Source organism: Larimichthys crocea, chromosome XV (assembly GCF_000972845.2).
Source record: "Larimichthys crocea isolate SSNF chromosome XV, L_crocea_2.0, whole genome shotgun sequence".
NCBI classification, from domain to species: domain Eukaryota; kingdom Metazoa; phylum Chordata; class Actinopteri; family Sciaenidae; genus Larimichthys; species Larimichthys crocea.
Window position 1 is genome coordinate 12,396,816 of NC_040025.1, and position 69,667 is coordinate 12,466,482.

The 69,667-nt window shown below is 44.1% G+C and overlaps 6 protein-coding genes across 13 annotated transcripts in view; 2 read left to right on the forward strand and 4 right to left on the reverse strand.

The window, feature by feature from the left end:
* Nucleotides 1-7,092, reverse strand: part of tspan31 (tetraspanin 31) — a 19,748-nt gene extending 12,656 nt beyond the window's left edge. The window contains exons 1-6 of one of the 3 annotated variants that reach the window (XR_003463882.1): nt 6,834-7,092; nt 4,243-4,410; nt 4,074-4,154; nt 3,845-3,985; nt 3,544-3,657; nt 2,007-2,148 (exon numbers count right to left, since the gene is read on the reverse strand). Coding sequence is in view for 1 of the 3 variants with exons in the window: in XM_010742613.3 (XP_010740915.1) it covers nt 2,074-2,148; nt 3,544-3,657; nt 3,845-3,985; nt 4,074-4,154; nt 4,243-4,410; nt 6,834-6,896 (642 nt within the window). In the remaining 2 variants the exon portion in view is untranslated. Of the gene's footprint in view, nt 1-275; nt 2,149-3,543; nt 3,658-3,844; nt 3,986-4,073; nt 4,155-4,242; nt 4,411-6,833 lie in introns of those variants that run through there. The other 2 variants (XR_003463881.1, XM_010742613.3) reach the window with 2 other exon arrangements.
* A 2,617-nt stretch (nt 7,093-9,709) lies between these two features.
* agap2 (ArfGAP with GTPase domain, ankyrin repeat and PH domain 2) lies at nt 9,710-33,793 on the forward strand. 5 transcript variants are annotated; one of them, XM_010742615.3, is made up of 19 exons: nt 9,710-10,126; nt 21,519-21,577; nt 22,744-22,831; nt 23,614-23,699; nt 23,792-23,927; nt 24,313-24,447; nt 24,540-24,658; nt 25,660-25,812; nt 25,929-26,003; nt 26,305-26,409; nt 27,296-27,476; nt 27,573-27,698; nt 27,808-27,942; nt 28,175-28,234; nt 28,509-28,660; nt 30,212-30,302; nt 30,463-30,685; nt 30,781-31,060; nt 32,396-33,793. In XM_010742615.3, the coding sequence occupies exons 1-19, from the start codon at nt 9,964-9,966 to the stop codon at nt 32,603-32,605; spliced, it is 2,577 nt and encodes an 858-aa protein (XP_010740917.1). In that variant the 5' UTR covers nt 9,710-9,963; the 3' UTR covers nt 32,606-33,793. The 5 variants fall into 5 exon arrangements, with proteins under 5 accessions (XP_010740917.1, XP_010740918.1, XP_019121972.2 ...); XM_019266416.2 differs by lacking the exon at nt 9,710-10,126 and adding an exon at nt 14,665-17,110; XM_010742616.3 differs by lacking the exon at nt 28,175-28,234.
* A 2,276-nt stretch (nt 33,794-36,069) lies between these two features.
* zbtb39 (zinc finger and BTB domain containing 39) lies at nt 36,070-41,399 on the forward strand. Its single transcript, XM_019266124.2, has 4 exons — nt 36,070-36,334; nt 37,452-38,717; nt 38,826-39,185; nt 40,008-41,399. The coding sequence occupies exons 2-4, from the start codon at nt 37,476-37,478 to the stop codon at nt 40,962-40,964; spliced, it is 2,559 nt and encodes an 852-aa protein (XP_019121669.2). The 5' UTR covers nt 36,070-36,334; nt 37,452-37,475; the 3' UTR covers nt 40,965-41,399.
* A 2,317-nt stretch (nt 41,400-43,716) lies between these two features.
* ackr5 (atypical chemokine receptor 5) lies at nt 43,717-46,397 on the reverse strand. Its single transcript, XM_010742618.3, has 2 exons — nt 45,809-46,397; nt 43,717-45,308 (listed from the first exon to the last, which is right to left on the reverse strand). Exon 2 carries the CDS (start codon nt 45,303-45,305, stop codon nt 44,214-44,216), a length of 1,092 nt encoding a protein of 363 aa, XP_010740920.1. The 5' UTR covers nt 45,306-45,308; nt 45,809-46,397; the 3' UTR covers nt 43,717-44,213.
* Nucleotides 46,398-49,549: 3,152 nt separating this feature from the next.
* pip4k2ca (phosphatidylinositol-5-phosphate 4-kinase, type II, gamma a) lies at nt 49,550-60,350 on the reverse strand. 2 transcript variants are annotated; one of them, XR_003463851.1, is made up of 11 exons: nt 59,745-60,350; nt 57,625-57,722; nt 57,408-57,504; nt 57,170-57,319; nt 52,989-53,135; nt 52,190-52,228; nt 51,988-52,101; nt 51,494-51,758; nt 50,476-50,579; nt 49,908-50,319; nt 49,550-49,871 (listed from the first exon to the last, which is right to left on the reverse strand). XR_003463851.1 is itself a non-coding variant. In XM_010742619.3 (10 exons), exons 1-10 carry the CDS (start codon nt 59,901-59,903, stop codon nt 50,239-50,241), a joined length of 1,254 nt encoding a protein of 417 aa, XP_010740921.3. In that variant the 5' UTR covers nt 59,904-60,350; the 3' UTR covers nt 49,550-50,238. The 2 variants fall into 2 exon arrangements, 1 of the variants encoding a protein (XP_010740921.3); XM_010742619.3 differs by having other exon boundaries at nt 49,550-50,319.
* Nucleotides 60,351-64,609: 4,259 nt separating this feature from the next.
* On the reverse strand, nt 64,610-69,047 carry igfbp6b (insulin-like growth factor binding protein 6b). The gene is made up of 4 exons (XM_010742620.3): nt 68,407-69,047; nt 67,499-67,533; nt 66,592-66,711; nt 64,610-66,236 (listed from the first exon to the last, which is right to left on the reverse strand). The coding sequence occupies exons 1-4, from the start codon at nt 68,741-68,743 to the stop codon at nt 66,123-66,125; spliced, it is 606 nt and encodes a 201-aa protein (XP_010740922.1). The 5' UTR covers nt 68,744-69,047; the 3' UTR covers nt 64,610-66,122.
* Between the last annotated feature and the right edge of the window lie 620 nt (nt 69,048-69,667).

A 69,667-nucleotide genomic window follows, 5' to 3' on the forward strand; every position in this document is an offset into this window, starting at 1 on the left:
CGGGTAATATGAGTCTGTTAGTACTGACAAAGGCTAAAAAATAACATACATTTCAAAGGCAAATTGATATATGAGATAATATTATATTACTTAGTATACAATATTAATTAAATTTTACGAGAGCGTCTGGCCCAGATAGTGTCTGCTGAGAAAAATTCTGGCCCTTGGACAAATGTAGTTGATGACCCCTGCCTTACATAGTCTACAGGAGAGCCATGAGGGTCCAAAGTAAGTGTGCCTTAAAAAACACTGAAACAATGACTCAAAGGAAGCGGTTTCCAATTCGAGGTTTTATTATTTGGAAAATTAAGTCTCAAAAATTCAAGATACATTTGAACAAGTGCACACAATTTCAAAGTGAGGTGTGATACATGGCATAATAATAACGCTTAAGATCTGTTTGAAAGTTTTTGTTTACACACCAGCGATAACTCCAAATCAGCAGCAGGAAATCCATAAATCAGCCAAAGTCGACAGGTTCAAGTAAGACGTAATTACAGTTTGTGTTAGTCCTTTTAAGTTAAAAGCAATTCAAAAAAAAAAAAAAGAAAACACACGTGTGGAAAAGAGAAAATCACTGCGCAGAAATGTCCGACCTCGAGCTCAGCGTCAAAACTACAACATAACTTAAGCCTAATGTGCGTCATCGAACTTGAACTTAAATAGATCCTGAAAATATTTCACACGTTTTTACTTATTTTTTTTTTTTGTTTGTACAAAGCATTTATAACACTGATGAATGAAAAGAGCAGATGGCAACAGAGAACTAAATAAATCCACAAAATCAGCTCAAAAATATCTTTTAAAAAGAAGAAGAGTTGCAACCAAAAGCACTTTTTCACAATTAACACTATAAAAACAAAACATTGGGTTTGCGATAAACACGTTTTGGCCAAATTTACCCAATTATTTCAAATCAAATTTATTTTTTTTCATTTTTTTTTTGTGTTTTTTCTTCCAGTTACACAGGAGGTAACGATAACGTACCTGAATCCACTTCTCTTCTACCAGAATCTACACTAAGCAACATCACTGTGCAACACAAAGGAAACATCGTAAATACAAGAAGTTGTGTGTGGATCATCGTGCCGCTCCCCCCCCTCACCCCGTCACCTCAAAATATGCAGGCAAACCTCACGACTAAAGGGGCGGGAGGAGGAGGCAAACCCACCGAGAACGACTTCTAACAGATTATGTACAACATCGAGGCTGCAGTCCGTTGGCATCCTAATATCTCTGACTGTTAAAAGTTAGTTGGCTCAGTTACAGTTCATAAATATTTGAACCCGAGTGACTAGCAACTACCTAAAAAAAATCTATTCTTGCTTCCTAACTCCTGCTAAATCCCGGCATTTGTGGCACCTGGGGAAAAACAAAAGCATTTACATACAATTCAAAAAACGCATTTACAACACATGTCCAGTACTTCTTTCCCCTCCCTCCCTCCGTCCCTCAGCTGACACCAAACTCATCACGCCGGACACGCTTGGGTACACATCACCGATAGCGCTGACCAGAGGAATATATTTTGCTGTGGCACTACGTTAGAGACGAGAGGAAAGATTTCAAGGTGCATACGAGTTATCTGTTGACACACTGCACAGTCATTTTGGTTGGCGTGGGGAATGAAATCAACAACAAAAAGAGGCTGTTTGTTTGTCTGTGCAGGCGCAGGACACATGCAGAGATGTCTCATCGCTTGTTACATAGTTGGAAACTAGCAGGAGATCTATCTGGTACTCAAATCAAGGCTGCATGGTCGTGATGCCAACTTATCCCTTCATACATAAGTATCCAGATCTTCCAGCTTGAGGAGATTGTGAAGGTTTCTGGACGTGGTGACGGGTTTGTTGTTGTTGTTGTTGTTGTTGCTGTAGTTTCAGTCTCAGGTGAAGGTGTGTGTTTGTCGTCGGGTGCTACGTGCGCTCGTCCATTCTGTGCGGTTGTGGCTCGGTATAATATGCCTGAGTGTCTGCTTCTAGATGTGCATGATTCTAATGCCTGTGTGTGTGTACCAGTGTGTCTGAAAAAAAAACTGCATCTAACGGCGCTGTGCTGTGTACGCGGGACAGACTATAGGAAAGCACTTGGGTTTGCACGTGGATCCTTCTGGTTCCTGTAGCGCACGGCGAGCCACACTCCCAGGATCTGTTAAAAAAACAGAGGTGAAGAGATGAAGGATGACACACACTAAAGGAAACGCCCGTGGACCACAGGACGGAGAGCTATCTTCTCTCATGTCGTATCATTTCACTCGCTCTGTCGCTAACAGGACGATTAGTTCACACGGTTTATTAAACCATCGACTCCCGTGTTAACAGGCTGTGCGCTGTTTCTCACGGTCAGGCAGTAATTATGTTGTAAAGTGCCCTGTGATCGAGAGCGTCTCTGTAAACCGCGCTGCCTTTATAAATAATCGAACTCGTCGTAGGACACCGACGGACAGAGAAGAAGACGTGTTAGCTGCGTGTTGGTTCATTAAACTACCTCGAGTACTGGAAAATGTCTCATCGTGTTCTCAGCAGACGTGCCGCGTTCAGTAATTTAAGACAATTCATTATGTGGAAGTCACACTTGAAAACATCCCGACTGAAAATGATTCATTCGCCGTCGGGTATTTGGTATTCTGACAGTTAGAGAGCGACGTGAAGTGGAGCTGTATGAGGTAATAATCCACAGTGAGCTGACAGGACGACCAACATAGAAGATAACCAACATGACAAATGAATTATCAATATCAGTCTGTTTTTTAAATATCACCCAGACAAGAAACTTGTTAGAGTTAAGTTATACCTCACAAACCACTGGAGTGGCTCGTCTACAGCTGCCTCGATACGCAGCAACTGACGGCAGTTCTGATCCGAATTAACATGTCGCGAAGTCACGTGATGACTTTACCAGCTCCCGCTCTTTAAGGTAAAATTTAAAGTTTTCTTGTCGGTGAAGTCTGGAGGCTTTGAGGAGAGCGTACACTGATGTGAACACTTCAGACTTGCTGACTGACAGCACGGTGAGGTGGTGAAAATATTGTAAATAAGCCGTACACTATAGACCGATTTTATTTTTTAGGAGTCACCGGTAACGGGATGATTAGTTCATCGACTCCTGTGTTTAAACAGACTGTGTCATTTTCCATGCTCAGGCAGTAACTGACTGTAAACTGTGTTTTTACGCCTTTGTGGGACATCTAAAAAATAATATGGTGTCACTGCCTCTGTTTACAGCCGACGGCCATCTACTCTAAGTAATACACTGACCATGGATCAGTACTTCATACAACCACGCTTCACATAACCTGAACTATCCCTCCAATGAGCTACAACAGCTTCTTCTGTCTTTGACTCTCCGTTCCCTCAGAGGTCAACACGGCCAAGACAGCTGCAGTTGAAGTTGAACTCGATGTAAGAAGTTGTTGCATGCGTGTACTTCACCTCTGAGAGAAAGTCCACAGACTCTGACACCTGTCAGTCCAGTTAGTGCGCCACGTTAAACTCACGCTGATTAAACGAGTGGATGTTAGCAGACGTAGGAGCGAACACTCACCTCTGTGAAGCTGAAGAAGAGTCCGACGCCTCCGAGGATCTTCAGAGCTTCTGAAGCATGATTAAGCATCAGGTCCCCGCAGCGCTGGCAGACCTTTTGGTGCGTTTTACAAGACTGGAGTGAAAGCAACATGAAAAAAATGAGCCAACGGTCTGCAAGCTAAACCAGGATTAAGCTTCCAAAACATTTTCTCAGTGCGTGCTGCTGTGTGAGTGGAAATGCAGCATTTCTCCGTGATGAGAAGTTTATTTACAGATCAGAAATATCTCGAAACGATCAAAGACCCGATTGGAAGACTTACGGCGGTGCAGTGTAGCAGGTCTTGTTCAAACTGTTGCCGGGTGTCGGTGGAGTTGATCAGCCCACAACAGTTGAGCTGATCCTCCAGGTCTATCTTGGTCTTATTTTGTAAAATTCCCCACGCCGAGGTCAGAAGCGTCTCCTGAAAAAGCAAAAAAAACAAAACAAAGGATGAATAAAGAGGCTAACGTCCGAGGAAAATCACAAAATTTATTAAGACGGGCGCTCACCTGCTGCCCGCGGTTCATCGCCAAGCAGGAACAAGAAACTCCGAACTGGAACAGGAAAACGATAAAAAGGATGACCATGTACTGAGAGCGAGAGTCAAAGAAACAACAAAAAAGTGTGGCGGTTGTGTCACGCGCCACCGTAACGGAGCGCATCGCGGAGAAAGGATACAAAGAAGAGCATGACTTGGTGGTGATGCATCGCGCCGATGAGGCCCACGATGGCGATGAGCAGCAGGAAGACGCCCACCGCGATCACCCCTCCGATGATGTGGATGCTCGACACCAAGCCGAACCCCTTCCCCCATGCTGCGACTCCGATCAGCAGCAGGCCGACGAGCTGGAGGAGGCAGAGAGAGGGGAGGGAAGGAAGTTAACGGGAATCAGCTGAGGCAGCGTGAAGCCGTCATGCGGTCTGATCAGCACAAACAGAGGTTGTCTTATAAACGCCGGTTACGTCTTCGGGATGATGTGTAACGCAGCCGGAGCACAGAAAAACAAACAGGCTGAGTTTAAAGTTTATGGATCTGTTCGTCCAACGTGTTCACACACGTTCCAAAGGTTTCTGACTGGGCGGGTCGCGTTTCTCTCGATCCTAACTGTCCCGTTTCACAACAGCAGACAAACTGTGAAACACTGTGAACACCCAGCAGAGAGACAAACACGACGAGGAGTCCTCCACGGACACTCTGGAACTTTTCCTGAACATAAAACTGAGCAACAGATCTCAGATGTGACACAAACTGACGAGTTCACACCTCTGTACAGAGAAAGCTGAGACACTCATTTTCTACAGTCTAATTTAATGATAAATAGTTTTTATATCCATTTTTTATCCACTTTTCTATTTGTATCTCTGCACAGGTTTGATTTAAACTCAAACGTATCCCTACAGGTTAACTGGATGTTTGTTTACTGTGTCTCGTGCTGCTACCGGATTGTTTAAGCTCTCTAAATATGACAAACACAGACAGACATTCACTCTTCACTTCAGTTATGAGATCAGCTCAGAATATTGTGAAACCAAACTGCAGTGCAGCACAACGACAACAACATTTATGATTTCATCAGGATATTTCACAAACCGAAAAGCCCCCAGTGAAACTATTAAGACGACTGATTAAATCAGACTGTTATTTTCTCAACAAATATGAAACTCCGGATGACATCTCTAAACTCAAACATGTTCAGTTTGTTATAATAAAGAAGGCGACACACGTGCGAGAGGCTGGTGGAACTGTTGGAGGTATTTCAGCAGCTGCTCGTGAACGCGTCAGTTCAACGAAGCAGACGAGAACAAAAGAAGCTCCTAAACAATGATGTGATGCAACAGCCCGCCAATAAACACAACAGTCATATATATATATATAATAATATTAGGTCTGTAAATATGACGCACAGACAGACAGTCACTCTCCTCTTCAGTTATAAGATCAGCTCAGAACATTGTGAAACTTAACTGCAGTGCAGCACGACGACAACGTTTATGATTCATCAAGATATCGCAATAACCAAAAGATTAAAGTCACAGACCACAAATATTTAAAGATGTATTTATATCTGTTATGTTATTATTTATATCATGGTCACTTTATATTACAATACTCTTTTTATATATCATGCCACTTTTATCCTTTGTCTGTTTTGAAGGGTGATTGTTTTTCATGTTTTTTGTAGGTTAGAGATATTTCTGTCTGTTTATTGTGTTTTTTCTAATTCTGTAGTGTATGCTACACTTTTCTCTGCTGCTGCAACAAGTAAATTTCCCCGTGGTGGGATGAATAAAGTCTGTCTAATCTAATCTAATCTAATATTACTTATCAGGATATCGCAATAACCAAAAGCCAAGATTAAAGTTACAGACCACAAATGTTTAAGATCTATTTATTGTGTTAATCTCCTCAGTGAAACAATAAATCTGATCTGACCAACATATAAAAAAAGAAGATATTCATCTTATTATGATAAAAAAAACAATAATTTAACAAACTGGGACTGTCAGAGGTGTTTCAGTCGTCAACAACAGACTTCACCGACAGTGTTTCAGGTGTTTTGTTGCTTTTTTGATCATGTTTGAAGGACTATTGTTATTTTCACCTCATTCACAGATGTAACAAAATACAGCTTTAACTAACCAGCACCATCAGGTGTGAGCTGCTCTCAGACAGCTTCACCTGTGTTACCTGTGTGTGTTTCACCTGTGTGTGTTTCACCTGTGTTACCTGTGTGTGTGTGTGTTTCACCTGTGTTACCTGTGTGTGTGTGTTTCACCTTTTACCGCAGGACAGCTGAGCTGGGTGTCATTACACAGTTAGCCGAGCTAAAGCTACCACAGCTCACATGACTGCTAACACACACACACACACACACACACACACACACACACACACACCTCGTGCTGACACCATGATCAGATGATACACAGCATAAACAACCCGACCGTGTCCGTAATTTCAAACCTTTTAGGTCAGCTGGCCTCAGCTGGCTAACCAGGCTAGGCTAGCGAGGTTAGCTTGCCTTTAAACAATAAAAAGCTACCTTCTACATATTTAGTCTAGTTAGCTAACGTACACTACACACATATTAATAAATGTGTAACAAACATAACCGAGTCCATACCAGTGATCGTCTGTGAGGTGACGGAGGCGTGTGAAGTAAAAAAAGGTGAAATCATTAAACCGAAGGCTAGGCTAGGCTAGGCTAGGCTAGGCTAGGCTAGGCTAGGCTAGGCTAGTTAGCATGATGGTCCATTTTGTGTCTCACCATGTAAACCACGTTCAGCGAGCAGAGCGCGTTCTTGGAGCAGGTGAAGCCGCCGCACACCATCTTCACGCAGAGAGCGGGGATCCGAGCTCAGGAAGGCCGACAGAAGGAGGCTTTGACACGGGGAAGGGAGGGAGAGTGTGCCGCTGTCTGCCTGGCTCTGTCTGCGGAGGCTAATGTCTAACACACACACACACACACACACACACACACACACACACACACACACACACACACACAGTGTGTGTTTTCGGTCAGCGGTGAGGGCGTGTCCGGTGACGTCAGCGCCGCATGTGACGTCAGGGGTGTCAACCAACGTCACTGTTTTACGGTAAAAAAAGACAAAACACAATTATCTGGAAATAAACAAAGAGAATAAAAAATTATTATTAATAATCAAGTTAATGATGATAATTACTGGTATAGATTGTAAATAATAATAAAAATATTAAAATAATAATAATAATGAAAAGTAAATATATAAAAATAAATAAATATAGTAAATAAAAATAAAATAAAATAAAAACAATATTAAACAGATTTCAAATGAGGTGCTTCCATAAATTATTATTAATCAAGTTAATGATGATAATTACTGGTATAGATTTATAATAATAATAATAATAAAATAATAAATAACATTTCAAATGAGGTGCTTCCACAAAATATGGTTTAATTGAGTTCCTGGCATAAGTCATAAGTCAATTTACTTACATAGCACATTTAAATACAACAAGACATTGCTCAAAGTGCTGCACAACATCAAAACAAAATAAAATACATTAGAAGGAAGAAAGAAACAAACAAATAAATAAATCAATAAAACAAGTTAAAGACAAACTAAGCAATTACATAGAGTAATGGATAGTCATAAATACTGTAGACAGTAACAAAGATGAAAATTTATCAACTCTTAAACACCAGCGTGAATAAATGTGTTTTTAATCCAGATTTGAAGGCTTGTAGCGAGGTTGCCAACCTGATCTGGAGGGGGAGGCTTTTCCATAGTTTTGGTTTTAGGCATTATTGGACTGAGTAAAAACAGTTTTGGTCTTTATAGCTAATTTCCCCATACTACTATGCGTCACCTGTTCAATAAACACCTGTGGGTGACGTCAATCGTCCATATTTATACTGTAAGTGGCTGTGACCCGTTAAAATGAAGCGGCGTCTACTGGTGACCTCACATCACAGGTTATGACCTAAATGCAGATGTTTGGTTATGAGCTATTCAACCAAAGAAGCTGTTTTTAGTTTAAATATTTTTTGAGGCTTGAAGAGGTGAAAGTATCTCATGCTTCAAAAATGTTGTGGCCTGAAAACAATATATATAAAATAGATATATAAAATGTTTATGCAGACTTTCGACTGTCGGAGTGGTCGCAGTTTAAAAACCAAGGTGATAAATCTTTATATTTGCACTTCTCACACTCTTCTGAACACACACACACACACACACACACACACACACACACACACACACACACACACAGGTTGAAGCTCTTCACTACATGCTGGTGTAATATTTCACACCTTTGGTGTAACTACTAACCACTAAACCACTTTGGTGAAAATTTCTTGCAGGCTGTACTAATGACAGTAATGCTGGACAGCATTTCAAACGTGTGATAGCTCGTATCCAGAGAATGTGTGCGAATATTTCCATCGTATTTGAATTAATGAATATGAGGTGTCTGCACATAGATTGCATAGTTACATACTAATACTAGTACTATTATATACAAATGGTTTATATTGAGATACTTGTCTGTGTCGCTAGCTGTTATTTTGGTCCATTCTGACTTTGAGGTTATTTGGATAGGAGTACCAAAGAACCGCCAGGATGGCGCCACTGTCAAGTGTGTTAATGTATGTATTACAAGTTATGTTAAAAGAGCCATGTGGGATCCTTGGAGAGGGGCTTCTCTTTTTCTCTGTCCCTCTCTTACACAAGAGTTATAGTTTACTTTGACTGCATGTCTTGGGGGAATAACCTCCACTGTATATAAGGGCTTGCCCCGCATAGTTCAGGAGAGTTTCATTATTCGTCTGGAGGCTCTCCAAGTAACGTTTTACCTGATTACGATACTGAACTTATTGTAATAAATTTGACAGTGTCGGCAGAGTTTTTCTTCAAACATCTTCAACTGCATCGCCACTGAATATACGACAAATGTTAAGGTTTTTGGAAAATAAAGAGTGACGGGTGTCTGAATTGTTAAGCAATGAACTAGCAACAATGAAGCCAACCTGGGAGCGCCAAAATAAAAACTGCGGTTCCTCAAAAAAACACTTGAGGCTGGTTCCAAAATGAGTTAATCTCCATATAGACAAAACTAGATGCTTTTGCTAAGATGAGGTCATTAAGGCAGATAATTTGGTTTGTTGGTTTTTCATGATTTATGGCATTAAGATGAAGCCGGTGCAGCCAGCTAATACAGTTTTGAGACATAATACAAACAAGGCAGGTCAAGGTGCAGAATACCTGCTCTTTGCTTGGGCGACAGTGAAGTTTAAAGGCAGTTTAAAGGCACATAAAGATTAAATAAGGGTGTTGCTTGTGAGAGGGAACAGTGGATTGATGACGGCATGGTGTGACACCCAGTGTGCGGTCAAAACATCATTTAACACCGTCACATTTCACCATGTGTACACGTCTGACAGTCTTCTAATCAAAAGCCAGGATGACACAAACACATGAATTGTAATGTAAATATTACATATTCTTATATTTACATGTTATTTCCTTGCTACTGACATGTAAAACATGCCATGTGAAGTAACCAGCAGCCGCATACGGCTTTTTCAACGGTGTGTGGCCACCACAGCAGTCGGAACTGCTGCATAGTGAAGTATATGGTTTAAAATAAGGAAGTGAGTTCAGTTCAAACCTGCAGAGGAAACTGAGACACACGTTGTCGTGAGCTGACTTCTGTGGTCTAGTGAGAGAGAGCGAGAAAGCAAGAGAGAGAGAGAGAGAGAGAGACACCCAGCCAGCCTGCCGCCGCTTCTTTTTCTTGTCTGTGTCTTAAGTTGGAGAACATCTCGTGGAACAAACAGGCCGGGAGTTCAAATGGGCTGAAGCGAGCGCTTCACAGCTTCAGGTTATACGACAGATCCATGTGTCAGGATGAACAGCAACAGCAAATCAGTAAACTCCACTGCAATAAAAGCAGAAATCAAGAGGTATGAGTCTCTCCAGAGTGCAATCAACAGACTCTCCAAGCAGTTTGAAAGAGTCGCGGATCAGCAGCTGCGCTCGGGCCTTAAAGTTTACCTCCACAGTATTCAAGGTAAGCTCACGCTTCGAGATGCTCTTTGTGATCGACCTTTATTTGAAAGCAGCATTTGTGTTATTGAGGTTCTTGCGGCATCGTGAGGAGCACGGATGCTCACTTTAATGCACTTCTTCACACGATAAACAGGAAAAAACTTCACATGCAAATTGCTCGATTGGTGCTGGGGTAGTTTGGGGTGAAGGGCAACATGATCGTGTATGTGATTGATATCTTCCTCTGTGCTTCCTGTGACTGTCGGCATGTCTTCCTGTGCGTTCCTCCGCAGACGATTTTCATTCTAGTTTCAGTCCCGCGATCAAATAAATAAATAAATGTGTGTAAATGTGCTGGCATTTATTTATCAGTCAGCCTCTGGACACGGTCAACCAATGGCAACATCCCTCAGCAGCCATCGCCATGGCAGCAGGATGAAACCTGCTGTGCGGCCTACTTCCTGTCTGCCAAACTGCAACTGCCCTCAAAGCCACTTCCTTTCAGACAAACAGGGCCTTTTTACATGTGAAGCAGCCGATCAGTTTTTTTTTTTTTTTGTTCTTTTACATCATTTCCTCATATCTCTACTTCCCACCCTTTCTCGTTAAAGTGACACAATGTGTCACCGTCAGTCTCACTTTTTTTTAAATGTGTGTGTTAGGGCAGCGTAGGTGACGTCCGCAGGAGGAAGAAGGATTCACATCGTTTAAGTAGCAACGACAACGACGTTACATGTGAACATCCTGCCAGTCAAAGATCTGAAAATGGACTTAAAGTATCAAAATGAAACGTGCTCCTCCTTCTGGAGGCTCTAAAGTTTGAGCCAGTGCTGTTACTTTTTGTTCTAATCGACACGTCTACACTTGTTTTCAGAGCGGAACATTGTACACAGCTGCATTTATCTGACAGTTGGAGTTCACAATATACAAGGTGGATATGAAAATACTCTAAATTGTGGCGCCCTGGTGGCTCAACTGGTACCGTGGATGAAAAGCGACCCGGTTCCGACTCCAGCCCGTGGTCCCTGTCTGTCTTCAGCTGTCCACTCTCACGAATTGAAAAACCTGATTGTGCTCGAACACAAACCAAATTAAACTTCTTCGTGTCTCTATTTCACAGCGTAAATTTCAGTCAGACTCAGATTTAGAGGCTGGTACATGAAATAAAGACATAAACACAAACAGGTAGAGTATCAGAGTTTAGGTTTCAGGCTGACTGTGCCATTTTGAGGCTCAGTGTGGAGGCTCTTGGCAGTCATGCCTCTTGGATCGCCGATTGCTGAATGACGCCTGGTTGCTTAAACAAGTCATCTGTAACAGCACCTACCTGTCAATCAAAGCGTCCACGCTCTTAATCCTGCATAACTTTAAGCCTTAATATAATGTGAACAGGTGAGTTGTATATAAATTCACCCTCAGTACAGTTGTCATGAACGGGGAAATTAGCTACAGAGACCAAAACTGTTTTTTGTACCAGGCTGTAAACATGTTTATTTCTGCTGTCTAACATGGGGACTTATGGAGACTGACTCACTTCTGGAGCCAGCCTCAAGTGGACGTTAGAGGAACTGCAGTTTGGAGTGTGAGTGCACACAGCTCAGATTGGGGTGTTATAACCTCACGAAACAACCATTTTATCTTTTCTTTTAATCCATTTATTCATTAGTGTGAGTGTTTGCCTGTAAATTGAAGGTCAGTCAGCTCCCGGATGGATTTTGGCGAGCTTTGAGGTGTTTTTAAGGATTTGGCAGATCTTGAAATGCTCTGAAAGGAATCCCCGATGTGTAGTTTTTCTTTTTTTTCTTTTTTTTGTATAATTACGCTGCTGGAACGTCTCGTTGTAGTGAGCATCAAACGTAGCGTATCCTCTGCGGGGCCTGGTAAATGTAAGAGTTCAGTTGGATTGGTGGACTGATGCTGCGTGCCAAGGAAAGGATGGAGGAGGGGGGGAAAAAAAGAAGGGTGAGGTGGCAAGACATTTAAATGTGAATCTGATGCGAGGTGTTCAGCTGCAGAGAGAGATGAGGGAGGAGAGAGGAGAGAGGACAGCTCGCAGTGAAGGAGAAATGAAAAATCACCCAGCATGACCACTGCCCTTGGCCAGCGTCCAGCTGACAGCGCCCGCCCGTGGGTGTCAACGTGTGTGTGTGTGTGTGTGTGTGTGTGTGTTTGCTTTGTCTGCATGCATACATGTGAGTCTGTTCAGAGCCAAAGAGGAGAGGAGGTTTTCTGAAAAGTGTCTGCCTGAAGACAACCTGATTTCCTGCGTTTTACGTGGGTGTCTATTTCCAAATAATTAGATTCACCGTGCAGCACTTCCAACCTGACGTGCACTTTAGCTCACACACTCGTGTCACGTCCTCACACTTCACACTTCACACTTCACACACACACAACGTCATTCCTTGAATGTTTGGATTTTTTAATATTTTTTTTAAAAAAGCACCTAAGCACTTCCTGTGAGGTTTCTTCTTCTTCTTCCTCTTCTTGTGCGTTGGTCGCCGCTCTCAGGTCGTGTGTTTTCCCCTTGAGCCAAAGGCGGCTGTCAGGGGGTCTTTTGTATTCAGAGGGAGTAGTTATTGCCCTCTCACTGACTGTGTGGATGGGAGGCGGGGGGAGAGCGGGCTGAGCAGGTGGACAGTCAGATCGTGTGTTATGAGATGATGGTGGGAGGCTCAGAGCAGTGCACTGTGGGGAAAGACATCCGGCTCTGTTTTTTTAATCAGAGAGTAATTAACGTGAAATTACACCCGGTAATAATTCAAGTGATGGATGCGTTATCGTGTTTGCTGCAGTGCTTTTTGTTGTTGCACAGAGCTTAATTGCAGCAGCTCCTCTTGTTACTTTAAGCTTTATTATTTTAACGATTAGTGATTAGCTGATGAAGAGAAATCAAATCAGTGAAGCAAAACATTTGATGCTTTCTGCTTCTTTAATGTGAGAATTTGATGAAATAATTTGAAAATCTTTGAGCTGGTTAAACTCTCAATGACATCACTTCAAGGAAACTGTGATGTGACGTCTTTAAATCGAGAAACTAATCAGCAGATGAACTGATAATGAAAATGTCACTTTGTCTGTTGCACGGAGCATACTTGCAGCAATTCCTGTTGTTACTTTTACCTTTATTATAATGATTAGTTCATTAAGTGATTAGTTGATGAGGAGAAAACAAATTAATGAATTGTTTATGTTCATTTTTAAGGATAAATTTTAAAATATTTGATGGTTTCAGCTTCTTTAATATGAAGATTTGCTGATTTTATACGTCGTATATTAATAATCTATAATATAATCTGAATATCTTTGGACTTTTAACTGCAGGTTGAACTTTCAGTGACATTGTTTCGCTTTGATGTGTTTAAATCTAGAAAATAATCAGCAAATTCACCCATAATGAAAGTGTTTTATTAGTAATTCTGTAATTCCTGGCACAAATCATGAAGAAAACATAGTAATTCTGTAATTCCTGGCACAAATCATGAAGAAAACATTTCCTCACGTACCTAAAAATGTCTATTTACACACACGGAGCATAACTGCAGCAGTTCCTCTTGTTACTTTTAGCTTCATTATAACGATTAGTCCATTAAGTGATGAGTTTATGAAGAGAAATCAAATCTTCAAGGCTTCTTTGATGTGAGAATTTGCTGCTTTTTATTCGCCTTGCATTAAAATAATCCGAATTTGTTTGAACTTTCAGTGACATAGTGAGTAAATAATCTTAGAGTGAGCAGATTAAATTATTAACTTATTATTTCCTGGCACAAATCATGTAGAAAACATTTCCTCATGTACTTAAAAATGTTTTATTCACACGGAAATGTGTGTAATAAGCATATGTGCTTCATTTTTTTTTATTTTTTTGCATCTTGTGGTCTAATTATTGATGTCCAATATGCTCTCATCCTCTCAGGCTATTGCTCGGTTCACGCTGTGAGCCCAGAGCTTACCCACTTCTCCTAATGAACACATGCCGTAGTAGGCAATAGACTACAGATCAATACACTCACAGGAAATCTCTTTGACTCACATGTACGCCACACACACACACACACAGGAACACCATTTTGATAATACAGAGATCCTGGGAGCGATTATCATACAGAATGTACCACATGAGGTGGAGGAGGAGGTGGAGGAGGAGGAGGAAGGACATGGAGGAGATGATTGTGCCACCAGAGCCAGGAAGATTGTAACACCTTAGCAACAAACAAGCCAAGCCTCCTACTGAGGAGGAGCCACACAGAGCCACACACACACAGCTGAAGACAGATGGATGATCCTGATGAAACTATGCTGGCAGCTGTATAAATGAGACCCTGCACGAGTGTCCTGCATCCTTCACAAACATCCATCCAACCCTTCCCTCCTTCCTTCCTTCCTTGCCTCCTTCTTCTCCTGCGGTCTCCCCCTCATTTAGCGGGTCCAGCTTGCGTGTGCACTGCTGCTTTTACCACCAGCCGTTATGCCTCCACCCCTCCCTTCCCTTCCCTTCCCTCCTCCTCCTCCTCTTCTCCGGCACGCAGGGAGAAAGATGGAGGGGAGGGGAGGTGGATGGGGATGGGAGGGATGAGCAATAAAGAGCAGGGACCCTGCACACAGTCTGAGAGGAGCAGTCAGGAGAAGGAGAGAGAGAGAGAGAGGGAGGGAATAAAGGAGCGAAATAAGAGAAGCAAGGATCCTTCTGCATTGTATGGATTGCCGATTGGAACAAGGAGGGGCATGTGGAGGGAGGGACGCTGGAGATTCCTATCAGTGTGTTTGCGAGAGGATGTGTGAGGGTGTGTGTGCGTGTGATTGGACTCGCTGAACCTGTGCGACGGTGAGCTGTTTGAGCAGTGACTCGCCTCAGCGCCTTCTCCTTCTCCTTCCTCTTCTCCTTCTTCTTCTTCTGTGTGTTGTCACGCTCAACGCCGCCTGATGCGCTCAGAGGACACGGAGACAGCGAGAGGCGAGAGGGGGGCGTGATGGCCGGACGCGCCCTGACTCGGTCATGCATCTCCAGATATCCTCCACCTTCACACGGGCTCCTTTTGGCTGAGCCACTCGTCGGTGTCCTTCCCGTGCGTCTCCGTGAGGCTGCGCTCTCTGAATGAATGGATGCTGCTGTCACAACACACATGTGTGTGTGTGTGTGGCTTGCAACGAGAGCCCATGATCTGGACCTAACAGCTCTGAGCGTGCTGTGTGCCATGCTGCTTTAGGGGTGACACTGATGAATTTTTAAAGACTTCACCTTTTCAGGTTACAGCTGCTGCTGCTGCTGCTGCTGCCGGTGATCACATCCTTGATGACGTATGATGCGGGGCAGTTGTTATTCTGAATTGAATCCAGATTTGAAGAGGATGGACTGAGCAACATATAGCAACATATGAGATGTGGGGGTGCTGCTGCATGAAGAAATAAGGTCAAGTAAATAATTACCATCAGGAATGAGGCATCAGACACCAGAATGAAGATGTATTTGCCTCTGTAGCTGCATGCATATGCAGTGGATGGATTTTAATTGGGTGTTTTCTAGGAACAAAAGAGCTGATTGGATTGCACTGAAGGTTGTCAGGAAGAGTGGATTTCTTTTCTGTATCCTGTGACTGACGTTAAAGATCCGAAAACACAAAGAAGCGAGGATCTTTAGGGGATGGATGAAAGCAACGGCCCCTCTGCTGGCGTATCTTCCGAGGAGAAACTTAATCTCCCTCCGCGTAAGTTTTTTGTCACAGTTGTGGTGCCGCCGGATTCCTTCACGTCCCAACACGCTGGCAAACTGTCAGGCGTTCATGTCGCTCTGTCTGGTTTCATTCATCTACTGTGTGTCCACTGAAGCCTGACCACATGAGCGGAGGCGGCGCCCTGCAGCAACGCACCACCTACCTCATCTCCCTCACCCTGGTCAAGGTAGAGGCTGTGGAGGGAGAGAATGGAGGGGAGGCCAACAAGAGCAACGTCCAGGGGAAGGAGGTGGAAGCGGTGGAGGTGGAGGTGGAGGCCGGGTCAGGAGGAAGGGCAGGTGGTTGTGAAGAGGCCGGGGCGAGAGCGGAGGGTGAAGGTGAAGCTCCTGCACAGGCTGAGAATGGAGCCGGGGTGGATTTAGGACAACCACAAAGGGCTGAGGATGCTGCTATTTTGAAAGAGGGTGAGCTCAAAGATGGAGAGAGGAAACCCCTCAGCCCTGCGAAGGATAAACCGCCCTCCACTGTCGATGTCCTGACTGAAAAGCAGCCGTGCAACCTCTCAATCCCCTTACCTGCTGACAGAGTGACAACCCAGAAGACAAAGTCTGCTGACATCGACTCAACACGGGTTGAGAAGACACTCTCCACCCCAGAGGCGAAGCAATGTCCCATGTCACCGATGTCACCATCACTGACCACAACGCCACCGACAGAGGTGATCGAGCCCAGCCGCACCCCGACCAGGACCAGCCTCCCTATCCGCCCGGTGGGACAGCGTCCGGTGAGTCTGCTCAAGTCTCACAGCAGTGCCACCACCCGAGGCCGAGACTCCAGGGAGGGAAGAGAGCGAAGCCCTACCTCCGCACAGAGCCTGGACCGCAAGGACTGCCGTATGCCAACGCGCTCCCCAGGCCCCTGCAGGGCCTCCTGGGCCGAGGCGAGCAGGCCCGACGGATGGAGGGACCTGAGGGATGAAACTCAACCTCTAGAGATTGGAGGTAGCATGGCTGCAGTGATGAGAGACATCCCCAGGAAGGACAGACTAAAGACGGGTTCGGCCTCCCTTCCTGCGCCTGCCACGCAGGCCTCCAAGCCGGCACGCAAAGGTAAAAGCCGCACGCTGGATAACAGCGACCTGAACAGCCTCTCTGAAGACCTCGGGCTGGCCAGGGAAGCCCAGCAAGCACAGCAGGGCCAACGAGGCTCCGCTAAAGACAGAAAGATGCTCAAGTTCATCAGCGGCATTTTCACAAAGAGCAGCTCGGGGGCGGCGGGGTCATCCTCCACAGCGCCTCCTGTTTATATACAGAGAGACTCCAGCGAGGAGGAAGGTAGGAGGTCACAAACGTAACATCACTGTCATCTTCGCCATCACCACGTCTAGACAGCATCATCGCAGACAAACAGTTAACAGCTGGAGGGTTAACCTTTAAATGAGTGTGGGTGGGGTTGAACCCAACAGGCTTTAAAACGCCGTCACGCCAACTACAAATCGAAGTTCTTTGATCCAACGACCGCCAATAGAAACATCTCGGGCAGTCTTAAAGGTCCAGTGTGTCAGATTTAGCAGTATGTATTGGCAGGGATGAAATATAATATTAATTTTTCATTAGTGTGTAATCACCTGAAAATAAGAATCGTCTGTAGCCCAGAACAGACAAACCAGACTCTGATTTGGTTTGGACTTTTTGCTTTTTAATGTGAGGACGAGGCGTGGGAGTGTATTCATCCGTTTGCAATCTGCAGCTTCACCTCTAGGTGCCTCTAAATCTTCCACACATCGGACCTTTAACCTTTTTATCTGTGCACAGGCGTTAAATCAAGCGTGGGTGGGGTTGGGTGGGGTTGATCTGAACCCCTACACAGAATACATTTACAGGCTTTGAGGCGCCGTCACGTCAAACTACAAATCGATGACAGATGAAGTTCTTTGATCTGACGGCTGACAATAGAAACATCTCAGACAGTCTTAATCTAATTCCCCCCCTTCAGAGAGCGCGGGGCAGATTTCACACCGCTGGAGGGGTAATCTCTCACACACACACACACACACACACACACACTTAAGCAGTGTACCCCAGCATGGGTTTAAATCTCATAATGAAGCCAAAGAGGAGAGGAGCATGATGGCATGATCGCAGATGCATGCTCTGCTCCAGTTGGCTTCATTCCCGTGAAGAGGCGAAGGAAAGACACGAGCGTTATTTGTTCACCCACGTCAAAAAAAAAAAGGGAAGTGTGGATCCACCACGGCCAATCAGGAACATTTATAATCCCGTCTTTTGATATTCCACCCACTTCCATGTTCTGCCACCATACAGGCCTTTTTTTTTTTTTTTACGCTCGTCTTTGTCTCCGTCATGTCAAAATCTAAAGATTTAGTGTCGTTTGGTTGGTTGGAGTTTTTCCTCCACCTCCTCCTCGCCATGTGTGTGTGTGTGTGTGTGTGTGTGTGTGTGTGTGTGTGTGTCGACGGCTGCAGCCGTACAACAGTGAGTCTCTTTCACAAACATGTTTGCTCAAAGAAAAGAGCGAGTGTCAGCCAGCACACACACACACACACACACACACACACACACACACACACACACACACACACACACACGCTCTTGTGTGTAAGTGTGTTTTTTATGCATTCATTCACTCATTGTGTATTCACACTGTTAAACACACACACACACACACACACACACACACACGTACATACACATGTATGCACACACATACTCAGGGCAGGAGGAAGTGTTGCCATGGCAACCGGCAGGACTGCTGCTTCTGCTGCTGCTGTTGCTGATGAAACGAGAGGGGTGGAGGAAGAGGAGGAGGTTTTGTGTGTGTGTGTGTGTGTGTGTGTGTGTGTGTGTGTGTGACCGTGCGTTGACACAGGCTGAGAGGATTCTGACAAAATCCGACATAAGTTAGAAAATTGGCAGTTTTGGATGTGAGCTCCAGGCAATGTCTATTTATATATATATATATATATACGATATATATGTGTGTGTGTGTGTGTGTGTGTGTGTATGGGGGTTGGTTGGTTTGGAGCAGGCAGTGTGGATAATTGGCTGTAGAAATGTGTGTGTCGAAGCAGCAGAAGGATCGCGCTGTCTGATCACTTTTGGCAACAGGAGCAGGCCATAAAGAAAGCTTTGAGTGTGTGTGTGTGTGTGTGTGTGTCTCTGTTTGTGTGGTAGGAGTTGTCCCTCCGCCTGCAGCAGCAGCGGTGGTGGTGGTGGTGGTGGCTCATATGTAAGCCCCCTTTTCTTCTCCTGCTGAAGCATCATCATCATCAGCCGGCTGCATCTGTGCGGCGTTGGCCTCCGTAGATTTAGAGGCAGGCCGGAGGTTTAATCATCATCAGTCTTCGGAGGACGTATCACACGTTCACACCCAGGAAAGTGAGCATTATATCAGTCAGCCTCGCCTGCCAAAAACCTCCTGGTCTCTTTCTCTATTCGTCCTTGTGGTTTATTCTGACTCTGAATCAGTTTTAGCTCCGTGATCTGAACGCTCGCTTCTCCTCTGGCACCACGAGCGGGTTAAAATGTTCATTTATCCAGTGAAAGGTCTCAACGTTCAAGGTTCCCAGAGGATGAATCTCCTCACTTTTCATCTGCTAATCCAGCCTGAGCACCATGTACGTCAGTGCAGCCTCAAAGAGCTGCTAGTTCTTATGTAGGTACACCGCCAGCCACAACACCTTGTTAGCCACATTCCTGATTCATGTCTTATACTTGGACCCCAGTTCCACAGCAGCCATGCAGCATATCCATGTTTTACGACAGCTCAAGGATTCTAATAAACAATAAATCCTGAATGTAATAATGTCAAGTTTCTGCTTTAAGAGGCGTCAGTGCAACTGCACGATGATTTTGGAGGACGTAGTTTGAGGTGCTGTTGGACCGCGTCTGCATCAGTCTGAAGTAAGCGACTGCAAATCAATCTGCAGCGTCCAGAATGTTTAAAACATTCTGACCTTCGTGAAGTTAGCGCTGAGGTGCGACCCTGACGAAGGCCACAATCTGCATCGTGTTGGTCGAACATAAGAAATTGTTCCACAAACTAAATGCTGCTGGAGTTTTGACGTCTTCAGATGTTGAGAAACCCGTCCTCTGCATCAGCTAGGTGTACCTAATGAACTGGTGTTTTTTCCCTTCTCTGAATCAGATTTAGTTTCTCCTCGGGCTCTCTTTCTTCTTTTTTTTTTTTCTGCTCTATTCTCGTCCCTCTGAAGCTGCAGCTGGGTGTTCGGGTTGTGAGCGTCACATCACATTTGGGGCATGCCACCTCTTTTGCCCAGCAGGGACGTTGGCACAGCTGTGTGCAACCCAACCCCTCGAGACTGCTGTACTGTACATGCATGTGCTTTCTCTTTAGGACACACACACACACACACACACACACACACACACACACACACACACACACAGATAAACACATTTTATCCAGAAAGCACATCAACATTTTAGAGCTGAGAGGATTAATCAGTCAATTAACTGAGCTGAAGTTTCCACAATGTGCTGAACTGCATTTTTCTTAAACTGAAAAATTCAGTTTGGACTGTTGGTCAGATAACACGACACATTCGTACACTGTAAAAAGAAGTCGTATATTTACGAGACATAACATTTCATTTTTACAGTAGTTTTCCGTTTTGTACACGAAACTCTGTAAATCACGGACATTATCCATAAATTAACAACCAAACTGTCATGTATGCCGTAACATTATAACAAATTACAGTTATTTCTCATATTTGTTATTTATACATATATAATATTTTAATAATATCAAATATGTGGCTCATTATATAAATGTGTATGCCCAACACAAAGATTTATTTGTAATTTTACGGTAAATCTTATTATTTTACATAAAGGTATACATTTACAGTCAAACTCCGTAACCTAATTTATGGATAAAAATCTGTAAAAAAACAGTTTCTCTGTAAAAACATTGACTGAAAATGTACATTTATAGTCTTTTATTTACATTTATTTGAATTATGATATTTACTCTAATTTTATGTTTGTTTGTTTTATATATATATATTTAGATACACGGGAGTGAAAATGTAATGGGAATTATTTAACTTTTTTTGAATATTTCATAGTCAAAAGGATAATGAATTGTTCTTGTTCATTTTAGTTCACTATGAAAAAATCAGTCAGAAGTGTCTGCCAAAAAACAAGCATAACATTAAAATAAGATGTCATAATAACCGTAATAAAAGCAGTTTGGTTGTTCATTTGCAATGTCTGTAATTTGAGTTTTGTATACAATTAAAAAAAACAGAAAACTACTGTAAAATCTCATTATTTTCCATGGATGTATATCTTTTATACTGTAAAATCTCATTATTTTCCATGGATGTATATCTTTTATAACAGTGTTCAAATCCACAGAGAGCTCTTTGAATTTCTGAGTGGCAGCTTTAGTGAAGCACGCAGTAACTCACCACACGGCTGTCCGTCATTTACGGCACAGGAGGAGTAAAGTGGATAACGAGTGGTGTGGCTCCACCTTGTTGGATCTCCCGTTGTGCCTTAAAGGTTACAGTCATTAAAACGACCTTCTAAGCCACACGTGTGCTTATGACGACCAGTCACGCAGCAGCTGTGTGATTTATTACTCTCCCACAGGCCGTTATGATGGCTGGCCTTTTTTTTTTTACTGTACATGATCCAAATGATGAATCTCGCCGTCCTCGCTGACTGTTTGTCTCTGTCTGTCTCTCTCTAGTAAATATTGCCAACAGCCAGGAGTGGACGCTGAGCAGATCCATCCCAGAGCTGAGACTGGTGAGGCCTCAACACTCACACCGCTGTCAGAAACAGAAGAACTGAATCCATTTACTCATAACCGTGTCACTAAATCTGTAAAGAGTGTCAGCAGTTCTACAATGCACACTTAGGGTGTGAAATAAGGACTATATGAAGAGGTGAAAAGTAACTAAGTACATTTATTTACATACAAAGCTTATAAAGTGAGCTGGGATTGGCTCCTGCCGCCTGTGACCCTGATAAGGATGCACGGTTATGGAAAATATGATTAATTGCTAAAGATTATTATGACCCAGCAGTGTTTGAAGTAGTTTGAAGTATTTTTTGACACCGAAGGAATTTGTCTTGGTGTTTTTTGGTGCACAACAAATATTATGTAGAAAATAAAAGAATATAAGGAAGATAAAAAAGTGTTAAAAGTGCTAAAAAATCTAAATATATGTACAGTACAATGTGTTTTTAAGATGAAAAGAGCTGCACAGTTGGTGCAGGAATATATATGTATATATAAGTGTTTGCCAGGTAGTGTGCAAAGGTTCACAGTGTGAGGATTTTAAATAAAAGGTGAAAGGTGTGTGTTAATGTAACATGGAGGGTGAGAGTCAGCTCTGCTTTTGTTGGCTACTAATAATGTATCATATACACACAGGCCACTTTATTAGGTACACCTGTGCAGGCTGAAGTAATCCAGACTGTACTTTAGGGTAATAATACTAATAATACTTATATTATGTATCCTGAATATAATCATCCACCTTTACCAAGACCTCAATAATAAAGATGACAACAGTTATGGCAGAGCTGCTGTGTCATTAGATTGTACAGGTGTACCTTTAAAAAGTGGCCGAGTTAAAAAGTTATACATACTTTTACTTTTCAACATTTCAGCACATCTTGCTGACTCACTTTAATAATGTCATATTGCAACTTTTGCTGAAGTGAAGCCTCTGAATACTTCCTCTGTCACTGACTGCGTGTGCGTACACGGATGAATAAAACTGATTCGCTGACAGACGAATTAAACCCGGCTAACGGGAACAAAAACAGGCTGGATGGAGGAACCAAAAGTTTAGAGGTTATGTTTTGATCAGTCAGAGTTTACGCTTGATACGTTACACTGAGATCGATGTTGTGTTCGTGCTCACCCCCTTTGTGGTGTTGTGTTTCTTTCCTTCTCCTCTCAGGGAGTTCTGGGAAGTCTAAAAAGTGGCAAGTCAGCGCTGGTGAACAAATACATCACGGGCAGTTATGTTGCAGTTGAGAAGCCCGATGGTAAGAAGCAAAAAACATTTTGACTTTTAACTCGTTAAAAACTGTTTTTGTCAAAATTTTTTAAAGCAACATTGTGTAAAATTTGTATTTTTGTGATTTGTTGAGTGTAATCCCACTGTAGTAAACATGGACAAATGTACTCGAGTATTTGTTCTGATTATATTACTCAACAACAGCAGACGTAGCTCGCTCACTCTCCTTTTTGCTTCTTAACTTCCTCTGTCAGCGTCCTCTTCGCTCTCTTCACCTCTACCATTATGTTTATAGAGCCTGGTTATATTGCCTGCTTGACCAGCTCCTGTTCTGGCACGACACCAGCTCAGCTCCCCATCAGTATTCCCTGTAAACCTCCTCTTCTTCTTCCCGGTGGTCTAAAATGCCCGTGGTACAAACACTAACACTCCCCCAGTTCTCTGAGCTCACAGCCCAGCTAACAAACTGAGCTAACAGCAGCTACAGTTTACTTCACTGTCCATCATAAACTCTGTAAATCACAGAGAGTTGAGGCGGAGCAGCCGGAGGACATCAGAGGGAAAACCAGAAAACATTTCCTCCATAAAATATGATCCAGTTTCACCAGAATCAGTGAAATAGTTGCTGCTGTGTGACTTAGTGCCGTAAAGAGTTACGTACTTCTCCCGACCCGGAGCCCAATGTTACATAGTGTTACAAAATGTTGCTTTAATTATTTATTTGAACTGCAGAGACGTCTGAACATATTTTCTGGTGTGTGATGTGGCCTCATCCTCCGTCTCTCACATGTCCGTCACTGTCCTTTTCAGGTGGCAGGTATAAAAAGGAAGTGCTGGTGGACGGACAGAGTCATTTATTACTGATCCGAGAGGAAGCTGGACCACCGGATGCACAGGTGTGTGTGTGTGTGTGAGAAAGTGACTATGCAAACCTGAAATACCTGCAGACTTCATCATCCATCATCCTCCATCCTTCTTCCCCCTGCAGTTCAGCAGCTGGGTTGACGCAGTGATCCTCGTCTTCAGCCTGGAGAACGAGGCCAGCTTCCAGGAGCTCTACCAGCTCTACAGCCAGCTGAGCGCACACCGCACAGACATCCCGGTCATTGTGGTCGGCACCCAAGGTGAGCGCATGAATCACGGCCAAAGTCAAAGATGGGACACTGTAAGACATTTTAAAAACACGAGTTTCCCTCTTACAAATGTGAATCAGCTGAACTAGAGTTGAGTAACAAGTTGTGACGTTTCATCAGTTGTGAAAATGTTAAACCGTGGAAGTTGAACTCTTTCACAAGAACTAGAAAATGCATTTCCTGTTGAAGACGTAGTGTGAACGCTGACTGCCTGTTGAACACTGGTCGAGCTTTTCTTTGTCACATATAACAGCAAACTGAATATTCTGATTTAATTACATTTTTTCAGACTAAAATAAGCATGTAATAAAGGTCTAACCTCTTTGCAGAGCTGTTTTCATGATTTCTTTTCATTGATCTTCTTTTATTCTGTCAGATAAAATCAGCAGCACCAACCCCCGTGTGATCGAGGATCAGAGAGCCAGGCAGCTGTGCATTGATGTGCGTCACTCGCTGTTTTATGAGACCTGTGCCACCTACGGGTTCAACGTGGACCGGGTGTTTGCAGAGGGTGAGTTCACTGACTGTAAGGATGACTCAACATGACGATTATCGCTGATGGTTGAGTGGTTTTTAATATCTGCTGTGTTCTGTTTCTTCCAGCTGCCCAGAAGATTGTAACTCAGAAGAAACAGGCGGCGCTGCAGGCCTGCAAGTCTCTTCCCAACTCTCCCAGTCACTCCGGAGGCTCCACACCTGGATCAGCGTCGCTGCCCGGCCAGGTACCGCATCCAGATGTTGAAGCACATTATAACATTAGTTACTTTGCAGAATTAGATCAATTATCACATATCATAATTATCATAAAGTAATTTAACTTTAGCAGCTGCAACATTTAAGTCACGTACACGTTAAGATATCAATGACTATCCAATAATATAACAAGTACTTTAAATTCAGGAGTATTTTTGCTACAGTACTGCTACTTTTACTTTCATAAAAGATCTGGATACTTTGATTCTATGTACTTTAAAATAACTCAGAACAACAAACAAACAGAAGAATAGTTTTACGTCATTGGGCGACTGTTGCTTATCTCAGCAAACAGTGTATTAATGTCGAGGGCCGTCAGTTTAACAGATGCTTTGCTGAATATGAAAACACTCAGGTGTGAAACTTGTTAGGTAGCTCTTCTTGCTCCTGATGAGGTAAACACAATCTTTCTGCAGTCTAGACAGACGTTACATAAGTCGTGATAAAAATAAGACACGGATTAAACTGTTCTGCTGTCACCGTGTCGTGTTTTCTTCAAAAATTAAAAAAAAGTATTTTGGAGTTTTTGGTGCTCCTGTTGTCAAAATAGTGTCTGAATGAAAAAGGTACTCGAGGGAAACGAGTGCATGTTTTAAAAGAAACATGACTAAGGTGGAGATTTTTCAGTTTCAAAGTGAGAGCGTGGAGCTTTCATCCTGAAGAGGAGCTACATGCATTATGAAGTTAAAACCATCCATCAGGACTGAAATGTAATTTTCAACGCCATCTCCGCTGCATCCATCTCAGCTCCACGAGTATCACGTTCCCACGCCGTGTTCTCGATGATCGACGAGTGAAAAATTCATGCTGTCGATCATCGCCCACTTTTCTGTGAATCTGTTTCACCGGTTTGTTTTCATCTCTCAGCCCATTCTCACTCTCTCCATCTTACATTCCCATCTCCTCCCCCCCTTTGACCTCCTGACCCTGGCTGTCCTCCCCCTGCCTCCACCTCGCTCCTCCTCCTCAGGCCAGTAATGGCCAGAGTAGCGGCTACGCCTACTCCCTCCCCTCCACCCCCGTGGTGGGTCACAGAGATCTGCGGGTCGCGCAGGTGGACGGGGGAGGCAGCGTCAACTCACGTGCGTTGAAGAACATCCCCAGACGACCTTCCCTCTTCAAGGTCAGCCGCCCGAGTGTCTTTAGTGTCCCGTCATCTCTCGCTCATCATTTCACTTCATCCGAGCTCCATCTCCGACTCTCTGCGCTCGAATCTTAAACTCTGCTGTTGGATTTCAGAATCGGGACACCGACAAGAAGGCCGTCGACGGGAAAGGAGACCTGAGCGGGGCCCGGGGCGTTCCAATCAAACAGGTTTGGTTAACGTTACAAACAATGCATTTTCAATGTTCAGTGTATTTCAGTTTACTTGCAGCACAATCATTTTGACCAATTCCCTCTTGAGCAGCTATTTATTTCATCTTACATAAGCAGCACAAACATTTGTTTCACCCCCTTCTCGAGGGGTGAGCTATTAATACCGAGCTTTTCAGCTATTGTTGCTCTCTCCACACTTTGAAGAGATTTTCTCAGTTGTGTTCGGCGTCTCTAAATTTAGGCATCCTCTTCGTTTTGTTCTGCGAGTGCGGCTGACCTTGGTTTGTTTTTTCCACAGAGCATCCTGTGGAAGAGGAGCGGGAGCTCTCTGAATAAGGAGTGGAAGAAGAAATACGTCACCCTGTCCAACAATGGCACGCTGTCTTACCACTCCAGCTCCAGTGTAAGTTAACACCACACCGACGCACGGATCAATACGGCAGTAAAACACACAGGGTGGATTCAGCGAGAGCCCGAGAGACTTCTGCATCTTTTCTTGAGATTTGACGACGGTTTCGGCTCCGGTGCTTTTCAATGCAGGCGACATTCGTCTTAAACAGTCAGTAATTGCTTTGAAACCTTTGCTTGCTATTGATTGACTGATTCAACATTTGTACAGTCATCGAGTTTTCTGCACCGCTGAACAGAAACCTTTGTCCATCGTAAAGGTCGACTGTGTCGGACTTATGAAGCTCTATTTAAAGAGAAGAAACAGTAGTGGACAAAAAACCTAGAAACAAGAAAAACTATGTTTTGTTAGCTGAGCTTTCAAAGCGTCCACGCTCTTAATCCTGCATAACTTTAAGCCTTAATATAATGTGAACAGGTGAGTTGTATATAAATTCACCCTCAGTACAGTTGTCATGAACGGGGAAATTAGCTACAGAGACCAAAACTGTTTTTTGTACCAGGCTGTAAACATGTTTATTTCTGCTGTGAAGTTGGACATTTGGACATGGGGACTTATGGAGACTGACTCACTTCTGGAGCCAGCCTCAAGTGGACGTTTGATGAACTGCAGTTTTTGGCACCGGCTTTTTGAGCGTTTTTGCGGCCACTGTTGGTTTTCTTTCATGCAAAGCAGGAAAGGTTGAGGCGAGGGGATTGCACTACACCGCTAGATGTCACTAAATCCTACACACTGCTCTTTTAATAAAACATAAAAAGAACAGATTTGAAGTAGACTTTAAAGTTAATTCATGTAATATTTGCACCAACATCTGTTACTGACCGTAACTCTGCACGTCAGGTGTCTCCACATTATTAAAATGTTATGCTGTCGGTTTCAGGACTACACGCAGAATATCCACGGAAAGGAAATCGACCTTCTCCGTGTGACGGTTAAAGTTCCCGGGAAACGTCCTCCGAGAGCCGTCGCCCCCGCGGGCCCCTCACTTGTCCCCCCTGGATCTGTACCTGGAGTTAACGGGCTGAGTAAGGAGCTGACCCCCGCTGATAACACCAGTACAGGTACTGCTTCATGTGTTGACACAGGGGTAAAGAAAGGAGTATTTCTATAGTGTGACACATCATGTAAATACGACATACGTCCTCTCTCACTGTTAGTTCCTCAGTTGTGTCCAGCCACCCTCTCTGTGGTCGATGACCGGTCTGGCGCTTTGTCACCTCAAGGCGGAGAGCGAGGCCTTCAGCGCTGCCCGTCCTCACTGTCCACAAAAGCACAAAGTGTTGGTACGTACGCAGGAAATGAAAACCTCTCTGTCACTGCCATCAATTTGGTTATAAGACCTCATACGGTCGCTGTCATACATACGCTGTGTGATTGATTATTTTTTTATAGATGCCCTCGAAGGGGCGGCCAGTCCTTTCTCTGGAAAAGACCCGAGCCAGTCGTCGCCCCTGAGCGACAGGAAGAAGAACAGGAGGAAGAAGAGCATGAATCAGAAAGGAGACGCAGCCGTCGGGCAGGCTGAAGGTGACTTAACAACGATTTAAGCTCCTCTGCATGAAATACAACTGCTGCTGCCAGTACTGTGATTAAAAAATAGCAATAAGATGCAACAAATAACTTGAAAAATGCTGCATTGATGAAACTTGCAGCCTCTTTGCCTGTGTCTTCTACTTTCTCTTCTGTGAGGAATTCTTCTTAACACTTTGCACTTTGTCTTTCTCCTCTTTCTTTCCTGTGCTTATCTCTCGCTCTGCAGCCAAACGCAAAATGTGGAAATTAAAGAGCTTTGGTAGCTTGAGAAACATTAATAAGACAGGTAACAAGCTGAGGGTGACGAAGCTGAACCGGCCTGTGCTTGTGATTTGCATACAATATCTTTCCTGTGTGTGTTTTCCTCTTCACCGTGCCTCACATCCTGAGTTTGAGTTGTTCATTTGACATCTTTTCATTGTAATAACCACGATTTCTTTCTGTTCTCACCTCCCATCAAACTGTTTTTTTTCCTTCACTGATTCACAGTGCCTGTTATGTTACTCCGTGGTAAATCAGTCGTCTTGTCTCGCTTGACTTTGTTCTGCTTCGTCTCGCAGAGGAGGAGAACGCAGACTTCATCATCGTGTCGTTCACCGGGCAGACGTGGCACTTTGAGGCTCAGAGTCTAGAAGATAGAGACTCGTGGGTGTCGGCTATAGAGAGCCAGATCCTGGCCAGCCTGCAGTCCTGTGAGAGCGGCAGAAACAAGGTACGCGCACTTTAAAAGCCCTAAAAACCTATTTTTTCCCCCAATCGGCTTACTATGAGCGATGAGATCCGACAAGAGCACGCGTCTTCTGCTAAAGTTAGAGCGGTGGACTTTGCTCCTCTCTGCATCACTCTGCACCAGTTTTAGTTAAACGTCTGATGACACTGTGTGGTCGTTGAATCTGATCAAACCAGACTGAGTCCTGAGTTTCTTTTAGAGGTGAAGCAAAGATATGACGTGTCGTAACAGATCAGAGGTAGCTGCAGGTGCAACACACGAGGAAACACGACCTAACAATCTTTGTGTGAGTGTGTGTGGAGATCTGTGTGTGCAGGTGAGTGACAGGTGTGTGTGTGATAGTCCTGATTGCAGTTGAGAAGATTCAAAACAGGTGGGAAAACACAACAAAGGCAGGAAGTGACATACACACAGAGGAGAACTACAAAATAAAACCCAAACTCCATGACAAAAACCATGGCAACAGTAGTATTTAAACCCCGGGATTAAGGATTCAAGGATTCAAGGATTCAAGGAGTTTTATTGTCATTGCAGCACATGTAAAACATGGGATGAAACGAAATTGGTTTCCCCTGGTCCCGGAGCAGCCCGATATAAAATATAAAACAAAGATAAGAAATAAAATATATATAATATAAAATATAAAAAGTAAAGGCAAATTTAAATTTAAAAACAAGTATATACAATAAGTAGAAGAACAACAGTATAACACCATGTTGAGGTAGTGACATTGTGCAAGTGTCCAGGTTGTGCAAACAACTGCATTGTGCAAGTGGTAGAGGTCCAGTGTGTAGGACTTGGTGGCATCTTGTGGTGAGATTGCAGATCGCAACCAAATGAATACCCTCGACTCACCTACGGTGGCTGCAAAAGTTGCAAAAAAACATGGTAGGCTTATAGTATCTAGAGCCGATGTTTGGTGGACTGGATGTGAACCTGCATCATCATCATCATCGCAGATATAAAAGAGTCACTCCAAGGGAACAAAAGCATAATCATTCTTATTTTTTCTGTGTTCATACACTAATACATCTGCAAATTTTAGAAGACGGGTCGAATTTTGGTGATTAATTTGAGCTGTTGTCCAATAACAAACTTTCTTCACAGTGTCGACCTTTGAGGGAACAGAGAGTCCAAAATAGAGGAAGTTATCGCAGCTTATTATCTGCGTTGCTTCATCCAGTTTCATTGAACCTCCTCTGTCTGTCAGAGTATAAGCTGCTGTGCGAAACAGGAATGCTTTGTAGACTGAGCCGGTGTTTACTACGTCACCCAGCTTTTATAACCAAATATATCATAAAGATGCACGGATGAATTTTACTTCAAACACTTCATGAATAATAACTGAGGATCTTTTTTCCTGAACTTCAACTCTGATTGTTGCTTATTATAAAAGATATCTGTAGAGGAACCATCCAATGTGCCATAATCTGTGCATTCACATTTCATTTCCATCCATTTGTTCTTGTAATATAAGTACTTGTTTGGAAAAATGAATTAAAATATGTTCGTTTGTTTGTTTGTGTTCTTCAGGCTCGGAGAAGCAGCCAGAGTGAAGCTGTAGCGCTGCAGGCGATCCGCAACGCCAAAGGCAACGGTCTGTGTGTGGACTGCGAAGCACCGAGTGAGTTCTTAAATGTCGCCGTCTTTCCTTCCAGATGCCGATTTCCTCTGGAGGACGGTGCTGCTTTCATGCAGCATCCACAGCCTGCGGTGGTGTCATAGTCAGCTCGTTACATGCACCCTGTAACCGCTCTCTCCTCTTTCTCGTCTTTGCCCTGCAGATCCCACCTGGGCCAGTCTCAACCTGGGCGCGCTCATCTGCATCGAGTGCTCAGGGATCCATCGAAACCTGGGGACTCACCTGTCTCGTGTTCGATCGCTGGACCTGGACGATTGGCCCGGGGAGCTCACTCAAGTCCTGGCTGCCATCGGAAACCACATGGCTAACAGCATCTGGGAGACCTACACGCAGGGTCGAACCAAACCCACACCTAATGCAACCCGGTGGGTACAACCCATCAACACGTTTCATACGTATTCTCACATTTAATCAGCTGGTGTCAGCTCATCGTCTTCATCTCCTGTGTCTGTTTTACAAGTGAGGAGAGGGAGTCGTGGATTCGTGCTAAGTACGAACAGCGGGCGTTCGTGGCGGCGCTCCAGCCGGCCCCGGGGCCTCAACTTCCAGGGGACAGCATGCCGGTTTGGCTGCTGTCCGCGGTGACCGAGAGAGATCTGCCCAGACTGCTGCTCCTGCTGGCCCACAGCACCAAGGACCAGATCAACGCTGAACTGTCCGGGTCGACTTCGCCGCCTCGCACGGCCCTGCACGCTGCCTGTCAGCTGGGAGATGTAGTCATGACCCAGCTGCTCGTCTGGGTGGGTTTCTCCTTCTTCTTTTCAACTCAGAGGCCAGTGTTGTACTCAGATCACACTTCTTCACATCCTTCCTGTCTGGTGAGACCTGTAGATCTCCAAATTTGGTGAACTTTTGGTTCCTTTACGTTGAGAAACTGATCCTGAGCGTCTTAATCTGAATACGCAACAGTAAATACATAGAATAACGACATGACTCTGCATGACGTGTTGTAGTTTCCTCTTTTTTCAATGACTCGTCTGTCTAATTTGCCTAATCTAAGCCTTCACATGTGGAGGAAACACAAAGAGGAAATAGGCTTTTAGTTCCTGTGGTGGTTCAGTTCCTCAAAAGTCTTAACAAAAGAGAGCTTCACACACCCACAGGCTCAGACAGCAACCAGGACGTGTACTAACACAAATTTAATGCTTGAATACGATCCGAGCTTCATACAAAGTCTTTAAAAATGAGATTTTGATGTGGGGACGCCTTTATTCTACAAGACACTAATTAATGATGCAGAGCTCACCTCAGTTCATATTTTACTTAACAAGCGTGGAGTTAATCGAATTTCCAAAACAAAATTAACATGCAGTGAAGCTGAGACTCTCGAGGATGCTCGTCTGTCTCACGTCATACTCAACATGTAGCTTTGATTTGAAGCAACATTATATATAGAATATAATGTATAGAAATAAATAATAATAATAATTTCTAAATATAGAAATATCACTGACTAGTCCAGCAGCAGTCAGCCCAGCTCGGTGTCTGTCTTTCAGCCTTTTATTTCACCAACCACTAAAAGTCAGTCCCACATTTACTCTCGTCCGGCGGCTTCTTGCTCGCTCACTCTCTCCTTTTCTCTTCTTAGCTTCCTCCGTCAGCGTCCTCTTCACTCTCTTCTCCTCTGCCATCATGTCCATAGAAGCTGCTGAGCCTGGTTACCTCCTCTTCTTCTTCCTGGTCGTCCATAACGCCTGTTGGTACAAACACTCAGTTCGTCAGCTTGGCTCAGAGCGACGGGTACCCGTCGCTCTGAGCTCACCGCCAAGCTGACGAACTGAGCTAACAGCAGCTACAGCTGTCAGCAGTTTACTTCACTGTCCATCATAAACTCTGTAAATCACAGAGAGTTGAGGCCGGAGCAGCCGGAGGACATCAGAGGGAAAACCAGAAAACATGTTCTCCATAAAATATGATCCAGTTTCACCAGAATCAGCGAAATAGTTGGTGCTGTGTGACTTAGTGCCGTAAAGCGTTACAGAGACACCGTTCACCTGATCACAGGTCAGTGTGGATCAACAGGATTTAACGTCTGTTAAATATCGACACCTAATATCGTCTCTTTCCTCCCGCAGTACGGAATCGACGTGAAAGCGAAGGATAACCAAGGCCAGACGGCGATGAAGCTCGCCAAAAAAACAGGGAGCAAAGGCTGCATCGATATTTTGCTCCAACACGGCTGTCCCAACGAGACGTCCCCGCCCACTGCCACACCCATCCTCTCCCGCCGCTCCAGCACTGCCAGCCTGGGCCGGACCAGCTCCATTAGGAAGCGGGTGTCGTAGCGCGAACTGTGAAGATGCTACCTACCGCACAGGAGCTGGAGACGACCCAAGGACGACCTTTGAAAATGTGGAGCTGACTTTGGAGAGGACTATATCGCAGTACTAAGGATTAAATAAAATAAAAAAAATAGTTTCTGAAGACTGAGCAACATATCAAACAACTTAAAAGCAATATCCATTCAATTTGTTGATGACAGATATATTGCTGAAATACTGTGTTGTTGTTGACCTCATTTTAAGATGACTCGAGTAGAACTTTGTAGCTGTCTTCTGTAATTTTAGAGCAGACCCTCGACCTGCTTCTGTTTCACTTCCTCCAGAAGAAGTGCAATAATCCAGCTATGATGCCGAAAAAGCAACAAGTCGTAGAGCGAACTGTGTCGATGATGAGAGAAAGAGAAAGAGAGAGAGAGAGAGAGAGAGAGAGAGAGGGTGCTGCTGCTTTTAATTCAAATTTGTCGTGACTGGACCAAAAACAGCGATTATTTCCTTTTTGGCTTTACGAATAAAAACCTACAGTATGTCATGTTGTTAGTTATGTGTGCCTGTCGCAGCAGTATAAAAGGTCAGTTTGGCCAGTATAAACTGTTTTTTCAGTGCCGAAATCAGCCGAGATAATTCTGCTTAGACTTTAGAAAAATGAATGGTTTGGAATATGAAAATATGTCAGTGTTACTCTCACAGGTCAAAGCTATGGCGTTTTAATATACTGTAAATGTAACTATACTACATACTTAATGTTAAACTGTAACGAAGACACAACTGAAAAATCAAAGACTCAATTTTGTAAATGATTTCTACTGGTAGTTTTGAAAATATGTCAAGTTTTCTGTTGGTTTTTCATCGTCTCCTATGATTTCTTATTCTCTCCTACATAAGTCATAAAAGCAGAAAGCGGTAGATGGATGCTTTTAAAAAAAAAAACACGTGGCTCTTTGTTTAAAAAAATAAAATAAAAAAAGTTTTATTTGGGATCGGCCAGACGACGATGACTGCGTAAAGACTATGACATTATTCATATTCATGTTACTGTTGTGTAGCGCGATCCCATGAGTTTACAGTGAAGTATGAAGAGTTGCAGGCGTTGTCGTCGCTCCTGACACTTTGTGGGTTGTGTGAATCTCTCATGAGCTAAAAAGAAATGGTTACCGGAATAAAATAAACTTTTTTTAATTAGCATTATTATCATCATTTGTTGTGTTTTCTTTTTGGTCTTTAGATAATGTTGTGGCTCGTTCACAGCTACAGTTACGTTGAGGTTTTAAAAAATATTTAGAATGTATTAAATGGTTTTAAATTTAACCTCAGGATTCCTGCATCAACCCTGTTATTATTTCACAGAGCACTGGTGTTATGGAATTTTCTATCCTTAGGTTACTTGAGGCCACGTGTGGGCCTTAGGTTACTTGAGGCCACGTGTGGGCCTTGTGGTCCTTGGCAGTATCTCAACACTGTGGTGTCCAGGGTCACAGAGACCTGTTGCTCCCTTCATAGACATAATAGATAGCTTGTCCTTGACGTTCCAATCTGCGTAAACAGACATCTGTGTCTCCAGACTAGAACATGCTGACAATAACACCTCCATGGGTAAAGACATTCTCTTTGACTCATTCTGGGCGTGTAGTATTTGTGGTGTTATCTTGGGGTTTAAAGTCGATCCACCAGGATGAGTTGGGCAGAATGTGAGACCGACTCAGGCACTTCTGATGAACTTTGAGAGTGTCTCTAATTCTCCTTGGCCAAGCGTCAATAAATATTACAGCATAAGACATCAGAGGCTCCTGAACACTTTCTGAACTCCTGACCTCACCATTGACCTTTGACTTCAGCAATTTCTCCACAACAACTGGTATCCTGCAGTTTGTGTTAAATCGTATCGGGATGGGATGGTTTCTGAAACTGACCCACCTAGAATATTTTTCACCAGCCACCACTGGTACCTGTTCACATTATATTAAGGCTTAAAGTTATGCAGGATTAAGAGTGTGGACGCTTTGATTGACAGGTGGGTGTCGTTACAGGTGGCAACGTCCATGTTTTATACAGTTTCTGAATAGGCTGTGTGCATTAATCATTCATCCACAGATAGATAGATAGATGGATAGATAGATAGATAGATAGATAGATAGATAGATAGATAGATAGATAGATAGATACTTTATTGATCCCGAAGGACATTAACGCATCCAGTAGCAGCATGCAAACATACATTAAACATAAATTAGAATCAACCTAAAACACTGTAACCATACGTTAAGATTAACCTGAGATAGAACTAATTTAAGTATGTACTTTAAGAAGTTATGCCATGCTAAACTTCTATACAAAAACTATATAAAACATACACAGCAGCTAAACTTGCTGTATAATATACATGGGAAAATGAAAGTTTCACTTCCTACAGTGTTGGCCCTTTAATGTCTTTGCTTCTGTAAAGATGATTAGTCATAAAAACCTTAAACTGAAGTCCAAACTAAGAGAGGGCCAGATTTGACAATGTGAAGATGCCCGCGGGCCAATGACCAATACAAGTCACAAACAAATGTCACTAAATCTGCCACATTTGGTTCGGACCAGGTTAGGTCTGCAGCATAAGTTAGCAGTTTTTTATTTAACTATAGGATTCCTGTTTTCTTAAAAAATCTGAAAAATACTGTACGAGGGTCTAAGGACAGAGGGTGTCACTCCCTGTACAGATTGTAAAGCCCTCTGAGGCAAATGTACTTTGTGACTTTGGGCTATACAAATAAAACTGATTTGATTTGATTTGATTTGTACTTGACAGACATGTGCTCGTTTGTTGAATCCTCGTGAATTTCAAAATCTTTTCGAAAACTGGCACTGGAATTTCAGCTGAATGAGGCGTTGGTCTTCTAGCTGACGGTAGATTAGGATATTCTATTTTACTTTTATTTTTCTTGTTAAACCCTGATGAAACCAAAGTAACAGTCTGTGCAATGATCTTTTTGGGGATACCAAATGCAGCTTTTCACGTGTTCCTTTGGTCCACATCCATAAACTCCACACACTGCTTGCACACTTTGTGAGGGGCCCATGTCTTGTTGTCTTGATCACAGAGTTTGACTTTAAAATATGCAAAACATGCTTTTTTGACAGACGCACTGATGTTTGCTTTGCTCTGACTTGGAATGGTGAAACTAGCACAAATACAGCAAAAGGAGTCAGGGATGTTTAGGCGTTTACGACGAGAAGTATCAGGAGCAGACCTGATCTGGAACAAAGGAAATATAAAACACTAAGATGGAAAAGTTACAAGCTTTGAAAACTACAAAAACAGCATCAAACCAAACAGAACTTACAGTATGTCCATGTTTACAAGGTTCAGAGACAAGTCTTACTACAGCTGATCAGCTGAGGAGAAAAAACTTAAAAGAAAAAACTGACTGTAATTTTGGAATCAGCATAGTAATCAGATTTCAAATTGTTCCCCAGTGTAATAGATTATAAAAATGAAGCTGCCCGCGGCCGTGATTGGGCCCCGGGCCTTACTTTGGACATCTCTCTCTCTGCGCATGCTCAGTGCAGCGCCTCGTGCGGCCTGTAGGGGGCGCGTGCGCCACCCTAATTTGTTGACATACGTCACAAAAAGGCGACTGAAGGCGATAATACCGTTTGTAGTGTGTGTGTGTGTCTGTGTGTGTGTGTGTCCGTGAGGAAGCAGACACACAACCGACGGACCGTCCGTGAGCGCGAGGCCAGCTTCAATGGGTGAGCGTGACGAGACTACTGACACGAGGACACGTTTAAGTGTGTGTGTGTGTGAGAGAGAGAGCTCCGTTAGCAGCTGCAGACTGTCTGTTACTGTGTGTTACTGTGTGTTAGTGTCTGTTAGTGTCTGTTAGTGTCTGTTACTGTGTGTTACTGTCTGTTACTCTGTGTTACTGTGTGTTACTGTGTGTTAGTGTCTGTTAGTGTCTGTTACTGTGTGTTACTGTCTGTTACTCTGTGTTACTGTGTGTTACTGTGTGTTAGTGTCTGTTAGTGTCTGTTACTGTGTGTTAGTGTCTGTTACTGTCTGTTACTGTCTGTTGCTGTCAGTGTTGGTGGGTGTAGCTGTGAAGTAAAAAGAAGTCAAAGAGGAGTTTCACACGTTCTGTGTTAATAAGTTGTTAATTAATTAGGTTTTGGTCCACGAGGTTGGAGATCACATGTGGATCGGTGTCGATGGTGGTTCTGAATGAGAACACACACAGTGGCTGAATGTTCTATGGATCAACGAGATGACAGTCGGCTGATTTGTGGTGTTACTGTCTGAATGAGGATGTTAGACTTTGTGACTTTGAGATTTACTTTACTGTTTTTCCAGCCAGGATTTGTGTCAGGTAACTTTCCCACAGAACAAAACACATTTGCAGCGTTCGTTCGGAGGTCAGGAGAGTCTTGAGTTTGGCAGCATCTGTGGAAAAAGTTCAGCTTGCTTCATGTTTTTGTTTTTATTATGTCACCTTCCAAAGCTCGCTTTTTAAAAGTCGAACAAACCCTCCTCCTGTACTTCTAATCACTCCTGACTCAGCTGGAAAAAAAAAAAAGTACCAAACTCTTGGCTTGAAAACAATCGAATCAGCACTTCAGGTGTGCCGGTAAGGCCTGTGCCGCGTAGCCAGCCCAGCAGTACCGGCCTGGTACATGCACACATGCTGAGTCAGGTATTCTGCACAGCAGCTGCTTGCACCTGTGTGCTAGTAAAAAGATTACAGAAGAAACATAATGAAGTCAACAACCCTCAAAGATCTCAGTCATACTTTTCAACAGTAACTCACTGAATGTTGTCTGTGCAGTGTGTGTAAGGTTCTTGGTTCTGACTCGGTGTCGTCTCCTCCTGCAGTTGGACTGTAGCGCACCAGCAGGGATGAGGATCCGGCTTCAGGGTCCCGGCCACGCTGCCAGCCTTCTCGCCGAGCTCAACCGCTGCCGTCAATCCCGACGATACTGTGATGTGTTCCTGCAAGTCGGCAACCGCACGTTCGCCGCGCACCGCGCCGTGCTGGCCTGTGCCGGGACGTACTTCAGCAACCTGTTCGCCCGGGCTTCGGCTTCGGCCTCGTCCAGCGCCGCCCTCTCTTTGGAGTTCATCTCCCCGGCCAACTTCGAGAAGGTGCTGACGTTCGTGTACACGGGGGAGATCTTGACGGATCTCATAGATGTCGGGGTGCTGTACGAGCTGGCGGAGAGGCTCGGCGTTAGTGAACTGGTGCAGGCTTGTCACGCCACCTTCCCCGACCTGCAGGCGTCTGTGTCTGCAAACTGTAAAGCGGGCGGCTCAGACCTGACCCTGGACTCCAGCATGGGCGCCGATCCTGCGTCCACAGTTGTTGCAGCGTCTGTATCTGCGTCGTCTGTGTGTTCGTCCGCCGCATCCTGCTCTTCCCTGTCGTCTTCGGCTGCCGCGACGCCTGCTGCCGCTCCCTCGCCTCTCTTCCAAGCCAGGACGGCCAGGACAGCCAGCCGTGAAGCTCACAGCGCGGCTCTGTCTCTGGACCTGAAGGCAGAAGACGTCCAGTCTCATATCGGCTACGGGCAGATGGCAGCAGATCATCAACCACCAGGAGGACACAGTCTTCTAACCAGCAGTCATTCCAGTGAGTGTGATGGCGTGCTGCCTCCGGGGCCGGTGCTCCAGCTGAAGATGGAGCAGGGCCTGGAGGAGGAGGAGGCGGAGGGCAGCTGTGACGCCGACAGAGACAGACAGATAGTTTCTGAGAGCGCGGGGAACTCTCTGCCTCAGAGCAGCGACGCCGCCCCGTCAGACTCCTGCTCCTTCCCCGACTCTTCGGCTCAGCTCGGAGCAGAGGCCTGCGACCCGACGTCGTCCTCCGGCGAGCCGCTCAGCAGCCTGCAGGTGGGATCGGTGGAAGGCGGCGGGCTGATGTTTGGGGAGGTGGAGGACGGAGAGAACGAGGAGGAGAGGGAGGCTCTGCAAGGCAACGGAGCAATGGAGGGGACGGAGGAGGAGGAGCAGTGGAGACGGCTGGCCGGCGAGATCATCGAGCTGAGCGACGACGAGAACTTCATGGAGGAGGGAGACGAAGAGGACGATGAAGACGACCTTGTGTGTGTGGAGAACGGAGAGGGAGGGAACTCGAGCGGCCAGGTAAATATTTCATCAGAGATGAGTTCAGTCTCTTTTTTGGCAGATTCAATGTTCCTGATCAAATATCTTAATAACTTTAGCATGAACTAAATCCACACACTCCTGCAGGTGACGGGGAACATGCTGTCGTGTAAAGCCTGCGCGGCGCCTCTCCCAGCCGACCCGGCCTCCATCAGAAGGCACGCCGAGTCCCACCTGACGGAGCTCGGCCTCTGCAGAGTGTGCGGCGCCTCGTTCCAGGACCGGGCCGCCGGCGTCACACACACCCTCTCCCACGTCGGGGCGCAGCTCTTCACCTGCGACATGTGTCACCTGCAGTTCTGCAGCCAGAACAAACTGCTGCGGCACCACCGGCAGGCGGCGTCCAGCTACACGATACCGCAGGGAGCGCTGACCAACGGCGGCCAAGGCCTGAGCGCCGAGCTGCAGTGTGCCGTGTGCACCAAGACCCTCAGCAAGGACTTCCAGGTCAGTGGATGTTCAACAAAAACTGGACTTTAGTTGCTGAATCTGTTGTAACAATAATAATAATAATGTCGTCAGACACTTTTCTCAGATGAGTTCAGGTCCAGATCCAGAGCTGCGTTCAATAGTTTTCAGTAATCATCAATAAGGCCTTTCTAGTGAAACAACATGAATCCGCAGTACCTGGAAAGAAGGAATGTGGACTCGAGGAGAACATGCAGAGAGGTCCCAGCCGGGGTTCGACCCAGAGGGCAGAACCACAGCATCCAAACTTTTAGTTTTGGAAACCAGAGTTGTAATAATGAAAAGTTACAAAGATCAGAATGAAACAATTCAGCGCAAAATTAAATAAAATATCCCACTTATCATGGCAGCGGGTTTAGCAGGACACTCCAGACGTTCTTCTCCCAGCTCCTCCTGGAGGATCCTGAGGCGTTCCCAGGGTAGATGGACTATGAAGTCCGTCCAGCAGGTTCTGGGTCTGCCCCCAGGAGACCCGAACCACCTCAGCTGGCTCCTTTCCTTCCGAGCTCCTCACCCATCATCTCTATTCAATCATAAAATAAAAATCAATGTAAATAAAATAAACTAAAATGTAGCAATATAATCTGTTACATTGTGTTTGTAGCGTTCAGATCTACTTTTCTCGTTCGAGCACTAAAAGATCAAATCGAAGCTGTGAAATGAAAAATGTGTCGCGGCGTCTGTTGTTTGTATAATTAACAGCAGATCTCACAGAGAGACATCTGACAGTGACACGGGCAGAAAATAAGAATATGGAGTGACTCTTTAACCGCCTGTGTCTCGTGTGTTTTCTGTTCGCAGACCGTCAAAGACCACCTGCTGAGCCATGTGTGCGCTCAGAGCCTGAGCTGTGGAGTGTGTCACCTCCCTCAGCTCTCCCTGTGCTCCCTGCTGTGGCACGCCCTCGCCCACCTCTCTCTGCCCGTCTTTACCTGCCCGCACTGCGCCCGCTGCTTCGTGGAGCGCTCCCTGCTGGACAGACACATGGCCGCGCACGCCGAGGAGGCGGCGGCGAAAGAGAGGGAGCGCTCGGCGCTGAGGGCTTACGGTGGCGGCGTGGCTGGAGCGGAGGAGCTGCATTGCTTCCTGTGCCCGCAGACTTTCCGCACGTCCTCGGCTTTTCAGTACCACCTCAGCCTGCACACTGACTCCCTGGGGAGCGGCGGAGGCGCTGGGGGTCAGGGCTGGCTGGGCAAGCGTAAAGCTGACCAGTCTCTGGAGTGCCCTCCGTCTTCCTGCTCCTCCTCCTCTCCACGGGAGGCCGGTGGCCTCGTTAAAATGAGCAACCTGGGTTTGGGGTTGGGGATGGGCTTCAGCATGCCGGATAAGTTTTTCCAAGGGTCGGTGCACAACCTGTCCTCCGGGGTCGTGACCAACGGGAGCTCAGGGCAGGACGGTGGATCCGGTACGGCGGGCGTTCGTGGGAAATGGTACCGGTGTCGCTACTGCGGCAAACGCTTCGCCCACTCGGGCGAGTTCACCTATCACCTCCGCATCCACACCGGGGAGAAGCCCTACCAGTGCAAAGTGTGTCAGCGCTTCTTCAGAGGCCGCTCCACCATGATCTGCCACCTGAAGACGCACGCCGGCGCCCTCATGTACCGCTGCACCGTCTGCGGCCTTTACTTCTCCACGCTGAAGCTGGTGTCGTCGCACATGGAGCTCCACAAGGACCACCTGCCCCCGGACTTCAACATCGAGCAGACCTTCATGTACAATGATCACTCTAAAGAACCGATGCCCACTGTGGACACCTGAGCGGCTCCGAGCGCCGGCCCGGTGTGTCTCTCCTCGACGACACTTCCTCTGTGTCTGGTTATCGTGGACCACAAACTGCATATGATTGTTTTCATCATCGATTCATGTTTTTGATTAATCGTTTAGTCTGTAAAAATGTCCAAAAAACAAGAAGAAATGCCAAATGAGTTAAAGCTGACATCTTTAAATAACTCACCAACAGTCCAAAACCCAAAGATATTAATTTAAGATGATTATAAAAGAGAGAAAAGCAGCAAATCCTCGCGTTTGAGGAGCTGGAACAAGACAAAGTTGGCATTTCTGCTTGATAAATGACTTAAAGCAACACTGTGTACCAATACTAACGAGTAGAAATACCAATTTCTGTCTTTTTTTGTGATTTAGTGCCTCCAGTTTCAGAGTGTGATCCCACTGTGGTTAACAAACATCAACAAGTTCAACAACAGCAGACCCAGCAGCAGCTGATATCACTGACTAGTCCAGCAGCAGTCAGCCCAGCTCGGCGTCTGTCTTTCAGCCTTTTATTTCACCAAGCTCTCACCAACCACTAAAAGTCAGTCCCACATTTACTCTTGTCCGGCGGCGTCTTGCTCTTTCTTAGCTTCCTCTGTCAGCGTCCTACTTCAGCTTCTTCTCCTCTGTCATCAGAGAACCATAGAGGCTGCTGAGCCTGGTTACATTCCCAGCTCCTGTTCTGGCACAACACCAGCTCAGCTTAATTAATTAATTAATAAGCATCTATGTGCAGACACCTCATATTATCTCCATAGAGACTGCTGAGCCTGGTTACATTGCCTTGGCTTGCCCAGCTCCTGTTCTGGCACGACACTGGCTCTACTTCCCCCTGTCAGGCCACTCTGGGCCTGTAAACCTACTCCCTACTATGTTACATAGAAATAGGGATGCGGCATGCCCAGTTTAAGAGTGGTAAATATGAACAGTTGTTCACGTGTATTTGTTATGATTGTTGTGACGAAATTGCTAGTCAGAAAGTCAAAGGTCAATGGTGAGGTCAGGAGTTCAGAAAGTGTTCAGGAGCCTCTGATGTCTTATGCTGTATTATTTATTGACGCTTGGCCAAGGAGAATTAGAGACACTCTCAAAGTTCATCAGAAGTGCCTGAGTCGGTCTCACATTCTGCCCAACTCATCCTGGTGGATCGACTTTAAACCCCAAGTTAACACCACAAATACTACACGCCCAGAATTAGTCAAAGAGAATGTCTTTACCCATGGAGGTGTTATTGTCAACATATTCTAGTCTGGAGACACAGATGTCTGTTTACGCAGATTGGAACGTCAACAACAAGCTATCTATTATGACTATGAAGGCAGCAACAGGTCTCTGTGACCCCGGCTAACAAACTGATCTAACAGCAGCTACAGCTGTCAGCAGGTTACTTCACTGTCCATCATAAACTCTGTAAATCACAGAGAGTTGAGGCGGAGCAGCCGGAGGACATCAGAGGGAAAACCAGAAAACATTTCCTCCATAAAATATGATCCAGTTTCACCAGAATCAGTGAAATAGTTGCTGCTGTGTGACTTAGTGCCGTAAAGAGTTACGTACTTCTCCCAAAGTTACATAGAGTGAGAACAGACGAATGACAGAGACACCGTTCAGCTGATCACAGGTCAGTGCGGATCAACAGGATTTAAAGTCACAGTGTTGCTTTAAACGACTAAATCTGACTAAATCACATTTCTGTCGATCATCTAACGGATTCATAGTGTCAGCTCTGATAGACTTTTGGATTTAACATGTGGTTCTTTGAACTGAGAAGCCACTTGGTGGCGCTGTATCCTGTTTGTGTGTGTGTCAGTGAAAGAAGGGAAGCTCCCGAATCAAGTCTGTATCTTTATAAAGTTCGACACCAGGATAGGTTTTTCTGTCAGTGATTGAGAATTACACTGTTATTAAAAGTAGCACCTCATTGTAGCATAGAAATTATTTTCCTATATTTGCAGTCACTATTTTCACACGGTACGGTTTTTTAAATGTCTTTTTAAAGTTTTAATTTTTCACTCCACACACCAGCCACATAGAAGAGCGCACATCTGTCTGTCGTTTGATGTCGCGTCTCTTACGGAGAATACGAAGCATGTCGTGCTGTAAAAACATGATATTTAAAGTGCCCGTTATATTCCTGTGTAATATTTGTGTCTTACCTCATATTTATGACGATATTTATTATTTTTAATGCCTTTATATGTTTCATTATCTGTTTCTAAAGCTATCTATGAATGTTGGCCTTTTTTAAAAATGTTGTTTTTGACGAGAATAAACAATAAAAACGCCTCTAGGACGACTGTTATCACCCCCTAAATGATTCTTCTAATCTCTTTTGGACGTCCTGCACCACCACCAACAAAAAAAAAAAATCCATCCATCATCAGAATTTCTGTGATGAACTTGCAGAAATGTGCGTCCTATTGCGAACCTTCTGCTTCCAGGGGCGCTTGACCTTTGCCCTCTCGAAGCCCCCGGTCCCTTCCTGTTATTGTTCCATCTGTGGACTGACAGATTTATTTTTTTTGTCTTCTTCTTATCGTCTAAACTGTTTAACGTGACACATTCCAGACGGAGACAGTAAAATGCAACTCGCTGTAACACAAGAAGAAGAGAGATAAAAGCTTTAAAGTGCAAGAGCAGCACAAGTGTGTGTGTGTGTGTGAGCAGAATAAACACGTTAAGCTTCCGAACATGCAACGTCCTCGAGGTTTTTTCACGTGACAAAGAACAACACTCCAGGTTTTTCTTTAAAGGAGTTTTATTGCATTTTAACAGCAGCATCCAGAAACAGATAAATAAGCATTTAGAAAATGTGAACTATGATTTATCTGTTAGATTCGTGAGGAAATAAAAGACTTGTCCGCTCAGTTACACATTTGATTTCTTTTGTTTTTTTTCTTGGCACCGGACTGACGGCAGAGTTGTCTCCACACATTCTCTGCTGCGCTGCTGTTCTTCTTTTTCCTCACCCACCGTGTGCCGTGAGATTAAAGAGGATCCATCCAACGTTTCCTGCCTTTCTCTGTTTGAAACTGATCAGATGCGTGACAAAAACAAAAACAACAGGATGTGGATTATTAGAGGAAGGCGAGCCCATCTGTAACAAACGACACAATGAGTCTATGACCACAGTGAGATGATACTCTGGCGTCCTGAAGCACCAAGACTGGATTCAGTTCTGTCAAATCTTTCTTCACTTAATTTCCTGAAGCTGACACTCGTTCCCTCATCTCTTTCTTATGAGCCTACGTCAGACTGGCTGGTGCTGGCGTTACTTAACTTGCGTTGCTTCCCCGGGTCTGCCCCACCACCGTTGGGAGCGTTGGGCATGGTCCCCGCTCCCACGTGGTCTCCAGTCCCCTCTCTGGGTAAGTAAGTCACCACAGTGTTGATCAGGTTGTTGCGGAAGCTCTTGCTGAGGAAGTTGTAGAGGATGGGGTTGGCGACGCAGTGGAAGAGGCTCAGGCTCTGCACCACGCTGAACGAGAAGTAGAGGACTTCTACCACGTTGCAGCTGAAGATGTAAGGGTCGATGTCGTCTATGAGCATCAGGAACATGACCATGTGGTAGGGCAGCCAGCACAGGATGAACACGAGGGAGTACACGTGCACCAGCCACACGTCCCGCCGGCCCTGGACGTCCGGTGCAGTTTTAACGGCACGAGCAATCAGCACGTTACAGGTGATGATCACGGCAGCAGGGCCCAAGAACTGGAAGATCAAGCAAAGGAAAGCCACGGTGACGAACCATTCGGTGAAGTGGTACTCGGGCATCATGTAGCAGCCCGGCTCGTCCCACTCTAGAAGATCCACGTGGACGTTCTCCATCAGCGCCAGGAACAAGGAGAACACCCACAGGCCGCCGCAGAGCACCCAGCGACGCCGGCCCACCACGGGGAAGAAAGCCGGAAACGTGGGCCTGGTCAGCGACAGGTAGCGCTCCAGAGTCATGAATGCCAAGAAGAAGGAGCTGCTGTAGAAGTTGATCACATAGACGAGGTTGGTGACCTTGCAGAGGAAGCGACCCCACAGCCAAACCTTGTCCATGGTCACCTCCATCATGAAGAAAGGCAGGATCACAATCACCATCAGGTCCGACAGGCTCACGTTGATGATGCAGAAGAGGACCCCGTTGGCAGAGTGGCGCCGACGCCAGTTGACCCAGACGACCAGCGAGTTCTCCAGCAGGCCCACGATGAAGATGAAAAGGTAGAGGAGGAAGAGGGCGATGCGCCGGTAGTCCGCATCCAGCTCGATGGTGCACTCGTAGACGAACCATGGCGTACCGTTTAGGTAGTCCAGTGAGTGGTTGTGCTCGTGTGTGCCCATGGTCTGGAAGTGAAAAGCAAAAAGCGTTTCATGTCGTTGAGATTTACTCTGAGGTTAATCTGATTATGTTTTCAGACCTTACATAACAGAAACAGGAGGAGGAGGGTGGCAGAGATGAAATGTGCCTTCAAGGAGGTGGAAACTACGACGGGTCATTAGAAAGCTGCTTCACACACAGCTCAGACAGTCTGACTCGGAGGTGCTGTCAGCGCATGTTTGGATTTGTTTGATTAAAGTTAGAATTTTTCATTTTAAGGAGGACTCCAGTGATTTAACACTGCACTCCTGTTGCACCCTGGAGCCTGCAGCAGAGTTGAAGCGTGGGCCACAGACGTGACGCTTTCTTTCTCAGATTTCTTTAAATTTCCACCTTCAGCTCCAACTGACGCAGACTGATGCCACATGAGGACATTTAATTAAGACTTATGAAACCTATGAAAGGTTTTGTGCATAAAGTCAAGTTTCCTCTTCTACATACAGAAATAAAAAAGACTTTACCGTACCTTGCTTTGTGATGGTGCGTGTGCTGCGGATGAAGAGAGAGGGCAGGTCCCTCCTGAAGCCTCGTCTTCTGAAGAGTTTTCACCACGTGAAGCGTGCAGACATCAGATGACTCCTTCCGGCTCTGATGTCGAGGACTATATGAGCTTCTACCCTCCCTCCCACACACACACACACACACACACTTTTAGGGACACACATGTAACAGGACATCCTCAGTGCGTGGTGGGAGGGAGTGAGCGGTGTCGAAGTTAAGGGAGAGTGTGCATTAAAGAAAGATGTTTCCCAAATTATGTTGGATACTCGTGGGAGACACTTGTGCAAACAGACAAAAGACCATCCACATGTCATCATATCTGATGAGTCCACAGCTGCTCTCTGCATCTTTGATTTTCCAGAAGGTTCAAATTTTTTAGACATCAGAGCTCCAGGAACATCTCCACACACACACACAGAGGCGACTTTAACATTTAACGCCCATTTCTGCATAAAAATGTGGAATATCACAACATCCAGGCATGCACTGATCCACATTTCTTCCAGTATTAGCAGAATATTTTAAATTCTGATTAAAAAACCCAAGTTAAGGTTTTAGTTTGCATGTTACTCTTTGTGTACGGCTGCTAGAAATAGTCAGAACAACAGTAAAAAAAAAACAGGCACCACATAGCAGAGAACAATGCCAGGAAATGTGAGAGTGACGGGCAGAGTATAGAGGAGGTGTAGGGAAGAGCCTGGGGGCACATCAACCTCACTGAGGAAGGGGGCTCTTTAACCTAGACGTACACACACATCCTCATTAACACTTTAATGCTGCAGCCTGTGTGCGTGATACAACGGGCCGAGTTTCTTCGCGCGTTAACCGAAGATCGTCCGACAGAGTGCAGAACTTGTTGTGATTAAAATGCCGGTAAGCAAGCCTGGAGGAGTTCCTGGTATGGTCGGTGTAAAGGTCACGGCCGAGGGGCTGAGGACGCACGGAGAGATTGCAGGAACGTTTATGTTGGCTGTGATTCACACTGACTAATGGGATCTGCTCCCTGGACGGTGTGTGTTCCTCTCCTGCCTCTGTGGATCGTCAGCACTTTTAAAAAGCTTAATGACCCCTTCAACGACGCCCTCCTCGCTGTCTTGCCGCTCATCCTGCCCCCCGAATCCTATTGTCCCCAAGTCTGTTTGGTTTTCTGGTGCAACAAGTACGAACCAGTCAGCAAATTCTGCCTCTTCTGATGAAACAGGAAGGAACCAGTCAGCAAAAACACATCTTCTGGAAAGAGTGAGTCAAATATCAGGCCCCGACCTTCACCGCGTTATCAGAGACGAGATTAAAACAACCAAAACAACAAAGTACCCACCGCAGAACATTCATGGAGGAGAGTCTGCAGCCGTGCAAGCTGCATCATCAGCGTCCCTTTAACCAGGTTCACGTGGCTTTCAAAGCAACACTGTGCAACATTTCTCTCATAAACTAACATCTGTGACCTCCTGTTGATCCACACTGACCTGTGATCAGGTGAACGGTGTCTCCGTCATTCGTACGCAAGTACGTAACGCTTTACGGCACTAAGTCACACGGAACCAACTATTTCACTGATTCTGGTGAAACTGGATCATATTTTATGGAGGAAATGTTTTCTGGTTTTCCCTCCGATGTCCTCCGGCTGCTCCGCCTCAACTCTCTGTGATTTACAGAGTTTCCTGATGGACAGTGAAGTAAACTGTAGCTGCTGTTAGCTCAGTCTGTTAACTGGGCTGTGAGCTCAGAGCACTGGGGGAGTGTTAGTGTTTGTACCACAGGCGTTTTGGACCACAGGGAAGAAGAAGAAGGGGAGGTTTACAGGGAATACTGACGAGGTGCTGAGCTGGTGTTGTGCCAGAACAGGAGCTGGGAATGTAACCAGGCTCAGCAGCTCTAATGACAGAGAAGAAGTTGAAGTAGGACGCTGACAGAGGAAGCTAAGAAAGAGCAAGAAGCCGCCGGGCAAGAGTAAATGTGGGACTGACTTTTAGTGGTTGGTGAGAGCTTGGTGAAATAAAAGGCTGAAAGACAGACGCCGAGCTGGGCTGACTGCTGCTGGACTAGGCAGTGATATTAGCTGCTGCTGTGTTTGTGTTGTTGTGATGTGAACAAGCTGTCCATATTTACCACAGTGGGATTACACGCAGCTGTTCATAGGTCAGTTTTGTCATCGTGCACAAAAAACTCACAACACAAAAAAAAATAACGAGTCAAACACTTTTCAGAAGTTCTTTGTAAAATATATTTTGGTCCAAAAGCTGATTTGCAAAAATACAACATGTGCAATCGTCGGGTAGATGAGGCATCACACAGAGTCCTGTATCTACGCTGCCTTGCCAGTGATCTGGAAAGCTGTATCACGTCACTGTGTTAAGGCGAACTGCACAGGCTACTGAAATGTAGTGTTATCGTCAGTAATGTTTCACACAGTACCGTGGTTCCCGCTAAATCTCGACCGTCATTACAACACAGACAACAGTTCCTAGTTCTATTGCTATATTCGTCTACATCTTACCCTATCACAATGATTCACGTAGCGCACATCTGCCGTTACAATGCACGAACACGGCACCGTGTTCAAAAAGGAGTCCAGAATAATGATGGATGGGCTCGTTGTGGTTTTTTTTTCAGAAGTGTTTTGTCATTAAAAAAAAAGCAGGACTGATCCTGAAAGTTGGACGAGTCGCTTCATTACCGTGGGCTGGAGTTCAGCCACCCCGCAGTCTGTCCGCAGGCTGAACAACAACACGGCGTGCTTTCTATTTAAACACCACACGTTTATTATTCCGACTGGCAGCGCCGCTCTCTGTACAAAGATCTGATTTAATCCGTCGGTTTGTGTTTCGCTGAACCGCTCCGTCACAACAGACTCGATTTTAAATTGTATGCAAAGTGCAAATCCAGCTCGGATAAAGCTTCGATCCCACACATTTGGCACTCTAAACATTCAGATGGCCTGCTTCATAGATAAATAATATCACCGTTACTTTTAATACCCATCTCCGTTAAGGATTATTTATTATTCTACAATTTAAAGAACAGCTTGTTAATTTGCGTTCTTCCTCAAGAGTTAGATGAGAAGATGGATACGAATAAAAAGCTGCAGCACCTCCGAGCTCTCAAATTAACATCCCATTTGTTTAATCGCTGCAAAAACTGACACGACCTCTCATAAAAACACAAATTCTCATCTTTAGACGTGCTGGCAGGCAAATTTTTGTTACTTCTGGACAGAAACAGGCGGCTGTTTCCCTCCGTTTACATTATTTATGCTAATCCTCACCAACTGTCTCCGGGTCCTCCTGTAGTTTCATGTTTGAACAGGAGCTGTGTTTACTCAGCCAAACAAACTGTCAAACTATCTTTGAGCTTTAAGTGAAGCGACGCCCTTCTCGTCCACCTGAGGCTGGCTCCAGAAGTGAGTCAGTCTCCATAAGTCCCCATGTTAGACAGCAGAAATAAACATGTTTACAGCCTGGTACAAAAAACAGTTTTGGTCTCTGTAGCTAATTTCCCCGTTCATGACAACTGTACTGAGGGTGAATTTATATACAACTCACCTGTTCACATTATATTAAGGCTTAAAGTTATGCAGGATTAAGAGCGTGGACGCTTTGATTGACAGATGCTGTTACAGATGACTTGTTTGAGTTGTCTCAGCTCCACCAACAAACATCTTTGACTGATATGGTGTCCATATTTATTTTGTCTACGTGTTTTTTTAAAAAAGGTCCAGTGTTTCAGATTTAGGGGGCTCCGTTTACAGAATGATATGCATGATTACAGTTTTATTAGTGTTTAATCACCTGAAATTAAGAACCGTTTTGTTTTTGTTACCTTGGAAGACTTTCAGACACTGCAGGTCGTCCGTGTTTCTACAGGAGCTCAGAACGGACAAAATAAACTCTGGCTGGACCCACTCGTAAGAAAAAGAATAGAAACAGAGAAATCGAGCTACTCGAGGTCAAAACTTCAGAGTGGAATCCATCTTCTCGTCTAACTCTTGGAAAAGAAGCAAATCAACGCCCGGATTTTCAAAACTCTTCCTTTAAGTTTAGTTCAAGCCCGAGAACCAGACCAACGTGAAATAATAAAGGAATAAAGACAGAAAAGAATATTTGATCTTGCACTGATGTGGTCAAACACTTCAAACACTGATCAACAGTTTCCATGTACCCTCCCGCTCAGAGTTATTCTGTTAAGAGTGCTTAATATCTAGAAGAAATGCTCCTTAAATCTTAAAAATAAATATATGCATCAGAAGTAGTACATTATATATTGCTACAACATTAAGTAGTCTCGCCTCAGATCGCGTTTAAAACGATGATCTGCGGGTGCATACTATTTTTGGTCAATGGTAAAATAGACTGTCAGCTCTCGGTTGGATCGACTCGTTGGCAGTGTTTCGTAGTGTTACGCAAAAATGTTGGAGATGAAGTCGCGAAACCTTTTGGCGTACTGCTCGGGGTGGACCGTGGAGATTTCAGCGCCAGCCTGCAACAGAGAGACAAAGAGGTCAGGGACATCGTCCGGGTAACGTCGCACAGTTCACGGCATGACAGCAAACATCGACGCGCTGAGCAGGTACGAGCGAGTGTTTTCAACAACACTCCACCTCTTTCCTTCCTCTTTCTCTCGTGTGTTACTCACCCCGTGTTTGACAGTTTTCGCTGCGTGAGCGGCTTTCTTCTTCGTGTCGTACTGAGTGAGGACATCGATCAGGCCCATGAAGTAGACCTCCCTCTGAGGAGCTCCTGAGATGAAAGCAGAGCGCAATCAGGGTCATATTGTACTGACAGAGCGACACACAACAATCATCGGGATGAAAGCTCTTTGTTAAGAGGTGAATATAAAAAACTCTAATGCTAGATTATTTTCTAGATGACGTAGATGATGATGGTGGAGCTGAAATTATAACACATGGACACAGTACATGAATTTTGTCAACAACAACAATCAGATTCATTGATCATATTAATAAAATGTTTGGAATGTTTCATCCACGTTTCAGGAGCTGGAAAAATGAACCAAATATTTATGAGAATATCAGCAGATTAACTTTCTGACGACGGACTCATCACTTCAGCTGTAATATTAAATATTCTCCTGCTATTTTCAAAAATAAACCTTCGACCTTGATGTTTTAAAGCCTGCACTGATGTCAAGAAACAAAGGAAGATCACGCAGTGAGGGAGGGATCGTCGTTCCAGGAGTAAGAAGTCGGGAGGGAACGGCATTCCTGCTCCGCTTTTGGAAAAATCTTTTTCATGTTTTCTATAGGTGGAAACAGTTTATAGCTGTTTCACGGAGTTTCTAAAGGTCGTTCACGAAACAAATATAATTTATTGTGCCTGAACGCACCATATGTCTTTTTATTTCCTCAATGATTTAGTCTGTATCAAAGTCCATTCATTTCTTTTTATATGTCATTTATTTTTGTTTTTTTATTCCTTCTAAGTGATGAGTTGTTTACATGCCGTTCATTTCATGGATGTGATAAGGTAAAAAAAATCTACACGTCGTCCTGAGGGGAGCATGACTGTAGCAACTCATCCAGTAGTTGATGATCAGCATCATTCACATGAATCCTCTGGGGACCATGAATACCAGAACACCGCTCTTCCTCTTTGAAGTGAACGATCTGTTGTGATCTGAATCGAGCGTTCACCTGCGCAGCTCCCGACTGCGTACACGTCCACGTAGGGGTCGAACTCTCCGGGTCCCAGAGGTTTGCAGGCGGACATGTAACCGGCGATGCCCTCCGGAGACGTGCCGTAAGAGCCGACTGTGGCGCCGGCTGCCAGGCCGTTCTCCGCCTCCGGTTCCTCCTCGTTGGAAACCTCCTCGCCCTCCTCTTCCTCCCGTTCGGCTCGACCCACGTCGTGGATACCGAGCAGGAGGCTGTAGTCCATGATCTTCAGCCGCACCAGAAACTGGGGAAGCAGCAGAGGGATGTTTGCTGAGAAGCTTTTACAACCAGGTTTATTGATTTAATGTATTATTTACTGAGTAACTCTCTGATTTCTCTATAATCTGTACCTCCGTCACGAGTAAATCACATCCACCCTCCCGCAGTAGTGGTGCGTCCCTGATGTGCCGATGCTGCCGCTGTGTGGCGGAGCCGTGCAACAACACCGAGGCGTCACATTTAAAAACACCTACCTCGACGTCTCTGTTGACTTTCTCCATGAACTTCTCCTTCTGGTCCTCTGTCACGTACACCTTCTGCATGTTGTTCCTGAAGTCCATGTCCTTGAAGGTAGGAAGCTCTTTTCCCTTCAGGAAGAAAATTTAAACTTTAGCAAGACGTACGGGATCAGGAGGAGACGGCTGATAGAAAACAGACAGAAGACGTTTCCTTTACCCTTTCTTTGTCACTCGCTTCACGAGCCACCAGAGAGCCCTGCAACGACAGATCAGTATGCATTTAGTCTGACGCAGGACATTCACACTACTCCAATGTCTAAATTATATGTTCTGTTACATTTTATACGACATAAAACTTCTGAGTTTCTCCTCTGGAGAGCAACAAAACCTCATCTTAAAGCAACATTTCTGTCATAAACTAACGTCTGTGATCCGCACTGACCTGTGATCAGGTGAACCGTGTCTCCGTCATTCGTACGTCTGTTCTCACACTATGTAACTTTGAGAAGTACGTAAGTCTTCACGGCACTAAGTCACACAGCACCAACTATTTCACTGATTCTGGTGAAACTGGATCATATTTTATGGAGGAAATGTTTTCTGGTTTTGTCCTCCTGAGGTTTACAGGGAATACTGACGGGGAGCTGAGCTGGTGTCGTGCCAGAACAGGAGCTGGTCAAGTGGGCAATGTAACAAGGCTCAGCAGCCGCATAATGACAGATACAAAAAGATTGACAGAGGAAGCTAAGAAGCTAAAAGGAGAGAGTGAGCGAGCGAGTAAGAAGCCGCCGGACAAGAGTAAATGTGGGACTGACTTTTAGTGGTTGGTGAAATAAAAGGCTGAAAGACAGACGCCGAGCTGGGCTGACTGCTGCTGGACTAGTCTGTGATATCAGCTCTGTCTGCTGTTGTTGAACTTGTTGATGTTTGGCTGCGTCCACGTTGCAGTGATGAGAAGTAGGATGTGTGATTAAAAAGGTCAGGACTGTTCGACAGGCCGTGGAGTTCCTCCTCACCTTCAGGTCGTACTTCCTGTGCACCACCAGTCTGTGGCTGAACATGTTCCTCATGACGATCAGGTAGGTCTCCTCGTTGTCCACGCTCACCCGGTACATACCCAGGAACTGTGGCAGCAGGGTGCTGCCGTGACACTTCACTATGTGCTGCAGAGAGAGGAAACAACAGTGAATTTGCATGGTAGGTGCATAAAGTGAAATACTGTCACGGGAAGTCCCGAAATACAAACGCACAGTGAACAGTTTGAACCTCTGCAACTCCACCACAGACATATTTTTGTCTTTTATAAGGGCGGTAGAGGAACTTCAGGGGAGTTAGTCATGAAAGCTGGAGATTAATTTGAGATGCAGCTCAGCTCTGTGTCAGGTCATAAATATGTAATAAACATTGTGTTTTGTTGGACGCCTATTCAAATATTAAAAGTTTACAGCGTTTAAGGGCTTAGCACGTTATGACTGAAGTATATGGGGGCCGTATAAACGCTCTTTTATGTCTCATAAGTTTGTTTTTGAGTTGATATCAGGTTTTGCACAGATTTGGTGCAAAATTTTACATGAAGATTGGTCAAAAAATCCTCCAAAATACGACATTAAGACACTAAATTGCTCAGAAACTTGAATAAATGTAGGAAAGCCATCGATCCTCTCTGAATGCACTCAGGCTGTGATCATCCTCGAGGTCACAATAGGTCTTTAACAGTCTCACTACAATTAAATGGTTTCTGTGTGGACCTGACGTCATCGTAGATGAATACAGTCGGGCTCATTGAACCCACAAGAGTCTCCGCTTTGCAGTCGTACCCAACTTGTGCAATTCCAACAGTGTTTATGCAGAAATATTCAAATACACCTTAGCTACAAATGTAGCTTTATTTGGACAGTTATTCCCGACAAGCTCATTTAAACAGCCTCTCGAAGACGGTAACGTTAGCGGAGCACGTCGGTGTGTGTGAATGTGGCTCAGTTAAAATAGACGCTCCCTTCAGACTGACCTCATTCAGCGTCCCCTGAAACACACCGGGCAGCACGTCAGACGACATCGCTCATCGTGTGCCAGCACTGCTTTTGTTTTGTGCATCAGTTTTTTTTGTTGGACGGAGCAGCTGAATGTTTGACAGGCGGTTTACACCTGCACAGTTATGATCTCTACACCTGTCTACACGATTTTGAGTGTAAGTCAATAAAAAGAGACAACACAATAAAAGTTAAAGATTAAGCTGACTCTTTTTTCAAATTTTCTTTACATATTATGAAAATTATCCTGATTTTAGGCCACAATAATCACGTACACTGTATTGTAGTGTTATTGTTGATATCTTTAATGTTTTAGTAGTAATGCACTTTGTCATCTGATTTAGAGACAATTAAAGGTCCGGTGTGTAAAGATTTAAAAAGGCAGAAATTCAATATAATATGTATTTATTTATTAGCATATAATAAAAGGTGTGACTAAGCGGCAACCTCCGTGGCTGTGAAGTGAAACACAAACTGCAGTTCCTCCAACGTCCACTTGAGGCTGGCTCCAGAAGTGAGTCAGTCTCCATAAGTCCCCATGTTAGACAGCAGAAATAAACATGTTTACAGCCTGGTACAAAAAACAGTTTTGGTCTCTGTAGCTAATTTCCCCGTTCATGACAACTGTACTGAGGGTGAATTTATATACAACTCACCTGTTCACATTATATTAAGGCTTAAAGTTATGCAGGATTAAGAGTGTGGACATTTGATTGACAGGTGGGTGTGGCTACAGGTGGTTTGTTTAGGCAACCAGGCGACCACATTGAGCTTCACGACGTCTCTTTAGAAACACATGGGTAACACCACACCTACCATGTCCACTCTTTATACTGTCGTGGATAAAAAGTTACTCGGATAAATGAAGTCTGTTTTGATGTTTTAAAACCTGCTATCAATCTATCACTAATCACTGATTGGACCTTTAAACCTGATCCTCAACATTCTGAAAATTCATCCAAATGATGACGGGAAGCCAAAAGTATCAACTAGATAACGCCTTCGACCCAGCTCCTTTCATACAGCACCTCGATATTCAAAACAAACCGCTGAAACTGCAACCTGCACACTGTCATGATGTATGAAGGAAGCTGTGCAATGCCAACGCAGCCAGCTCCGATAACAATGAGTTCATTCAGGTCGGAGTGAATTAAAAAACAACTCTGAAAACAGAGCTGCCATTTTCCTCGTCTCCCTCCCCGTCCTATGTAGGCTGCGTAACCGCAGGCCGCACATTCCAGCCAGAGCTCAAAGCAGCCTGAGTTTACTCAGTGGCATGTTCAGCCTGAAGTGAGACCCGGTTTGTGAAGCATCCACGCGACTCGGCCACACGAGCGTAAGCGCTGATAGCAGCGCGTGGAAGAAACAAACAGAACAGAGGTGAACGCGTGTCACCTCGCTCTTATCTCTCCTACAAATGTTATTTACATGAGAACAGATGTACGATACGAGCATTTGAATATCTTTAATAAACCAACAATCACATGACAGAGCCGCTCTGTGCTGCAACCTTGACACTCTCGTTTGGTGTAGCTTTCCCCACAGCGAGGTCAGCGGTCGGATTCAGAAGCGCCTCGGAGCCACATTTAGGGTCTCGCTCAAGGTCGCTTTAGCAGGACAGATGTTCGCCGTCCCCGGGTTGAATGTGTAGCCATCCTCCTGCACGCTGCACCACTTTGCAGCTCCCGGCAAGACGTTAAATCTAAAAATATCAGATTTGGGTCGACTTCGCTCACCTACGAGGCAGGAAAATAAAAAAAATGAAAGAATGCCCCCCCGGGAGGTGCTCGTTTTAGGGACTCTGTGACAAAAGCTCTCAGGAGTTTTTAAAGCTACAAAAAGGTCCAAACAAAGGTTAAAGAGAGAATGTAAAAAGTAGGACACTGTGACGCTTCATGCACAGTTCAGACAAGCAGACGGGAGGTGAGTGATCCGGCTCGGTGTTGACAGGCGAGCTCTGAATGAAGAGACGGAGGGGAAAGATTCGGGATGCTCGTGAGGAAGTTTGACTGCAACAACTGTGATTTACATAATTATTCATGTCACCCGTTTATTAAGGCCGTTCTTCCTGCGGCTCTTTGTCCTGACTACAATTCAATAACTTTAACAATAACACCTATTGTCTTCATCTTCTTCCTCTGTGCTGTCGAGCTGCAGCGTTGCGCGATGTGTTCCTTCACTGCCAACAACAGACGCTTTGTTTACTTTGATTCACCGTCCCGCTGCCACAAACGCTCACTGAAACAGCAAACGTGAATTCATCCACCGCTGGAAATAGTCCCAAACAAATAAAGATAATTTGTTAAAAAAATAAGTTTAACAAATTATCTTTATTTGTTTTGTGAGTGGTTTGAACTGTGGATGGCTGCATTTAAATGGACAACCGACTCGATCAAAAAACACAAAATTATCTAAAACACGAGGCGCGGCGTCTCCATCGCACTCGTCAGCTTCTCGGTGAGGTCGTCTGATGTGAGATGTGTGGCAGGGACGACGAGTGAATTAAAACCACAACCCAAGAGGTCTTCGATCCAGTTAGGCTTGTTAACTTTGTTGATTATCTTGTTTCACAAATCAGTGCCAGAGTTGCCGTACCTGTCGACGTGCTGAGGTGTTTTTAGCTGCAGGTCGTGTCGCCTTCTCCCACAGTTTCACAGTTATCCAACAACTTAGATTAGTCTTTCGTCGCATGCATCCCAGGTTAGCGGTACCAACTTTTCACAACATGTTTCTGACCTGCTAGAAGCTCCGAAGGAGTGAGGAACCCTGGACTGTACCTCCCAGATTTTAAAGAAGTGACACAAACTAAAAAGGTAAATAGACTGTACTCCCCTTTCTAGCCTTCCGACCACCCAATGTGTTTTGATGGCATTGGCTGCTGTGCAAGATGCCAACAGCTCATCAGTTTTTCTGAGCTAACCATCCAGACACATAACGGAGGAGCCGGGGATTGAACCACCGATCATCGGATTAGTGACGACACACTCTACGTCCTGAGCAACAGCTGCCCCCAAACTAACTAACCCGACACCCAGCTGTGTTAGGAAAACCAGGATTTAAATGTAGCCAACAAATATGAGCTTGTGGAAGTTTTATGGACACATTTTTAATAGAATGGGAACCAACGAGCTGCAGACTGAGAGCCAGAGACAGAACGATGATCTTACCTGGTGATATTCAGACAGGATGTTGTGCATATCTGCGACGTCCTCACTGGAGATCTGCTTGATGACCAGCGTGCGGTCGTAGGAGTTGAGGAGGAGACCTTCTCCCTGATCGTCGACGCTCCTCATCGGGGGGCTGCGGGTCAATGAAACCTGGACAAACCGGGATTATCCTCGTTGTTAAGGAAGACGAGCTCCTCTAGATAGATCTGATGATTATTTATCAGGATGTGCCACATACCTGATAGTCCAGATCCTCGATGCCGAAGCGTTCCCTTAGATTCCGGAAGACCTGAGGACAATATTCTTTGAACTTGAAATGTCCCGGAAGATTTTCTCTGCAAAGGAAGACGAGGTGGGACGAGGTGAGAAGACGCAAGACTGAACACGACAGCGTCTGCAACATTTTCACAGGTCGGATCGATTTCTGACGATTGCGCTCATCGTCTGCGTCTTACTTGTTGAAGAGGTGGTTGTTGACTTTGATCTTGGTGTTGGCTTTGAAGTCGTCAGGCAGCAGCATGACGGGAACAGGCACCTGGTTCAGATCATTGATCTGAAACATCGAACACGAGACGAGACATCAGACATTTAAAGGTCACATTAGAGTCGGAGAGTCTCTTCTGTCTCGTGTTTTCTCTGTTTTATATGACTCAACATCTTTTGGACTAGACTGAATGATTCACGGCAATAAGACGCGACTTGATTCCTCGATTAAAGGAGCAGTGTGTAGGACTTAGTGGCATCTACGGGTGTAGTTGCAGATTGCAACCTCCTCCACTCACCCGCCCGTTTCAAGCAGATACAGAAGTCTCATTATGGTCAGGTCTGCCGATGATCCACGTCTTTATTTTTACATTAACAGGAAGGTGGAAGAGGCAGAGCCAACACCGCCATCGCGGACACGCCGTCCATTCTCTGTACTGTGACTCGTATGTAACAATAACAACAATAGGTGGGTGACCCGGATACCGGTACAGAAGAGACGCAGCTGACGTCACGACACAGGGCTCCTCTTTCACTCATTACACACCAATAAAAACATAGTTATACATATTATGTTCTTTACACTCTGAACCTTTAATGCTCTTTAAACCTGATGACAATAACTAAACGCACGTCACAACTTTTAAAAAGGTCCAGCGTGTATAAAATAAAAGGACCCTGATCTTACGCCACTTTATTTATACTAAAGATATTTAGTATAAATATTCTCACTGGCTTCTGACACCATGTACGGAGTTGATTTTATGTGTATAAATGCAGATTTTTATTTGATTTATTTATTTTATTAGATTTATTTTATCTTGTGCGGGTAGTGCTTTTTATTTTATTGTTTTTTTTTTTGTGTACTTCATGTTTCTATTGTGTTATTTCTCTGTACAGTCTCTCAAAGACTAAATTCTTTAGAAGGTTTTAGAATTACATATTGCATAGTTCACTAATACTTGGTTTTTAGTTTACTGTTATTTATACATGTGTTAAAATAGGATATCGTATCGGTGTACGGGGTTAAAGTTTTGTTTTCTTACTATCTAACTTACTGTTTGGGTTATAAAGTGTTTCTGATTCTGATTTATTGTGTTTTATCTTCTTGTACTTCGGAAACCTGGTATAAATTCAGGTGAAGATCGTGCCGGTTGCTCTAAAACAATAAGATTCTTCCTCCCTTCAATGTTTTTTTAAGTCATGAGATAATTTCGGTTGAATTGTAACCTGACATCAACTTTTAAAGGTCCGGCATGTATAAAATAAAAGGACCCTGATCTTACACCACTTTATTTATATTTATACTAAAGATATTTAGTATAATATTCTCATTTTGACACAATGTAGGAGTTGATTTTATGTGTATACATGCAGATTTTTATTAGATTTATTTATTTTATTAGATTTATTTTATCTTGTGCGGGTAGTGCTTTTTTTATTGTTTTTTTATTGTGTACTTCATGTTTCTATTGTGTTATTTCTCTGTACAGTCTCTCAAAGACTAAATTCTTTAGAAGGTTTTAGATTCATATTGCTAGTTCACTAATACTTGGTTTTTTAACTGTTATTTATACATGTGTTAAATGGATATCGTACGGTGTACGGGGTTAAAGTTTTGTTTTCTTATTATCTCAACTTACCGTTTGGGATTAATAAGTGTTTCTGATTCTGATTTATTGTGTTTTATCTTTGTGTGCAGCACTTTGGAAACCTGCATCAGAATCAGAAGTACTTTATTAATACATTGTTTATAAATATAAATACATGAATATAAATATAAATTCAGGTGAAGATCCTGCAGGTTGCTCTAAAACAATAAGATTCTTCCTCCCTTCAATGTTTTTATTAGTCATGAGATAATTTCGGTTGAACTGTAACCTGACATCCATAACATCATTTTAATAACAGTTACTGGTCTGCTGGTTCATTTGCATAAGCCGTGTAACAGACACAGACACAGACACAGGTGGCCATTTGTTTGTGTGTGTGTGTGTGAGACACCTGTTCAAATCTGACGGGTCACACATTTCTCCGTAACACCTAGCCGCTACTAACGGCTCCGTGGCTAACCGAGCTAGCCGGGACTCACCGAGTGATTGACGCCCCACATGAAGACGCTCAGGACCGGGTCGCTCGCCCGGAACACCTTCACCTTCTGCTGGACGAAGTGTTTCTTTTTCGTCTTGGTCTTCGGCGCCAGGATCACCATGGGGCTGGAGACGGCCCCCGAGTTTCCGAGCGCAGCCATGACCGACCTGAGCTGCGCGCTGGTCCCCGTCAGAGAAGCTGCTGGAGCGGGCTGCTGCTTCCTGGTGGCTAAGCTAACTACCGTCTGCCCCGCTCCTCCTCCTCCCCGGGTTTGCTCACACCGACACGGCGACGACAGCCAAAGGTCACCCGGTCCGAGAGCTCCGTGCTGCGTTCACGCTCACGCTTTGACTCGACTTTAACGTTTAAACCGGTTGCGGGATGAATTATCATGCGTGACTTCCCCAAAATAACCGCTGACAGTCCACCACCGCCCCCTCGAGCCCACCCATGTTATTATCGACCACGTGGTGAGTTTGTGATTGACAGGTGGCACGGACCAATGGGAAAGCGACGCTGTGGCGTCAGGTGACCCGCACTTTAATGGTGCGTTCACGTTCAAGGTCGACGGGTCGGAATTATCAGCTCCGGCAGAGTTATATCAATAAATTGAAGAGAGACATTGATGGGAATTGTAGTTTCTGAGGTTTATTACATAATGCACATTTTATTACTGAGTTATATGTACATTTCTATTTTGTATTTTAGTAGTATTTTGTCAACTGTCAACGCTGCCATATATACAGGATCCAATCCAATCCAATCCACTTTATTTATATAGCACGATTTTAGCAAACACAGGGTTTCCAAAGTGCTGCACAATACGATAGAACACAATGAATAACAATATAGAAACACAACAAAACATCAAGTAGATAAAAAAGTTAGAAAACAGATAAACAAGAAAAAAATAGTACAGATATTGGAATAAAGTTTCCCTCATACTCTGGGCAAACAGCAATAACAGAAATATAAATATATAATATAATTTTTGAAGAGACTCAGAAAAATATATAATATAAAAAAAGGTCCACTGTCAGGCTTGAACTATGGCTTGAACCCAAACCGACGACCGGGAGACAAAGTGTGAATAAACAAAATCTTTTATTATGAAGTAGATTTTGTTTATTCACACTGTCTCCCAGTGGGAGGAGAACGCTATAATATAAAGAACAAAAGAAAACTCATGAGAGGGAAAACCTACTAAATCTTATTACATAATGCACATTTATACTGATAGTAGTTATTTTGTCAACTGTCCTTTGTCAACCTGCCATATTACAGGATGTAACAGATATTGGAATAAGTTTCCCTCAGTCCCTGGTGCAAACAGCAATAAACATGAAATATAAATATATGTATAGTTTTGAAGAGTCTCGAAAAAATATATAATAAAAAGGTCACTGTCAGGCTTGACTATGGCTTGAACCCAAACGAACGACTCGGGAGACCAAAGTGTGAAATAAACAAAATCTTTTTATTAAAGTAGAATTTTGTTTATTTCACACTCCGTCTCCCTGGGAGAGAACGCTATATAATATAAAGAACAAAAAATCACCCATGAGAGGGAAAACCTACTACAAAATCAAGGATAAAGATAACAACGAAAAACACTCTTTCGAGGGAAAAAAAAGTACAAAGGCTTGACAAAGTACGACGAAATATACAAAAACCTGACAAGGCACGAGCAAGGATCAAAAGTAGGAGACGCGACATTATAACACATGGTAATGGGGAATGGAAACAATAGGAAATAAAGAGAATAGAAATAAAACAGGAAACCACAAGACAACTTAACATAACCACTTCTTAGTCATGACATAACAGTATAAACATGGAAAATATAAAAATATATTCACAGTGTAGATAAGCAGTGATAACAGTATGAACAGTGTGAATATATACAGTGTAAACATGGATAAGCGATATGTTCTCTTTCCTTTTTTAATTTAAACTTGCAATCCTCCAACCTGTCCGCGTTGTAATGCAAACTGTGGTAACTGATTGTAAATGCTTTCCCTCCTCTCTGGTGCTGTCCATGTAAATTATTTTTATTATTATAAATAAATACATTTAAAAGTTTCACAGTTAGTGAAGCACTGCAACACAGGACCATGAAATGTAAATGTAAATCATCAAATGGAAATAGTGAAATAATTATATATGTTTTTTTAATTAATTAATAACACATTTAAGTAATTATTTAAGGATGTATTTATTTATTTAATTTTGGCACTTTTCGGTCCTCCATACCGGATGTTTGTACAACAGCTTTCTTCATGTATGCCCACAGAGGTTTTAACCTCTAGGGGGCGGTAAGATCCCAAAACAAAGTCCTGCACGGCCTCATGCTTTGAGGTACCAATGCAGACCTCACACAGAAACAGTTTAATCTGAAGCAGTGATGTTTTAGTTTTGTCATTAAAGGGCCGCTGCAGCAGGGTGGTGTTTTAGAAATCCAGACTTTAAGTCCGTTGTACGGGTAAAGCCTCAAAAACACTAGATCACATATTTAACATTATGCAACCATAGACTGTATAAAACATGGACGTAGTCTCCGTGACGTCGCCCACAGGTTTCTGAGGAGCCATTGTGAGGCTCAGTGCCATGTTGGCATATCATAAATAATTTCACTCAGGTGAAAGGTGATGAGAAATAAAAGATTAATTTAAGTTGAAAACAGTGTTTCGCTGGCTTTACTGTTTGCACCTGTAACCACATCCTACAGTGACATCACAGAGTCCCCGAGTACACTGCAGTAGAGTGAGAAGTTTATTTCTGTTTTCTAGTTTTCTATTTAAACACGTAGACACGTTGTTTTAGCCTGTATTCCAAATTTAAGGCCCAAAGTTCCATTTTTCCAATAAGCATTGAACGCAGCACTGTTCCTCATGTGAAAATCTCTTTTTATATAAAAGGTTTGTTTATTTTAATGTGCAGCATCAATCTGCACGTGCAGATACCTTTGGATTAAATCTGATGTTGATGTTTATTAGTGTGTGAATCAATAAAATAAAGTCATAAAATATTTCTTGTGAAGACAAAATGAGCGCAGGATCTTTACATGGTGCTCGTGTACAAAGTGTCATAGAGATATTTGGAAATAATTAACAGTTTCTGCCAATTATCAACTTTAACATCTGAACATTTTGTAAACTTTGCCCCCGGAGAATTCACTCTGATCTATCTGCATCCAGGACTCTTTGCACGTTTTGAAAATGTGCTCTCTTTACCCACATCATAACTGCATATCTTCTTAATTCAGTGACACCACACACACGTTTCGTTTGACAGATAACACCACCGGTTTAATCTCGTGCTCAATGCACAGAAAAGAACCACCCTAGATAGAGAAGTAGGACGTGTGGTGCTGTGATTCTACAAAGGATCATGCTTCCTCCTTCGTTTTCTGCAAAGGACTTCATTTCATATTATGCATGGACAAATGGGATATTCTATGCGGTTACCTTGGAAACAGGCATGTATCGGGTCCCTGTGTTGCGAAGCAGGAGAAAATGATCCTTTATGTGCCTAGTAATGGCAGAAAAACAGCATGACTCTAATGTGCTCTAATGTGTAATTTCTGTTTCACTGCTGGTGACGGGTTACTGTGACTGCAGAGGGGATTCTCACAGGCATACGACCATAAAGCCTCAAAACCAGGCTGTTTGAATCTGAGTAACCTGCTCGTATGCTGGTGATGATTCAGAGAAACCCCTTCAGTCCAGCATCCAAAGGTTTCAGGAGTGACTGTGCAGAAGTCTCAAAATCTCCATCATCTTCATCACTGTTAGCAGCGTCCTGGAAAAACTGATTCTTCTTTCCGTTTGTTTTAGATCACTCCTGCGTCATAATCAGTAGGTGGAATTGACTTTTCATTTTGGAGACAAGGCCGAGATCTCTGCACAGAAAATGCAGATGACTCTGAAATGTGTGTACAGACTAAAACATGGTGACTGAGCTGGTGCTGCCAGTAGGTCAAAGTTTACATTTATCCAGTGAAATGAAGAATTCCTGATGACTTCTCTAGCTCCATTGTGAGGTTCACATTTGTGGATTTGAGTATTGACAACTCTTGGAATAAAATCCATCCATCTATTGTCTTCCTCTTATCCGAGGTCAGGTACAATAGCAGCAGGTTTAGCAATGGAAGCGTCCCTCTCCCTCACCAATCCCATCCAGCTCCTCTTGCGAGATCCTCCAGGTCAGACGGTGTAGTCACCCCTGCAAGGTCTGGTGGTCTACTGCCAGTTAGATGTGCCCGGAACAAGAGGATCTTTTGGTGTGTGTAGGGATAAAATGCACTTAGTCATGTATATTTGGTTAAATTTCTATGATATTCTGTAAATAAAACCTCCTTAATCTTACGCACTGGACCTTTAAGCATCATCAGGTCAAAGCTCACTGTCATTGTGGAGCACACAAAGCACAAACACCTCGCCTTGTAACGCGGCTGCAGACTGTTTTTATGATTTTTAATCACATTGATGTTAAATAATGATTGGTGGAATATTTAGATCCTCTTTATAGGTAAAAATACTTATATGTATTATTTACAGAAAGTACTTAAAGTGTCTCCTTTCATACTTTAACATATCAGTTCTATGATTATTATTATTGTTTCAACTACTTTATAACTACTTTATAAACTATGTGTCATGTTTTATAAGACAGTCACATGGTTTGCATGTTAAATATGAATCTGTTGCTGTTAAATAAATGTAGTTTAGTACCAAAACCTTGAGCAGAGTCCTTAAGTAAATGTTTACCACTGGATTTCTGTCATATTTCTGGTTTATGTTTGTGTTTGTGTGTGCTCATCTTCTGTTCCTGCATTTGACAAAAAAGAACACCCAACAGCCGTTGTTATATTAATATATGTTTAATTCTTCTCCATTTTTATTATCATTATGTTTTATTTTCATATTTGCAAATCTTACAGGTCCTTTGTGCACGGACCTATCATCATCACGGCACACACATTGGCACAACAAGATCGTTTCAGAAATAGATAAATTCTAATCACACTTTAATAGCACACAATTTCATGACTTCTGCAAGGACTTGGGAAAGACATACTATAACAATAACAAATTTGATCTTTTTTTTTTTTTTTTGACGTTGTCGTTTTTACCTCTATTGAAATCAGAATTTCGTCGTATGATGTGCCAAAATAAAACATAATAGTAACATGGACATTCTCAATTCTCAAAATTAAAACAAAGCATAAATAAAAAAAAAGGAAATTAAAAACATGAGATATAACCATAAGATGTGCAGCAGTTGAATGGAGCTGTGATGAATGTGATGAGTTTTGCCATAAAGGTGCCGTTAAAGCACAACACTTCCCCTAACATGAAATAAAATAATCTCTGTCTTTAAATAAGAAACTGCTGACAATATAAAAATACATGGCATTGTACTGTAGTTCATTAAATAAACCAACAATTCATATATAAAATATTATATTGACGTGTATAAAAATATGCCTTACAACTTTTTGAAAAGGGTAACAGCCGTAAGCTTTTTGTCTGCCACTTCAGAACACACAGTCGACCACAAAATTCCAACATATGTACAAACAATCAACTAATAAGCAGTCAGAACAAATAAAATGAACAGAAAGCGTCCAGGATCATATTCGTATGACTATTTTTTCTGACTCGACACACATATATAAGATACTGTAAGATTCAAGCAGTACTTGATGGAAATACAGACTCAAAAATAAATTAATAGAAAAAGAAATATTCTGTCAATTAGGTATGTTGATATCAGTGTATCTTTGGAGAGAGGGAGAGAGGACGGTGAGGGAGACACATGTGTTCAAACGTTTTGTGTCACATCACCTGCGTAACAGTATTTCAGCCCACTGAGATCAGAACAAACACAGGCAGTGTCAGCTATCCTAAAGTAAAAGAGGGAAATCAAAAAGAAAAAATCTACCAGAAAGCCGGGACAAGAGCCAGGGAATATAGAGATCATTCGGAGTAATACCGCTTTGGATCACTGAGGCAGTTCACGGAGCGTTAATGTGAGCATGCAGCATGTCACCAGACGACGCAGAGGACGTTGCTGCAACTGTTGAACATTCAGGCAGATGTAATTGTCGCTGCTGTTGCTGGACTGTGAGAGTGTGTGTGTCTTGCTTCTTAGAGAGGACATGAACATTAACCGGTGTGTGTTTTCCATAGGAAGTGGTTTATCCCTGCTACCTCCTGTCCAGGCAGTGTCTAGCACATGCTAAAGCCACCCCCTCTCCCTGTGTTCCTGCTCCTCCACCACCACCACCATCACCACCACCTCCTCCTCCTCCTCCTCCACCTCCTCCTTCTCCTCCTCTTCCTCCAGGCTCAGAGCAATAGGACAGACTCATCCCTCACTCCCCATCGCATGGTAAAGTACCATCCTCGCTGGCATGTGAGGGCACGGGCGTGCCGAGCTCGTCCACGCACCAGCAGTGGCCACGCTGCATGCCCTTGGAGGAGCGGCACTGTGGTGTGAGATAAAAAAAAAAAAAAAGAAGACAGGAGAGGAGAGGCGGAGATTGGATTGGGAAAGGTGGCGAGAGAGAAAGAGAGAGAGAGAAAATGATATGTCATCATAGCGCAGTACTGATTCTCTGAGCTCACAGCTGAGAGAGAGAGAGAGAGAGAAGTGTCAGTTATTCTCAGCCCCCGTGGTCACAGACAAATCTCTGGATGCACCGAAACGGAAAGCTGCAGTGGAGAGTGCAGCTCTACAACACTACGTACAGTGACACCAAGTCGGTGCAGCAAAGACACATCCTCTCACCAGCCAATAAAGTTCCAGTCATACCAGTTTCACCATGTGTCAGGTGACTGTACCTGCTTTTTCCTGTAGAAGCCGCGGGTGTCACAGTTGGGTATATAGATGTCACGGTCGGACTGGAAGATTATCAGCTCCACACCCCTCAGGACACTATTGAGGAGCTTGCGGCAGGGCGCCTGAAGGGAAAAAAAAAAAAAAACAGCAACGCAGAGAGTGTGACTTTAAAACATCACCCACAGGAGAAGCTGTCTTCATCTGAAGAGTGGCAGTGGCTGCTATCTCCCCCCCTCAGGTGACGGTGTTGGCAGAAATCCTCTTTGATCACAACACATGTGAATGTGAATCACAAAGGATTAGCTACAGTGATGCAGCACTACAGCCAGAAGCTCTCTCTCTCTCCCTCTCTCTCTCCCTCTCTCTCTCTCTCTCTCTCTCTATATATATATATATCTCAGATGTCATATATTGTTTAACATTATATAACCATATTGTTACACAATGCTTTGGCTTTTCAGGTCACTGAATGGTTTGAAGTGACAGTGCGTTTTTTGGTTTTCAAACTGAAATCAAACTGTGTCATCTTCATCATTTCACCACAGTTGTTTCTCCGTGTTGGTTCGAAATACCGGCTCGCAAAAAGTGGGAGAAAAATCTGTGGCGGCAGGCAGCGGCCCCCGACTTGAAACTTTCCTGATTCACATCATGCTCAATTAGTTCTGCCGCATAGCAGCACACACATCATGCACCATAATGCATGGCTTCAGGGCTTCATGCCACACTGCAACACCCCAAACAGCAAGAGGATCCATGGGAATAACTGGATATATACAACCCTCTCTCCATCGTGTATGGTGATGTGTATTAATGCCGTCGTGTTACATAAAATGCTTCACGCTTCTCAGACTTTTCATCGTTTTGAGGTGATGATACGTTCGTTAAAAGAAAATAAGAGCATGAACTTACTCTTTCAATGTCACCGCTGTGTGAGGGATGAGGACCTGAGAGGAAACGACACACACCGGCATGAGAATGTGACATTAAACACACCAGAAAAACCACATCCACATCCAGTGTCACATTTATACAATATCTGCTGCATGTATGTATCATATTTACACTTCTATCTTTGCATCTTTTTTGTTTTTTTGCACAAAGCATTACTGAGCAGTCACTCAGATGAGATCTACCCGGGGTGGTCATTCAACGAGAGACCTCATTTCCATCAGTACATTTCCTTTTCCACGTAGAGTTAACCGCAGTATCTCGGTTTGAACAGTAGATGGAGATCACTGCAATAAAAAGCAGCCTGATCGTGGATGTAGGTGACACTGTGACAGTTTCACATTCATTCTCAATTCTCCACAGAGAGGCTGACTTGTAGGACAGATCATTGTCATGCACCCTGGATTAAATATGTTACACTGCACATACATGCAGGGAGATGAAATAAAAAAAAAGCTCTCTTGTGTTTTGTGATTTCCATCATCTCTCATTAACATTTCAGCCCCTTTACATTAAGACTCTAATGACAAATGACATTTTTTTATCACTGTGACTCCAGAGGCACTGCTGAGCGCTGCCGGATGCTGGAGGTTTGCAAATTCATCTATGGTGCACACAAAAATGCATCCAGGCTTAAATGTCACACACTAATTGGCCTTTCTTTTTTTTTTGTTGGTGAGTGACACAGCATCACATGCAATATTCACAGAAGACACACTGTAAATACACACACACACACGCACACACACACACATATGTCTAGCCTACCTACCTGCAGTGTCCATGCATCTGTAGGCGCATGCATGTACGTGTGCATACGTGATTTCATGCACGTGTGTTCTGTGTGTGTGTATATACAGTTATCTTACCTGTGGGGTGGGGCCTCTCTGTGGGACTAGTCCTGCTGGGCTTGGCGCAAATGCCCCTTCCCTGCAACAGAGCCTGGAGGGGGCTGGGCTCCCTTGGTGGGGGAACACAGCGGAGCCCCTTGGCACAGCTCAGGGTGTACACGCCACAGGGCTCTCCCTGGGCCAACACTGACGTGCTGCCGGCAACATTGTGGTCCCTGGGGGGCCGACCTGCCCCCAGTGGATCCCTGCAGGAGGGACAGACCTTGAAGGGGCCCAAGCGGTTTGCCCCGGTCCATGATCCGCAGTGAGCAATCAGCAACAAAACAACGGTTGTTAAGTTAGAAAGGATAGGCATTTTGTGTCCAGGTCTCAGGTTCTCCACTCTGTCACTCTCTGTCAGTTAAATGTGGCTGATGCTATTTCTGGATGTATATTTCTCTCTCTCTCTCTCTTCCTTTCTCTCCCCTTTTTCCTCAGTCTTCTTTTTTCCCCCCGTTTCTATATAGTAGCTTTTTCCTTGGTGCTTTGCCGGTTGAGTCCCCTGCAGTGCCAGAGGAGACAAATGGAGATCGAGAGAGACACAGCAAAGCACCAGCTTTTAAAGATCTGAAAGGCGGTGATAGAGAGTGAGTGAGTGAGAGAGAGAGAGAGAGAGAGAGAGAGAGAGAGAGAGAGCACAGTTATGACACCTTCAGGGGCTGGGACTCAGAGAGAGAGAGAGGGAGGGAGGTGGCAGGGAGGGAGAGAGAGAGAGAGAGAGAGAGAGAGAGCAAGTGGGGGGTGGATTATGTTCCTTTCAGAAATTATCAAAATCTCTCCACCCTTTCCTGTTATATACTAACACATACATCTTGCCCTTCTTCTTACACTCATGCCCAACGTTACAAACGCATACACAAGTAGTAGTCATCTTTTTTCCTTTTTTTTTTTTTGCACTTTCAGAGACCTTTCTGGAATAATATTCGCCATGGTAACAAATACAAATGTATATGTGCCTCCATCAGCCTCGCCACTGCAATGCCATTCGCTCAATAAATGCACAGCTCTCTGTGTGTGTGTGTGTGTGTGTGTGTGTGTGTGGTTATGACAGAGTATTTCCTGTACAAACATGTAAAAAGCTCCCGCCGAGTTCAACACCTGACGCAGTCTCTCTCTCTCTTTCTTTTTTTTTTCCTTTCTTTTTTGTCAAAGTTTAGAGCTAACGAGTTCAAAATGAGTCCTCCAAAGTACTCGGGGAATGTTAATCACCAAGCAGAAGTGCAATATACTGATGTAAGAT

Excerpts from the sequence above, each read along its gene's own strand:
- agap2 (XM_019266416.2), top strand. The coding sequence starts at position 15,940 with ATGAGCGGAGGCGGCGCCCTGCAGCAACGCACCACCTACCTCATCTCC. Across the intron at positions 21,578-22,743 it reads CCATCCCAGAGCTGAGACTG|GGAGTTCTGGGAAGTCTAAA; the intron begins GTGAGGCCTCAA and ends TTCTCCTCTCAG. Across the intron at positions 27,699-27,807 it reads CACAAAAGCACAAAGTGTTG|ATGCCCTCGAAGGGGCGGCC; the intron begins GTACGTACGCAG and ends ATTTTTTTATAG.
- zbtb39 (XM_019266124.2), top strand. The coding sequence starts at position 37,476 with ATGAGGATCCGGCTTCAGGGTCCCGGCCACGCTGCCAGCCTTCTCGCC. Across the intron at positions 38,718-38,825 it reads GAGGGAACTCGAGCGGCCAG|GTGACGGGGAACATGCTGTC; the intron begins GTAAATATTTCA and ends ACACTCCTGCAG. Across the intron at positions 39,186-40,007 it reads CCCTCAGCAAGGACTTCCAG|ACCGTCAAAGACCACCTGCT; the intron begins GTCAGTGGATGT and ends TTCTGTTCGCAG.
- ackr5 (XM_010742618.3), bottom strand. The coding sequence starts at position 45,305 with ATGGGCACACACGAGCACAACCACTCACTGGACTACCTAAACGGTACG.
- pip4k2ca (XM_010742619.3), bottom strand. The coding sequence starts at position 59,903 with ATGGCTGCGCTCGGAAACTCGGGGGCCGTCTCCAGCCCCATGGTGATC. Across the intron at positions 52,229-52,988 it reads ACAGGAAGTACGACCTGAAG|GGCTCTCTGGTGGCTCGTGA; the intron begins GTGAGGAGGAAC and ends CTGTCGTTGCAG. Across the intron at positions 51,759-51,987 it reads AAGTCAACAGAGACGTCGAG|TTTCTGGTGCGGCTGAAGAT; the intron begins GTAGGTGTTTTT and ends CTGCTTCCCCAG.
- igfbp6b (XM_010742620.3), bottom strand. The coding sequence starts at position 68,743 with ATGCCTATCCTTTCTAACTTAACAACCGTTGTTTTGTTGCTGATTGCT. Across the intron at positions 66,712-67,498 it reads ACAGCGGTGACATTGAAAGA|GCGCCCTGCCGCAAGCTCCT; the intron begins GTAAGTTCATGC and ends TTTTCCCTTCAG. Across the intron at positions 66,237-66,591 it reads GCTTCTACAGGAAAAAGCAG|TGCCGCTCCTCCAAGGGCAT; the intron begins GTACAGTCACCT and ends CTCACACCACAG.